This window comes from Miniopterus schreibersii, assembly GCF_964146895.1.
Source record: "Miniopterus schreibersii genome assembly, chromosome: 13".
NCBI classification, from domain to species: domain Eukaryota; kingdom Metazoa; phylum Chordata; class Mammalia; order Chiroptera; family Miniopteridae; genus Miniopterus; species Miniopterus schreibersii.
In genome coordinates, this window is record NC_138113.1 from 2,561,111 (window position 1) to 2,620,512 (window position 59,402).

At 47.8% G+C, this 59,402-nt stretch overlaps 1 protein-coding gene across 3 annotated transcripts; it reads left to right on the plus strand.

The window, feature by feature from the left end:
• The first annotated feature begins 5,094 nt into the window (after positions 1-5,094).
• On the plus strand, positions 5,095-52,904 carry TAF1B (TATA-box binding protein associated factor, RNA polymerase I subunit B). Of its 3 annotated transcripts, none has more exons than XM_081157168.1 (15): positions 5,095-5,161; positions 6,323-6,421; positions 7,447-7,534; positions 8,800-8,897; positions 10,106-10,201; positions 11,553-11,706; positions 17,174-17,330; positions 23,038-23,137; positions 34,844-34,991; positions 37,971-38,148; positions 38,711-38,757; positions 41,289-41,379; positions 45,919-45,989; positions 46,468-46,690; positions 52,427-52,904. In XM_081157168.1, the coding sequence occupies exons 1-15, from the start codon at positions 5,144-5,146 to the stop codon at positions 52,551-52,553; spliced, it is 1,695 nt and encodes a 564-aa protein (XP_081013294.1). In that variant the 5' UTR covers positions 5,095-5,143; the 3' UTR covers positions 52,554-52,904. The 3 variants fall into 3 exon arrangements, with proteins under 3 accessions (XP_081013294.1, XP_081013293.1, XP_081013295.1); XM_081157167.1 differs by lacking the exon at positions 52,427-52,904 and adding an exon at positions 48,711-49,167; XM_081157169.1 differs by lacking the exons at positions 17,174-17,330; positions 52,427-52,904 and adding an exon at positions 48,711-49,167 and having other exon boundaries at positions 5,130-5,161.
• Positions 52,905-59,402: the final 6,498 nt, after the last annotated feature.

Consider the following 59,402-nt stretch of genomic DNA (forward strand, 5'->3'; position numbering starts at 1 on the left):
AGCCCCGAGGGGCAGCCCCGGCTGGGGCCTGCCCTGTCCCTCTGACCCACTCCAGGACTTTCTCCGGCAACTCTCCTCTCTCAGCGGCCGGGGTTTCGCTGTCGTCAGCATGCACACATGCCGCAGTGGTTCATTTGTAGCCCCCTCGGGGCGCTTCACTGTTGCCCAGTTCCCGCTCCTCCCAGCGAAACCCTCGCAGGCCCTCTCCACTCGCTGCCGCCTCTTCCTCTGTCGTCGGGCCTGATCGGGCCTGATCGACTCTAGGGAAGTGCTCACCCTTCCCAGGTCACCAAAACCGTCTGGGCAACACCCCGCGTCTTGCTAAGGCCCCTGACCGCTCACCGGGCTCTTGCTAGCACTCGCCTGTCTTCTTCCTCAAAACCTTGGGCACTGGCCCCCCGCCTGTCACTGCACTGCTCCCCCCCCCAAGTCTTCCCCACGCGGCTCGCTCCTCCTGACTCCGGGCGCTCTCCTCTCACCTACTGTCCACGCTCACTCCTCAGGTGTCCTCATTTGTCCAGAGTGTTCAAGCCCATGTTTACACGACGACCCGCACACCCGCCCGGGCAGCCAGCCGTCTCCTCTGAAGCCCAGACTCCTTTGTCCGACCTCCTGGTCAGTATCTCCTCTGGTATTTCTAAGAGACGCGTCCCGATCTGGGTCCGTACCCCAAAGCTGCTCATAACCGTCTCAGCGAGGGCTCCGTCGCCCACCTCACGGCGTCACCCTCGGCTCCTTCCTTTTTCTCACAACTACGCCCAGTCTGTTGTTGGCTCCACCTTCAAAGTACACCTGTCTCTCGAAATAGAGAGTTTCTCTTGGTAACAACAATCTTGCTTTTTGGTAACGAATTGTCCCTTAGCTTGATCTAAGAACAATTACGTGCACGCATTTTCCGATTCTCGCAGTATTATCTGAGATTCCTGCGTGGTCGGCGTCTCACTGGCGAGATCGCAGACACCTTTTGCGAGGAGCTGTATTTAAGGAGGTCGAGCCCACTCCTCCCCGAGGAGGTCACCGCGTGACAGCCACACCTGGGCGGTCTCTTCCAGGCTGCCGACTCCGCCGCTTACATCAGCTTTCTGTGACCTCTCGTTGGTTCAGTTTTCTTGTCTGTAAAATGGGGCTGATGATGATTGATTATAATATTCAAACGAGTTAGGCCCAGAAAATGCCGGGCATGCATTAGTTCTCACGTTCCTAAGGAAGCCCATGTTGTCAGAGTCCTTGGCTGGAAGGCTTGTGGGGGGTTTTAAAAAGCATATGCCCCCAAATAGAAGTGAAAATCAGTAAGAATGAGGGAGCTGTACCCTGATGTCCTCAGGCCCTTCTGCCAGCCTCCCTCCTGTCCACACTTGCTCTTCCAAGAGGCCCAATGCCTGGCTAGTGCCTGTGTGTCCCCCGCACTTGGCTGCTCCTCTAGGCTCTCCCCAGCTTTCTCTGAGCCAAAATCTCATGACAGCCACAGCTGTCACCTCCACAGGCAGGCATGGGTTCAGTGACAGTGCAGGCGGCCACAGCTGGCTGACTTGCCACGGTTGACCCACCAGGCGTCCCTTCTCCCTCTCCTGGTGGGAGCCAGTGATGGTGGCCAGGAGGTGGGACTTACAAGGGATACGTGGTCCGGGCTGCACTGGTGTGCTGGCCAAATATCAGACCGTGGGGTCCAGGAGACCGCAGCAGTGGGGGCCTTGCCCAGCGCTTTGGCCCTGAGGCTATCATTCTACCTCTCACCCACGAGCCTCTGGCCACACTGCTGCTTTCTGTTCCTCAAACACTCCGAGCTTGTCCTGCCTCGGGGCCTTTCACGCTCCTGGGATGGTTCCCCGTGGTCTTGCTCGGCTCCGGAGAACTCTCTTCCCTGATGAACCTATAAAAACTCTCCCCAGTGCATCCTATACGCCTGGCCAACATTAAAGCGCCTTGAAGTTATAGTTATCACTCCCTGAAGTTATAGTTCACATTTCTCTGTTTTCCATTACTGTGCATGATCAGTTTGGCTGACATAACAGACTACAAATACTGTTGCAACAACTCTGGAAGGTGTAGAAGATGCGAAAGTTGAGAAGAAAGAAGTATTGGAACAAATGAAGCAGGTTTGGGCCTCGAAGGTCTAAGGCACGGTTGGATGACACACAGATATTTCTGGCAAGTCCCCGCCCGGGGTGGTCCCTGGTTCTGTCTCAGCGACGGGATGTGGTGAGAACCACTGCTGAGGCGCCACTGGTGGGAAGATGCCCCAAGGAGCAGCTATTCTGGACACTGAATCATTTCTTTCATAAAAACAGCATTTCGTGTAAAATCGTGTCCGTGGAACTGTTGAAGGATTGGCTGCTTTGACTAAGATAGTGAAAGAGCGCTGAGATCAGACTGCTGACAACGCCTCAGGTGAGGTTCATGGCTGGAAGCCGCGGAAATGGAGGCAGACACGCACGTGCCGCAGAACCCGTGGACACGGTTAATCTACACACGCAGGCCTTCCCGATGTCCTGGGACTGTCACCACCACCTGCAGTGAGACGAGCATCTGCCAAAGTCCTTTGTTCCACGTAGAAGGCTGTTGGCTCTCTCATAGAGAAATACTTAAAAGCTCTGTCAGACTTAGCGATGAGTGATATTCTTTTTTTTTAAAAAAAAAAAAATTATTGTTGAGAGTATTACAGATGTCCCCCATTTCCTCCCTTACCCTCTTCCAGCCATCTCCCACCCCTCTCCAGGCCCCCGCCAGTCCATCGTCTGTGTCCATGGGCTGTTCTTTCTTCTTTTCAAACAAAAAGTCACGTATTCCTGCGATGACAGGTGGCTATCAATAGTCTGCTACCTGGCAGATATTTTCCAAGTTGTGAATACACTTAATTTGTCCCTTCGGGGCAAAGGGGATGTTTGAGCAAAGTAAGTAGCTGGATGACTGGGTGTGGACTGGCCTTATCTTTATATTTGTGATCACGGATGTCCAGGGGCCCCTGATGCTGCCTGATAATCTACCAGATTTCTCATTTAACTCTCCCATTTACAAGAGACATCACACCCTTGCTCTCTCCTTGGATCTTGTACAACCACACCCCCCACTTCCATGCCCAGCTGATGACCCTCTTCGCACTAGAGAAGCCTTCCACGCGTTCCCACCAGTGCCTCGTCTGGCTCACTGCCTCCCTTCTGTCCCCAAGGATTCCACCCCCTGTCCCCAGCTAAGTGACTGCCCCCTGAAATCATTCTTTCTTCTGCACCATCATTTTCTTCTCTCTGAGAGTTCATTTCCGTCCACTTATAAACACCTTCAGCAAGCAAAGAAACAAAAACAGACACATACATGAAGGTCTCCCGTTACTTCAGATCGCCTACCAGCCTGCCCCCAGCTCGATCCCTCACCAGAGGGGTCCACACCCCTCCACCCACCATTCTCTATCGAACCCCCTCTATGTGGCTATCACTCCCAACACCGAAGCCACTCTTCTCAAGGTCACTGATGAACCCATTTCCAAACCCGGTCAGTCCCCAGTCTCCACATTGCTGCCATTCTCAGGAGCGTGTGGCACAGTTTATGGGCACCTCCTTTGGACACACAGTCTCTTGGCTTCCAGGAAACCACACACTACAGGCTTTCCTTCCTAGCCTCCTTCTCTGGATCCTTCCTTGTAGTTCCTGCTTCTGTTTGTTGGCCCAGGTCTCAGTCCTCTGACCTTTTCCTCTCTCCACACTCGCACCCGTGATCTTATCCGGACTCTTGACTCCCTCAGTCATACCTTTGGCTCTTTCCTTTCCCCTGAACGTCAAACTCATCTATTCAACAGCATGCTCAACCTCTGCACTTAGATATCAAATAGGCATCACTAAGTTAAACACACCCCAAAACGGACCCTTGACTTTTTCCTCCGACCTCTATCATGAGCCCACACCCGAGTCTTTCCCGTCCCAGTACGTGGCACCTGCATTCCAACATAGGTTCAGACCCCCGACTTTGCAGCCATCCTTAACGCTTCCCTTTCTCTCACACCCCACACCCAGCCCATCTGGAGAGACTTCTTGCTTATACCTTTGAAGGCGACCACTTCTCATCAGCATCACCACCCTCACCCACAGCAGCCCACTCCTGGGTTAGGAGCAGTGCTTCTTTGTGTGCTTTTTGGGAAATCTATCCTATCCCAAGTCATGAAGATATTTACCTTTTTTTTTTCCCTAGAAGCTTTTCCGTTTTACCTATCACATGTAGGCCTATGATCCATTTCAAATTAACTTTTCTGTATGGCGTGGGGTAGGGATCGATTTTTTATTTTATTTTTTTTGCATACGAACGTCCAACTACATGTGACCCAGAACCATTTATTGCAAATAAATCCTTTCCCCCGCTGAATTCCTGTTGAACCTTTGCTGTGCACCCAGTTGCCTGATATGCATTTATGGGCCGGTTTCTGGGCTTTCTACTGAGGTCCCCTGACCTTTTGGTTCACCTTTGCACCACACTCTCTGGGCTCCTGTTTGATTTGTCGTTGCTGTTTAGCGTTAAACCAACTCCGCGCTCCTGGGATGACCCCGACCCGCTCCCTGCTGCGCCCTCAGGACCTAGAACAGCGCCGCCCGGACGAACGAGCGGGAGCGAGCGCGCTCTGGGGCCGAGCGACGGAAGCTGCCCTGCGCCCGGGCTCGCGGGGGGCTCGGCCGGCAGGGGCTCGCCCGCAACCGCAGGGGCTCGCCCGCAACCGCAGGCAATCGCTGCCTTTCGGGGAGGACGAGACGGGGGCGCCGGGAGCGGAGGGGCCGCGACGGGCGCCCGGATCGCAGCGCAGCCCGCCCTGGGCGCTGCCGAGCCCGCTCCTCGCGCGCAGCGGACAGCTCCCTGCAGCCCGAGCCGGGGAGCGGTGCCCGGGCGGACGCTGCCGGCCAGGGCGCCCTCGCCCAGCCCAGCACTAGCGCCGCCCCGCTTGTTCCGGGTGCGTTTAGTTACCCTGACTCGGAAAGGGGTGCTTCTGGGGGCGGGAGGCAGGATTAGCCCAGCTCCGCCGGCGAGCGAGCGGAGAGGCTTCGCTGCTGCCGCAGGCGGCCGGAACCCAAAGTCAAGGTCTCGGTTTCCGGCCGGCGAGCTGCTTCCGCCGCTCCCGGAAGCTGCGCTCGCTGCCCGGGTAACGGGCCGGGGCGGCAGCGCGGTGATGGACCTCGAGGAGGCGGTGAGCGGGCGGCGGGCCGGCGCGTCCGCACCGCGGGGAGGGAGGAGCGACGCCAGGGAGAAGGGGCTGCAGGCCGCCGCTGGCTGCGGGGCGGGCCCTGGCCGCGGGGCGGGGCGGGAGGCTGCGGGCGGCCGAGGGAGCGTGTTCGCGGGAAGGAGGCCGGAGCCTCCGGCGGGATGAGGCGGAGGGTGGAGAGCGTGGGGCGACAGCCCGCAGGGCGTGCTCCCGGCGGGGGATGACGCTGCGGGCTCGTGGGGTGCCCGCCCTCAGGGTCCCTGCGGCGCCGCGGGGGGCGGGCGGGCCGGGACCCCACTGCCCCCGGGGACCCCGCGGGAGTCCTCGCCCCGGTCCGGCGCAGGGGCTCCAAGCTCGGGCTCGGGGACACTCCCGGGGAGTGGCAGTCAGCCCGCCGGGACCCACCCGGCGCCCCGACCCACCCGTATTCAAGTTTTCCGTGAAGCGCCGCGTCCCACGCGGAGGACGGGGGCCCGCGGCCGAGGGGGGGGGGGGGTCTGCGCGTGGACGGAAGCCGGGTGGGAGCAGAAGGCCTCACTCCGCGGAGGGCCCGCGGCGTCCGTCGGGGGCGGGGCCGGGCCGGTGACGCGCGTGCCCTGCCTGGGCCTGAGCCCCGCGCGGCGAGCGGGGGTCGCGCCCCCTTGACGCCTCCGCCCCCTCGGCGCCCCGTGGGGTCCTGGCCTCTGGGCGCGTGCGGGGCGCGTGCACGGCCTGAACTCCCTAGAATGGGGAAACCGGGACCCGAGACCCCCCGGGTGGAAGCCTGGCTTCCCCGCGCGCGGCCCCCCCCCCCCGGCGCGTTCCCGGAGGGGGTTCCGGGCGGCGCGCTCTGCCCATTTTTTTGAGCCTTCCCTCTGCCTAAATCCTGTCATTTCTTTTCATCGCAGCATTTACTCGACTTTTTCCCGTTTTACTCCTACCGCCTTTTCTCCTTTTCTTTCCCCCCTCACCCACTGCATATTTTAGGAACTTTTCTCTAGCCGTTTAACTCCGTTTCAAACTGGTCAAGGAAGGGAATCGCTGCGCTCGTCGCTGGCGGAGAGCCTCTCGCGCGTCCTTCCCGGTTTCTGTGACTTTGTCATCTCCCGGGTAGAGCCGCAGGGCTTAGGTACCACTCACCTAACGCGGTTTCCTCTCCTCCTGCAGAAAGAGTTCAGAGAGCGCTGTGCTCAGTGTGCTGCTGTCTCGTGGGGTCTTACTGATGAAGGCAAATATTACTGTACTTCTTGCCACAATGTTACAGAAGTAAGTAACAGGTCTCGCCTATGGATGTGCTTATATTTTAAAAGTTGCAGTTTCAGCCTGATAGGGGACAAAGAATTGATCTATTTTTATCGATTTTCCAGTGCCCCATTGCCAAGAATGAAAGCAGTCTTCAGGGGCTCACACAAGCGCGAAGGAATTTGTAAATTAGATTTACGATGAGTTTTTGTAATGATGTTGGGCCATATATATAAATGATTTCTTGATTCAGACTAAAGGGAAATAATTAAAATTGTACTTAGAATAGGATGCATTTCTTTTTAATACTTATATAAGAGTTTTTAATGTGTTGTGGTAGCTTAGAGGTTTGGAAAATGGATGTAACGGGAAATGTACATGCAATCAAAGACATTTGTAAAATAAGTAAAAAAAGACAATGCTTGTGTGTGTGTGTGTATGTGAGAGAGAGAGAGAGAGAGAGAGACGGAGAGAGAGGGAGAGCTGGAATATTTTAGGTACCAGGCCCTGACAGCACTTGAAATTGAAGACTTTGGGATGAACTATACTCACCATTTAGTCATTCCAAAATCCTATAAATTTGATAAAAAATAAAACGTAGTACTTTTATAATTTCGTAAGTAAAGCTGTTTTAGAGTATTATTCAGATACAGAACAGTAAGATCTGTAGCTTAGGCATTGCTGATTGCAATAAATACAGAAATTATTTTAATTCCAAAGTAGGTTTTGGGTGCAGAAAAAATGAATATATTTGACTTTAGGTTTGATTTGAAAAATTAAAAAGTGATTTGAAATAAAAGTATATTCATTTGGCAGGCATTTATTCAGTATTTACTATATTCCAGGCACTGTTTTAGGTACTGAGTAATTTTGAATGAGAGAGCAACAAGAAGGCTAGAATGTTCCAATTTATGTAATTTTCCCAGAATGTTATCTTTATTGGTTCTGGCACTCATAATTTGGTTCGTTGTTTTTCCAGAAGATACTTGGAAATATATTTAGAGAGATGTAAAGCTATCTTTCTAATGGTATGTTTCTGTTTCCTGCAGAGATCCAAGGAAGTTTTAAACACTGAGGCTATTCCTAATACTAAAATACAAGCCATCAACCGGGGACTTAAAAGAAAAAAAAAACTTGGTAAGCTCTTTCTTCACGTGTGCTAAGCATTCTTCAGTCATGATTTTCACTTTTGTGATTTGGGGATGCGGAATGGAATATTAAATAGATCTAAAGAAGCTGCCAGAATTTTAAGCAGGCAATCAGTCCACAGTGGGATTGCAGTAGGTTTGATTGATGGAAAGATTGGAAGCAGGTGTCTTAAAGCATGTCCTTCTTTACCCTGCTTATTGTCGAGTTGCTTTTCCGGTGGAGCAACTATTATGCAAAAAGAAATAATAACAAAAGGAGCGTATCTCCTCTTACCTGTTGTCATATATTCTCCTATTCTTTATTTGTCATCTGTCATGAATATGATTTTCTGTGCTTCAGAGGGAAATGCTTTTTTTCTGAAATGGTTCAGCTGGAATTGTCAGGTTAGGCACGTTAAACCTGACGTTCAACTTTTAGAAATCCATTTCTCACACTGAATTTTGAACACACCCTTTTAAAATAGGGAAGATTATTTTCCCTTAAAATAGCCTCAGCATGGGTGTGCTTTGAAAGGTAGGCTGTTTCATTAATCCAGTGAGTGTGTATAATTAGCCACTATTGAGAAGAATCTGAGGTGAAGTCTCTCTGACGCTTTTGAGTTCTGTGACTAATGACTTAGGACCAGATGCTTGAGTCTGAAACCAGACTTATTACAGCTCTTTCTGCATGAGGAGCTCCAAGGGCACACATGATATAAAATCTGATCAGTTATAAAAATAATGTTTAGCTTTAACATTTGTTACAAGTTTTCCATGTGTGCCTGGCCAGGCGTGTCGACCTAGGATCCAGGCCATCGGGGTTCGATTCCCGGTCAGGGCACATGCCTGGGTTGTGGGCTCGATCAATGGCTCTCTCATCATTGATGTTTCTATCGCTCTCTTTCTCCCCCTCTCCTTTCCTCTCTCCAAAATCAATAAAGATATATTTAAAAAAAAAAAAACAAAACCAAAAAAACAAATTTGCCATGTGGAAACAAGAGAATGTAAGAATGGAAATCCTATACAGGGATACAAAAAAATTCCAGTTGCAATGTGTAAAACCCAGCTGTAACTGAGATGCAGCTACAGTGAGTAAATTAGGTAAAACCAGCTGTAACTGTGGAGCAGCTACAGTGAGTCAATTAGGTGAAACTCAGCTGTAACTGTGGAGCAGCACAGTGAGTCAATTAGGTAAAACTCCACTGTAACCGTGGCGCAGCACACAGTGGGTGAATTAGGAATGCACATATCTGAAACCTGTTATTTGTCCTTCAGAGAAAGGCTGGGATTGGTACGTGTGTGAAGGTTTCCAGCACATCCTTTATCAACAAGCAGAAGCCTTGAAGACCCTGGGCGTCGGCCCAGAATTAAAGGTGAGACCATGTGTGTCTAGATGTCAACTTTACAGTTTGTCATTTGAAGAGCAGTGAAATTTGGAGTGAAACTAAGGCGAAAAGTGGAGTTACCAGTGAAGCAGTGGGGCTGCCAGAAGAATCCTTTTTCTGATATTTTGCTTTAATCCTTTCATTAGACCAGCAGTTCCCAAAATGCATCCTACAGGATGTAAATAAGCAGTGTAGCTAAAAGAAAATAAGAAAGGTTTGTTGTCAGATATGTAGGAAACATTGGCTTAAACAAAGTAAAACAAGTAACTTTGCAGACTCGCTGGAGCCTTTATGTGTTCATGTGCTTGTTTCGTTTCTGAGGGGATGGAGTGCGGCACTGTGCATTCTTCACAATCTGAGAGCAGAGTCCTTGGGGGTGTGCAGCACCTATCAGTACTCGCGGTCCAGAGTGCTCTCTGGGGAGGGATACATGAAACCAGCGGGGCTCAAACTTGAATTTGTGTCAGGATCCCCTGTAGGGCTTGTTAACACACAGATCGCTGGGCCCCATTCTAGAGCTTCTGGTTCAGCAGGTCTGGAGTAGGGCCCAAGAATTTGCATTTCTAGCAAGTTCCCAGGAGTCCCTGATATGGCTGGTCCAGGAACCGTATGTTGACTCTTGCCTCTCAGGAGTATCCCTATTACTTGAATTTCCTATTTCCTCCTCTAGTTGAAGCCATTTCAACAATTCTTTAAAAGCCAGTTATTTAGCAACAGTAGTTACCATGCACTTGCTTCACGTCCATCATTGGAAATCAAGTGTGAGGAGCCAGCCTAGTTGGAGAAAGGGTTTTGTGCATGGTGGGATGAGTAAACAAATCATACAATAGTATGTTCATAAGTGACATTAAGGGCAAAAAGAGAAGGGAGGGAGATCAGTCTGGACTGAAGTCACCAAGGAGAGATCTGTAGAGGAGCCTTTGCTGTTGCAGCAGCTGAACCAGGTGACCTCTAGACCGTGCATGGCTGAGAAGACGCTGGCCTGCCCTGATAGGGACACTATAGGAATTAGAAACTCAAAAACATGAAACACCAGAAGCGTGTGTGTGCCAGTGGTGCATTTGGTGAGACTGCTGTTAAGGGAAGTAGGTAAGAACACAGAATTGGAGGGCAACACGTACGGAGATTCTGTGTTTAGATGTGCCAGTGTATTTGTCACCATAACCGGGACTCTCACTCATTTCCTTCCACCGCAGAATCGGGTTTTACATAACCTCTGGAAGCGCTACCTTCAGAAGAGCAAGCAGGCATATTGTGAAAATCCGGCTTACACCAGTAGGAGGAAAGCTGCGGTAAATCACAATCCGAGAAGTGGGGAAGAAAGATACACCAGTGAGGTGTTGAGATGGAGACAGGCTCAGCCTCATCTGGGTTCGTGATGTTCATCGGAGGATTTTCAATGAGGTTGTTGCTCTTATGTCCGGAAGGGCAAGGCCACAGCTCTAGACTCCATAATTGATTTTGACTTCTTGTTTAACTAGTTGAGACAAAGAAATACTTGGTTAAGTTCTAAATAGAAGCTTAAGGACTATCTATAATTGTACTATTAAAATTTTCTTTGAATGTGTTTTTCCTTTTGCCTGGAATACCTGCTTCCTTTACCTGGCATTTCAAGATTCAGCTCAGTTGTCATTTCTTCTCAGAAGCCTGTATGTGAAGAAAAATAAGCCTGGGTGCCTCACAAACCCCCTCCCCATCCCCCAGAGCAGCTGTATTTATAGCAGTTGCTTTGACTGCTTTATAACTGTGCCGTGATATCTTTTATTTGGGGTCAGGAGGATGCCACTGCTGAGAAAGGCAAGTTGGATGAACTTTGATACTTACTCTCAAGGACTGAAGATTTTTTATTGAATTTTAGAGGGAGGAAGAAAGAGGAGGGGAGAGAGAGAGAAATATCAGTGCAAGTGAAACATCGATGGGCCACCTCCTGCATACCCCACACTGGGGACTGAGCCCAAAACCCAGGCATGTACCCTGACCGGGAATCAAACTGGCAACACTTTGGTGCACGGGACAGTGCCCAACTAACTGAGCCACACTGGCCAGGGCCAGCTGCTCTTTCTTAGGGACACTTTAACCACCATTCCAACAATACATGTGTGAAAAGTTAAACGGTGTGAGATAGTATACCCTTTTCAGTTAAGTGTTTTAAACAGTAAGTGCCGCAGGAGTCCGAGGAAATGAGAAATGACTGAAGAAGGCCATTGGAAGGGTGGTGTGATAGCATCACTAATGAGCTGGAGAGGAGAAGGGAGTATAGTCCAGGCAGGAGGAATGGAGTTAGCAAGACATGGAGCAACGGTTCCCAGGTAGACTTGGTAAAGAGACGGCCGTGTGTGTGAAGTCATTGTTGACACTGTGTTGTGGATATGAGATCTAAGAGAGATGGTAGTTCCAGGGAGAAGGAAGCCTGGTGGTGTCCTGGCTCACCCTTGTCCACAGCTCTTCTCCAAGAAATGCTGGGGAAGCTGCCTGGGAGCTGTGGCCCAGGGAAGGTCTTTGGGTCTCAGGGGCTCAGTGAGCAATGGCAATTGTCCAGAGTGGTTTCTTTATGGTGCTTGTGATGGTCAGGAATTAAGTTCATGGAAATTAATTGCAGTTTTAAATTTCTATGCAACTTTCTTTATATTATTTTGCAAATAGGTCCTGGGAGATAATCCGAGTCACTCAGAGTGGGAGAGTGAGCCTGAGCTGCTGAGTGACTTCAGTGTCCCTTCCTGCGTTGAAAGTGGAGCAGAGTCTCAGCCCAATGTCCCCGCTCGGAAGCCTTCGCCCACCAGCAGAGCATCACAGTCAGGTAAAAAAGAGACTAAACTACCTAGAGTCTGAAAGCTGGTGACGCATCTTAGAAACAACATGGTCTAATCTCTTCACGTTCCAAGGAAGGGAGTTGGCCTAGCGAAATCACACAGCGAAGAAAACGGCGAGTTAAATGAAGTCTTAGTGTGATTTTTAAGGAGGTCCGTTGTCTCCACATGAATATTTTTGTGTGATGTTTGAAGGGAGCTAAATAGTGAGTGGATCCAGAAAGAAGGAGGTCAACTCAGTAAAGATCATTATATGTGTGGGCTCAGAATTTCCAGAGAAAAGTGACTGCAGAGAAATGATAGAGTTTAGCCACATGGTGAGGTCAACAGGAGTCAAAGATGCCCAGTTTCTAAGCAAGTGGCATAAAACCTCATTATATGTGGTGTTAATTTTAAATTAACTCCATAATTTAAAATAGATAAGGATTCTATTTTAAGGTTACAGGTATAGACCTTCCTAAAGCATTTATTCATGACTTTTGTTGTTTCCAAACTACATTAAAAAAAAACATGGTGGGAAACATTTCAGAGGACAGCCCAGGCTTTTATTACAGATCCCTGGGATCTTGGTGTGTCAGCAGGGTTCTTCGGGAGGTGGCTTCTAAGCCCTCTGGTGTCACATATTGTTGAAATCTGGGTTAAGTGTGGTTACATAAAATTTTCAACAAAACATTTCTTGTATGGACTCCTCCTTTGCCAGCCCCTTGCCCTTCATAGATTAAAAATGTCTTTTATCAGCATATCTGCATTTCTTGCTAGACTGCACTGTAACATATCAGATAAGTTACTGCCCTGTCCAAGAAGTAAAGACATTACAACCATAGAATGACTGGGCAGCTGTGGCTCTCTGAGTTTCCTCCCCATGCTTCCGGCAGCCTAAGCTCAGACATTCCCAGGGGACTGTCACTCTGAAGCCTCCCAGCCCTTTAAAGCATCACAGTCCTTTACCTATGCTACCTTTCTGTGGGTTTATTTTGTAGTTAATGATGATCCTTAGAGCTTTATTTTAGTTTTTACATTAAAAGTAACTATTGCCCTGGCCGATGTGGCTCAGTGGTTAGAGTGTTGGCCTGTGGACTGAAGGCTCCCGGGTTCGATTCCCAGTCAAGGGCACGTACCTTGGTTGCAGGCTCCATCCCCGGCCCCAGTTGTGCACGTGCTGGAGGCAAGCAATAGATGTGTCCTTCTCACGTCAATGTCTCTCTCTCTCTCTCTCTCTCTCTCTCTCTCTCTCTCTCTCTCTCTCCCTCCCTCTCCCTCTCTCCCCCCCCTCCTCTCCCTCCCCTCCCCCTCCCCCTCCCCCCCGTCCACTCTCTCTGAAAAGCAGTGGAAAAAATATCCTCGGGTGGGGATTAAAAAAAAAGTCACTATTAACATAACGCCTGTTACAAAACTATAAAATACAGACAATCACAAAGAAAATGAAGTTAGCAGTTGTGTGCCACCAGGAAGTAACCACTGTTGCTGTCGAAGGTCGTTCCTGAGTTTCGTCCTGTGCGTGGAGGGAGGGGGAGGTTCTCTTACTCTGTTTTTGCAAAACACTGAACTATGTCCTCATTCTGTACATTTTTAATCAAAATTCTGCATGCATATAATTCAAATATATTTATAAAGCTTGTTATAAGAAATTTGTAAAAGTAAAAATAAATTGTCAGTTTCCCCTAAATGGCCTGCTCCCAGAGGCGCTCTCCCGCTGCCCCCCACTCCCTCTTGTGCCTCGTTCTCATTCTCTGTCCCCCCAGTATAATTACAATTTTTACTAGATCAATATTTGTTGCTTAAGTTATTGTAAGTGTTTAAGTGCTACTCAGAACTGAGCCGCATAACTTCCGCGGTTACACATTCTGTGTGTCCTCTGGCGTTTCTGGTGGTGGTGTTGTCATCTGTGTTTAGTTTTCTGTTTATTAGTGTTCTGTGGTTTATCACTAATGTGTCTTCACACTTCCAGTTCTGAAAAAGCCTCCCCATTCTGTAGGTGTTCCATCAGTTTCATCTTCTGGAGGACTCTGCAGCCTCTGACGGGCCCCGGTCCAGGCTGGCGTTCTCTGGCCTGTGGCCCGCCGTCTTTCTGATCTCTACTGTTCTGTCACCTCTCCTTCGTTAAATTCCTTATTTCCCGGGTCCCATTTCATCTTCTTTTCCGGTTTATTCCCTCATTTTTGTGGAGCATCTTATTTTGCTGAGGATGCTAATGATATTTTCCCTGATTTGATTATTTCAACCTTTGCTTTTTATACAGTCATGGGCCCCATAACGACGTTTGGGTGACTGGGCGACCACATATACACCGCAGTCCCATAGGTTGTAATGGATTATAAGAAAAGGGTTTGCAGGGTGGGAAAGAGGGGCTGGCCCCCACTGATACTGAGTTCACTTCTAGCTCTGGGTGGTTCAGATGGAGGGGCCGGCTCCACATGCTGTCCACTTGCCCTGCACCTGCAGAGGCTGAGACCAGGAGGTGGGGGGAAGGGAAGACCCACTGGGGAGGAGGGAGCCCAGCCCACTCCCCCTGCATGCACAACTGCACACAGACTCCCTTCTCTTCCTTGCTTTTCTCTCTCTCTCCCCCTCCTCCCTGTCTCATTTCTATCTCTCCCTCTCAGGCTCTGTGTCTCTCCCTTTCATTTCTTGTCTCAAGCTTTAATCTCTCTGGGTCTCTTTTGATCTCTGCTCTGCCTTTCTCTTCCCTCCCTTCTCCCTCTTCCTGCTGAGATCTCCTCCCCTCCATGGGTGCCGCCCTCCCCCTGCCCCAGCACGTCTAGGTGTGCAGTGGACGGAATACCGTCCAGGTTTGTGTAAGTGCCCTCCGTGGTGTTCTCAGATACATCCTTGTAAAGCTATGTGTGACTGTTAGAGGCCTTCTTCAGTGTTCGTGAGCCCGAGGTGACTGATCCTGTTTAGGAGTGGAGACTAAAAAGGTGATTTGAAACTTTGTACCCATGGCGAGTGTAGTCAGCTCTGCTCTGGTGAGAGGGTGATCTAGCTGGGTTATTTTCTTAGTGAACCTCCCAAATTATCATCTTGAAATCTTTTCCCTGGAGCTGATCAGATTTTGCAGAGAAATCTCTTGGAGTCCTCTGGTTGGAGGGTGTAATGCTGGCTGTTCTGGGAAGTGGGCGGGAAGAAGAGGGCCCCAGGGAGTGGGGGTTGTCTCAAGGCTTCATGTGTAAAACTTTCACTCCTCCTGTTTTCTGTAAGATATCCCTGCTCTCAACTGTGTGTGTGACTCAGGGTCCCTAGTCCAGAGACCCTCCCTTTTACTCTCCCTAGAGGAGAAACGTCCACTTTTCTGCCAGGATTGGGGCGGACAGTCAATTGGCTGCATGGCGCTGGGGTGGGAATCTGAATGTCTACTGCTTCTCAGTCAGGTTTCCCAGCAATCCTCCTGGGGTTAGTCCAACCCTCACCCAGTGTCCAGGGCGCCTGGTTTAACCAATTCCTGAGCCTGCTTTAGAGGTCCCCAGGGCAGAGGTAGAGTGGTGATTGGCTCTCCCTGCTCCTGGCTTTGACCGCAGCTCTCAGGACTGCTGAGGTAGCGAGCACTTGTCCATGTGCTTCCCAGCTTCTAAAACATTACTGCTCTTGTCTCCTTTCCACGTTGTTTATTCTTGGGCTCATCTTTCTTTGGGGGGCAGGGTTTACCTTTTTCCCACATAAGCAGAGCTGCCACAACAGGCCTTCACCCTGGATCTTCGCACATTTGAGAATCATTTCACCAGGATGAACATCTTAGAGGTAGAACCGCAAGATCTGTTTTCACCAAGTATTGTTGGGTTCCTGCTCCATGCTCGGGCCTGTTCTGCGCGCTGGGCACACTGGTGAGCAGGCTGCCTGCCTTCAAGGTGCTGAGATGGTGGTGGGAGGAGCGGACAGTAAGTGCACAGGAACAAGGAGAGCTCAGTTACTGACCAAGGCAGTGAGGGAAGGGCCCACAAGTTTGGGAAAGCGGTTTTGGAGGAATAACTTGGAGAGTTTTTGTCCAAGAAAGTGTGGCGTCTTGGGGTCATCCCTAGTCTTGCTTTCTATGTATCCTCACTTCTGGCTTTAAACACCAGCTGCCTCCTGACTACCGCACTTCCTGCCTCTAACCCAGCTTTCCTCTGAGCTACAGGTTTTTATACTCAGTTGCCCACTTCATACTTTTGTGTATTTAATACTTGTTTCACTCACCATGTGCACTCCTGATACCTGGTTTATCCCATCAAACCTGCTCTTTTGCCATCTCCCTGGTCTCAGTAAATGGCTCCTCTGTTCTCATTGTTCAGTCAAAAACCTTAGAAGCACACTCGTCTTCACTTTTTCTCTCATATTTCACACCCAGGCCTTTAGCGAAAGCTTTGACTCTTCAAAACATGTTCAGAATCCAGCTGTTCCCACCACCTGCAATGCTGCTGCTCCAGTCCCTCGGCTCTCCTGGGATAGTGGTGTCCTGGGTCCACTCCCACCCTCCTGTAACCCCCCACTATCACTCCCCCAGACCTGGAACAGCAGCCAGAGGGGCCTTTATAAAAACACACGTGTTGCTCTCGTTTAACAGTCTCCAGAATCCTCTTACCATACCATCATAGAATAAAATCCAAAGTACAGACGCGACCTGCAGAGCCTCACGTAATACGCTGTCTCATTCCCCCCGTGTCATCTCCCACTTCCATTCACCCACGGTGCGCTCAGCCCACTGCTTTCTTGCTGTCCTTCAAGTTCACTCCTGCTGGTGCACTTGGTGGTCTTCCCGAGAGCCTCAGGACTTCTGTCTGAATCTGTTCAGGTGTGCTCAGATGTCACCTTCCCAGAGGCTCCTCTGACCCCCCCCCCCCCATGTACAAGAGCAGTCTCTTCCCTTCCCATCGCTATCTCTGTGTGCCCCTCCATTGCTGTTTCTCTATGTAGCATTTACCACCATCTGCCAGTTGTAATTTTCTTTTGTTTATTGACCGTCTCCCATTACTGGAATGTAAGTTCCAACAGAGATGAGACCCTGTCCACTATCACTCCCCCAGACCTGGAACGGGCACAGAGTGCGATGAGTAAGTGCTGAGTGAGTGAGTGAGCAGAACCAATCCCCGGGGCAGAGGATGCCGGAGGATGGGACGGGGAGGGGGTTCCGCCCTGGCCAGTGTTTGCAGAGCCTCGCGGAGGAGAGACATTCTTTGCTTTGTAATTGTGTACCCTTTTATTTATTTGAAAAATTGTTCATGTTCTCTATAAAAATATTCAGACAGGTCAAATCCCTCTTTAGTATCCAAGTTCATCCAACTCCCACAAAGAACTGACAGTCACCTTTTGGGCCAGTTTCCTCTTACAGCGACATGGCTTCATTGCCAAATTGCTCTTTATAAAGATTTTATCCATTACAACCTGAATTTAAGATTTTTAAAATGCCTCTTTGGATTTTGTTACTTTTCTGCTTGTCCTAACTAGTTGTTTGCACTTTACAAAAATCTCCATCTATCCCCTAAGAAATGGCCTCCGTCTGCTCTGGATCCCTTGATGGAGTTGCATATTCTCTGCGCAAGGGGAAGGGGATTGTGAAGATGACTGTGCCGGCGACGCTTGCTTTCTGCTACCTGTCGCTGCTGTGGCAAAGAGAGACAGTCACTCTTTCTGACCTCCTGAGGTAAGCCAGGCCTCTGGGATGTTTGCTGACTGTCCGTGTGAACTAGGGCCCAGCCTTGGGATACCAGGAGGCTTAAATTGGGGAAGGGGCTGGAAAGACTGGGTGCCTGAGTTCTCTTCTGAAGTTGACACTTCCCTGGGCTGGAAATTCACCTTGGTTTCCGTATCGTGTAGTGGAAGGAATAGTACCTGCCTTATGGGGGTGCTGGGGAGTTAATTACCAACTGTGAGTGAGGTGCTTTGAAGATGAAAAGTGACATTTAAGTAGTGGTTTTATTTCTCGGGGAGATGAACAGATGACCTTTACACTGGCAAATGGTTATTAATGTAGTTGCACAAGAGGTAAGCACAGGGTGTCTGTGTTTATACAGTAACATTGGAGACAAAACTGTTGGAAGTACCTATTCTGTAGTAGTCGGCATTTACATTTTTCAAGGTAATTGACAGGGTTCTGTGTTTAATGAGTAAATTACGGCATAGTGCATAAGAATTTCTTATTAAACAGAAAATGTGCCAGATCATTAATGTATTAACTTTCCCCTTGCTTATGCATTCTAATTAATAACATTGGGTTTAATCAGTGTGTAGAGTAAGAGCACACGTCCAGAACCACGCTCCGGGCTCTGTTGCTTGTATGTGACCTGACTTTGAGAGTTTTAATTTAAATTTAATTTCTCTCTGCCTCTGTTTCCTCATTGGTAAAGCGGGGACAATAACATCTACCTCCCTGGGTGCAGCCACTTCCCATCAGTCCCATCTGACACCCTGCAGATCAGGGCCTGGCGCATGGTGAGGCTCGGCGCCAGTTGCCGTCATCCTTCTGCCTCCCTCCTCCTCCATCCTTGGCACTAGGCCTTCTGATTAAATAAAATGCCTCCAGTGAACGAGGTTAGTACCTTTGAACTAGGCCACATCATCCAAATAACAAGGCTCTTCTCAGATGTGATGAGCTCTGCGTGCTGATCATCTGTGATTCAGGGGGTTTAACTGTTGAGTTGAAGCCACATCTTGCTCCGAGTGCCCTCACTGGGTGAGCTCATCTCCTCCCAAGGCTGTAATTACCGTCTCTGGATGATGACTCCCAAGGTTCTGTCTCCAGCCCAGACTTGTTCACTGAGGGCCAGACCCATGGACATTGTATGTACAGCTGCTTACTGGACACTCCCGGATGTCTCTACGATATCTTGAGATCGGCAGGACTAAACGAGGCTCATCTTTCATCTCAACCTGCTCCTTCCCTGCCCAGTGTTTTCTGTCCTCATAAATACCATGCCCCCTTGTCCTGTCCAGAGCCAAGGAACCACCCTTGGCCCTTCCCCGTCTGCACATGCGTCCTGTTGGTCACACTGGCACAGCAACTCTTGAAACTTCCTCTCTTCGTCCCCATTCCCTCCGTCTCTGTCTCGACCTGGATTTCTTAGCAACTGCCCAGCTGAGCCTGTGCCTGCAGTCTTGTGCCACTGTCTCCATTTCCTCCATAACCAGAGGGACCTTACAGACACAGCCACCTAATCATGTCAGTGACGCTGGATAAAGGGCCACCCTACCCGGGGCAGTATGTGAGAGGATAACAAAGCCCTCCTAGAAATCTAATGAGAGGGAGAAAACACCTTTACCTGAAATTCTTCTCAGTGAGAGTATTGTATGTGGTTGGGAGCTTGAGGGTGAGACCCTACACCTTTGTCTCCCTCTCTTCCCTCGCCCTCCCCTCCTTCCTCCTCTCCCTCCAAGGGGAATTTACTGCACCTTCAAGGAGATTGAATCTCTAGCTGGAGGGCTTCTATTTTGCTCCGTGCACACACAAATTTGGGGACAGAGCTTAAATGCTTGAAGTAATAGGAAAAGAGAATGTCCCCTTTCCCTGCTCTTCTCAGTGAAAAAGCTCTGAGTCCAGATTAGCAAAGTGTGGTCCTCTGACCAGCTGCGTCACCTGGGAACCTGTGAGAAATACAGATCTTTGGGTCATTCTAACCTTCTGGACCAGAAACTCTGGGGATGGGATGGCAATCTCTGTAAAGAAGCCCTCCAAGAGATTCCTATAGATGCTAAATTGAGAACTACTGCCAAACTTTGAAAAAATATTTAAAGAACATTGATTTGAAGAGATTACATGATGGGCCTGGCTACAATACCTATATATCTTATACTGATCCTACATGCCTCCCTGTTTAAATCCTTTAGCAGCATCCATGGTCCTCAGGATAAATTCATAACCCTTAAATTAACCCTTAAGCCCGGCCGGTGTTGCTTAGTGGTTGAGAGTCCACCCGTGAATCAGGAGATCGTGGTTCAATTCCCAGTGACAGCACATGCCAGGGTTTTGGGCTTGATCCCCAGCAGGGGGCGTGCAGGAGGCAGACAATTGGTTCTCTCTCATCACTGATGTTTCTGTCTCTCCCTCTCCCTTCCTCTCTCTGATGTTAATTTTTTTAAAAAGCCTTTAAAGACCCTGCCTACCTAGCAGTAACAGTAATAAGGAAAAATAGCCAACATAGCCCTACCGGTTTGGCTCAGTGGTTAGAGTGTCCGCCCACAGACTGAAGGGTCCTAGGTTCGATTCTGGCCAAGGGCCTATACTTCGGTTGCAGGCTCTATTCTTGGCCCCAGTCATGGTGAGTGCGGGAGGCAACCAATGGATGTGTCTCTCACATCGATGTTTCTGTCTCCCTTTCACTCTCTCTGAAAAGCAATGGAGAAAGTATCCTCTAGTGAGGATTAAAAAAAATAATCTTAAAAAAAAAGCCAACATGTATTCATTCCACAAATGTTTACTGAATATCGATTATATGCAGGTGTTTTCCTTGAGATGCCATAGAGATCAAGTCCTGCTCTTGTGAAGTTCAAGACTAGAGGGAACAGAGCAGATATGTAAATACACTGCCTGAGCAGTGATCAGGCAGTGAGGTGCTGTGCGGAAGACTGAGGTTGGATGACAGAGGATGACTAGGTGGCTGCTAGGCGGGTGCTGGGGATGGCCTCCCTGGGAAGGTGGGGTCTCAGCTGCACGTGCGATGAAAGTAGAGCCAGCAGGTGAATATCAGAAGCACCAGCGTTGGAGGTGGAGGGAGGTGGCTGGTGCCAAGCCCTAAAGTTCGTACGATCAGGGAGCAGAGGAGCTGGTGTGCGGAGTAAGGGAATGTGAAGGAGTCAGGGGGTGAGGGCGGGGACCTACTAAGCAGAAGCCATAGGTAGATCTTTGTCAGCCAAGTTGGGAGTTTGGACTTTTTAAGTTGAGATATAATTCATATACAATAAAATCCACCCTTTTAAAGTGCAATTCCATGGTTTTGAGGGTATTTACAAGGTTGTGAAACCATCTCTCTCTATTTCCATGACCTATTCCTCACTCCAAAAGGACCCCATGCTCACTAGGAGTGGGATGGTAAAGTAAGCCCCTGGAAGGTGAGCGGGAGAGGCAGACCTGGTCATCAGGCGCCTGTGGGAGGCGGGTTCCAGGGAGACCACGTGGTCTTCGCTACACTTCAGGAAGGAGATGGGGGCTGGGACTGCGGTGGTGGTGATAGAAGTGGAACCGGGTGAGTGGGTGCAGGTGTGTTTTGCAGGTAGACCCGACCTAACTCTAACGCAGCGCTTCGCACGTCATCTGCGGTGAAGAACCAGTTTGTTAAATTTCCGGTGTCACAGACTGAAACTTTTGAAAAGTATAATAAAGTTAAAATAGAGACAGTGTTTCCAGGGGACATGGCTAGAGCAGTGGTCTGTGGGGTGGGAGTGTTTTAGTCTGTGGCATTCCTCTGTCAGCTCCTTGGATTGATCCAAAACCCACCTGGTCATACTTAACCAGGGAAACAGGTGGTTGTTCAGAACTTTGACTGGAAAAGTATATATTTTTTGAAAAGTATATATTTTTTCTAAAAGGAAATTCAAATTCAAAAAGAAAAAATACTTTGGAAAGAGGTAAAGAGCAGCAGTATTTATAAATGGTGAAAATTGTTAAAACCCCAGGTGCCCGAGAACTGCTATGTGCACACGTCTCTTTCCCCCGGGCAGGTCTCTCATTCCTTCCTCTGCTCCCACAGCGCTGGGTGCTCCTGGGGCGCTGTGCACGTTGGTGCTGACTCACCTGCAGGCTGCCTGTCCGACCTGCTGCGTCATGGCGGGGGCTCTGCACGTCTTGTTTATCCCTGAGCTCCTGGTGCTTCATACGGTGCCGGCTTGTACATACATATAGATATATTTCAGATAGGGGAATAAAGTATGAATATATTAATGTCATGGAATACTAGATAGTTATAAAAGTGATAAGCATGCAATATATCCTATATAAAAAATTATATTAAATATATAAAAAAAGTAGTTCCAAAATAATATGAATACTGACTGCTGTGCACAGATACTTTACATAACTAATGGAAGCCTAGATGGGTTTCCCGGTAGGACTGCTCTAATGAACCCTATTGCATCATTAAGCTTCATAAAAAATCATTTTTACATAACATTTACTTTAATTCTCATCTTTCAGGAGACTAAAAAGGTAAATCACATTTTTAATTTGGAATTAAAGTTGAATCAGTATTGGTCTTCAACCACTAACTACCAAAAACAGACTTTGAGGCAAAATATTTATTATACTAATTTATTCCATCTTTATCTTACTTTCCTTAACAATTTTCTTATTTAAAAAATCTTATATATATAGATTTTTTTTTTTTAACAGGTTGTAATGCCCCCGTTCCTCATTCTCTGTTCTTTCCTACTTTATTGGTCTCTACCATTTTTTCTACCATTTCATTTGTTTGTCTTGTTGGTAATCTTTCTCTTTTCACTAGAATGTAAACTTTTTTTTTTTTTTTTTAAATATATCTTTATTGATTTCAGAGAGAGGAAGGGAGAGGGAGAGAATGATAGAAACATCAATGAGGAGAGAGTCATTGATCAAGCCCACAACCCGGGCATGTGCCCTGACCGGGAATCGAACCCCGATCGCCTGGATCCTAGGTCGACGCTCAACCGCTCAGCTACGCCCGGCCGGGCTAGAATGTAAACTTCTTAGGAACCTGTTTTGTTCACTGCTGGTAGCCCCACAGCCTAGAATAGTGCTAGGTATATAGTACTCCATAAATTTCTATTGAATTAATGTATTAATTATAAATAAATAGGTATACGTGTTCATTTTTATATATGTGCTATTTTCTTCAAAATCAATAATTTATTCAAAAATATTTGATCAGCTACTGTGTACCAGACATTGGGATGGAGTGGTAAGCAAACGGGCAGGGTCCCTTCCCTTCATTGTTCTAAAGTCATCTGCCAGGCACTGTCACAGGTGGGGGACAGGGATAGCCACGGGAGGTGCTCTAACAAGGAAAATGGGGATCAAGGAAGGTCTCCCTAAAGAAGGGACTTAAAAGACGAGTAGGAGCCCGCCCTGCAAGGGAGATGGGAGAGAGGGAATGCTGTGCCCTCAAGCCTCGTGGGCAAGTGACAAACAGGATGTATGCTTCCGAGAAACGTTCATCTATTCAATCAGAAATTCAAGAGATCATTAGATAATTGGCTAGCTGTTTTCTCCACACATGGGTACAGAGGATAATAGGTATTTTCAGGTTTATCACCTTAAAAATATGATGACACAACTCAACTGATTCTTAACCTTGTCTTTGAAATACAACATTGTCCACTCTTTCGATTACTTTGCTGAATCAGCACATATCTCTTATTGAAACTCTTTCCTTTTAAAAACATAGATTTGTTGAAGAGGGCCATATCCCCTACGTAAATGCTTTCCAGCACTTTCCGGAAGAGATGAAATTGTATGGGCGTGACAAAGGCATCTTTGCCATAGAGGTGAGTTACTTTCTCCTCACTTTGTGGTCACTCAGAAGACACAAGAGTGGTGTCATGATTGACATTCTTTGTCTGACTTCTTGTTTGGTGTTAGAGTTTTTTAAAATGTTACTAGTTTATGTTCTGTCCAGATGTGGAACGTTAGTCGTCATTAGTGAAGAGTGAGTTGTTATTTTTATTTTCCTCGTGGCCACTGTCGTCTTGTAGGTCATCCTCAGGATACAGTTGTAGGGTGTGTGCATTGCAAAAGGCATCTTGTTGAGACTAAACTTCAAAAGTTTTGTATAAAGGCCTTTAAGTAATTTCAAATTTTCTATAAAATGTTTTTGGTTGTTATTTGTACACTATGTTACTTTGGAGAATGTAAAAGAACTTTACCATCTTGTTTCAAGAGGCAGTAATTTTAAGTCCTTGGCTTGCATGAGTCTTTCTAGACCCCTTTTCAGATGTCTCCCATGGAAGGGCTTCCATCCTTTAGTCATGAGTCTTTATCACTGTTTTTAATACTCAAAGGCTATCTTCACTTTTTCACCATCAGAAGGTCTCCATTTACTAAACAGCATTCACATTAAGCATTGCCTTCCACTTAAGCCGTTATCTCATAGACCTCCCCATCTCCACAACCTTCACATTGTTTGCAGTTTAGTTTGAGAGAGACATGTGGCCCTTACTACGCCCCGCGTGGTAATTATGGTTCACTTTATCCTGATTTCACGTACGAGCAAGTGCCTCAGAAAGGTGGAGTGATCTGCCCCCTCATGCGGTTGGTGGTCTCAGACTTGGAACGCTCATGCTTTTGCTCTGTTTGCCTGCTGTTCTGCCCTCCTTGGCACCGAGTTCTTTAGTACACTAAACAGCTGCTGTGGAAATATAACAGTGTAACATGCTAACTGTGAATCATTGAGCCAGAAGGAAATGAATGACTGGAACCAGAGATAAATACATTTGCAACATACCATAACATTTTACACCCAAGGTTATTAAATATTAGCAGCATTTTGCATTGAATTAGAATATTGGTCACTGTGAATGATTTGTAGAGAACATTAGATTTTTAAGTCAAATGGCTCCACCCTCAGAACAGCTTGAGCCAGAGCAGTTCCTGTAGATTAGGGAATGCAGAGTGTGGGGGTGGGTTCCCAGGGCTGCTTCTTTAAGTCACTGTTTATTTATACCCAGGAGAGATAGGATGAGTTCCAAATGTGCTTGCCCTTGCCCGTCGTGGGAAGCTCGGGGAAGGAGGTAGAGCTGCAGCTATCACTTGACCTGGAAAAACAAGAGACACATTAGCAGTGGGAGTGCTTATTATGGACCAGGCCCTGTTTCAAAGACTTTGTGAGCTCATTTATTATTCATACCAACCCTGTGAAGTATACAGTAGTAGTATTACCCCTATTTTACAGACAAGGACACTGAGACAGATATTAGGTAACTTGCCTGGATTATCACTCTGAATGTAGTCCAGCACGGCCAAGGCAGCCTTAGTTTGGAACGAGACAAAAAAGAGGGACCATACCAATCGATGAGGGGTGGGTGAGGGGCGGGGTGAGGGGTGGGGCAGGAAGCAGCAAAGGCAGGAAGTAGGAGTAGGCTGTGGAGGCAACAAGGGGTTACTGAAGCCACAAGGTAGCCCTGTGGCAGAGATGGCATCCAGGACCAGAATGCATGGGGTAGAGGAGCCAGCTGGAGGGTGGTCCAGTTAGTAGTGGCAGTGGGGTGGCGCAGACATGCAGCTGGCAGGAGGCACAGGCTGGCTGACTGCAGCAGCCTTCCTGAAGGGCGGACCTTTATAAAAGGCAGGGTAGTCTATTTCTCAGCCTGGGCAGGGCTGCGACGGTGGAGTTAGAGGACTGGAGACAGGACACATCCTGCTTGTTCAGTCAGTACGCCAAGCCCCAGCTAACTTGTCAGAGATGTGGTGGAACTTGGGTGGAGTTGAGGAGGAAGACACAGGTATAAGATGCACCCAGCACCTCTGGAGACCTTTCTCGGCTGGGAAGAGTATAACACCAGGCCTTAGTGTCGGAACCAGCCTGACTTGAGGTCGACTGGGTGCCATGTTTTCAAGTGGCCACCATGCACAACGAAGGAAGTCCGGGCACTACTGCTGCTACCCCGAAACTGTCACATAGAAGCTTTTCTTAAAGTAATTGATTTAAAATCTGTATAATTCATTAGTCATTTTACATGTAGCTGCTAAAAACTGTTTATGGCTGGTCATCTGAGCCTTGTTTAAATGGTCTGCTGGAAGGAAGACATCTGGTTCAGCAATTCTAGGTGTGTGTCTTTACATTTGTTCTCTTTTCCTAGAGGAACTGATGGAACCGAGTTACCATTTCAGCAACAACTACCAACTCGGTTTTGGTTAATAAAAAATTCTGTCTTTCCTCTGTTTCCCCATCCCTAGTATGTTCCTTATCTTCCCTCCTAGCTGACTAAGGTCTAACCCGATTTCTCAGAGCTGTTCACCGTCCAGTTTCTGTGGATCATTTTTGCTTGGTGGAGGTTATTTGCACTTTTTTCTGATGCCTAAAATTATTACTTAGTTGTCTTTAACAGTTTTTAATTGTAAGCTTCTCAGGAATAGACCCCAGAATTTTTTATAGAGCCGTGGGATATTAAAGCTGGGGGGAAATTTAGACATCACTCCGTTTACTTTTCTTATTTTTCCAATAAGGAAACTGCCTACCAAGAAATGTGTCTTGGGAATAAGTATACCTCTGCTTCATTAGGGTTCTGATGAGGATTACTTGAGATAATATATTAAATAAAAGTGTAGGCACATTGTGGACATTCAGATGCTAATAGGCTGCCCTCCAGGCCCCTGGGAGGAAGAGCTTTTCTTCTGGGTGGGGACGGAGGGGGTAACCAAGCTGCTTGGAGGAGAAACCGTGTCATTTTTTGGAAAATAAAGTTTTCATTTTAAAAGTCTGTTAAAATCAAACCTTTGAATGCACCCATTTCTAAATTTTCTCAAAGTAGGTTCCAGGAAGTCTATGGATATGACTTGTTTTTCATTATGGTGTCTTAAAATTTTGATTACCATAAATTCAGCTTCTTGCAAAGGATATTGCTTCCTGGGCTCAGGTTATATACTTGAAATTGGTACCTAACCAGGAATTGCATTTTGGATTAAGAAATTTGGTTTCACTTTATAATATTCACATAGACATTCAAGTTTCACTCTATAAAAATAATATTCTAAAAATATATTCTCTGTATCCTTTCAAATAGTAATGGATCCTGTTGTTGCCAAATGTTTAAATGACTGCAACGGTGACATAGAATGTGCAGAATCCAGAGACTGTTCCTGTAATACCAGGGTGGCTCACATTTCTCAGAAGCCTCCCTCAAGTTTTTAGTTAAGATTTGCACTGTCTTTCTAGGGGCAGTGTGGTAAGAAGTGCCTCTAGCTATTATGGCCACATGCATTTCTGGTGATGATTCAGGGTTTCAGCCTGAAATACTGTGTTTTCAGTATTGGATCAAATCTGAACTGTTTTCTGCCTCTCCTAAGTTTTTACAATTGGAGACAAGATTTGTAATACTGGTACTATTTCTTGTTCTAACATTTACCTTGTCTGATACTAATGTAACCACTTCAACTTTTTAAAAAATCAGTGTTTGCACAATATACCTTTTCCCAATCTTTTTATATTTAGCCTATCTTTAGCCTATCTTTATCGTTATATTTAAAATGGGTATTTGGGCCTGGCCAGTGTGGCTCAGCGGTTGAACATCGACCCAGGAACCAAGAGATCACTGGTTCTATTCCCAGTTAGGGCACATGCCGGTGTTGCAGGCTCAATCCCCAGTAGGGGGCGTGCAGGAGGCAGCTGATTGATGATGTTTCTCTCTCTGTCCCTCTCCCTTCCTGTCTCTTTAAAAATTAATGAAGACATATTTACAACAACAAAAATAATGGGTGCTTGGTAGATAATATGTAGTTAAGTCTTGATTATTTTTAGCCAATCTGATAATCCCTGCCTTTTAACTAAAGTGTTCAGACCATTTACATTTGATATAATTATAAATATGGTTGGGTTTAAATCTACCATCTTACTATTATTTGTTCCATCTAGTCTTTATTCTGTTTTCGCCTCTTCCTGCCTTCTTTTGAATTAAAATTTTTTGGGTTCCCTTTAATCTCCATTATTGATTTATTAATTATACCTCTATTTTAATTGGTTGCTCTAGAATTTACAGTATTCATCTTTAACTTATCACAGCCTACCTCAAATAATAATGTACCCGTACCTGTATAGTGTAAGACCTTTACAGCAATATACTTTATTTTCCTCCTCTGATCCTTTAGTTTCAAACATTTTACTTTTACCTTGTTACAAATCCCACAATACATTGGGATTCTTTTTGCTTTAAACAGTCACTGTCTTTTTAAGGAATTAAAATGAGAGAAACTATTTTATATTTACTCACATATTTCTAGCATTCTTCCTGTCAAAAAAGTCTTTTAACATTTTTTATAGTATAGATCTACTGGAAATAAATTCTTTTGGCATTTCTTAATCTAAAAAAGTCTTAATTTTGCCTTCATTTTTTAAAAAAAATATATCTTTATTGATTTCAGAGATAGAAACATCAGTGATGAGAGTCATTGATCAGCTGCCTCCTGCACTCCCCGGCTGGGGATCAAGCCCAAAACCCGGGCATGTGCCCTGACCAGGAATCGAACCGTGATCTCCTGGATCCTAGGTGGATGCTCAACCGCTGAGCCGGGGCTGCCTTCATTTTTGAAAAGACATTTTCACTAGTAGTATATAGAATTCTGGGTTTGTATTTTCTTTCAGCATTTTAAAGATGCGGTTTCATTTTCTTTAGACCTGCCTTATTTCTTTCTTTTGTTTGTTTTTGTTTTTGTTTTTTGTATTTTTTTTAGCTTTATTGAGGTATAATTGACAAACTTGTAAGATATTTAAGTTGTATGTCATACTGATTTGATATATGAATATATTGTGAAAGGATTCCCCCCATTGAGTTAACACTTCATCACCTCACATATTTATCTAGTAAGAACATTTAAATTCTGCCTTAGCAAATTTCAGTTATATAATACAGTGTTATCAATTAAAGTCATCATGTTTTACATTGGATTCTCAGACGTTATTTGTCTTACAGCTGAAAGTTTGTGCCTTTTTACCAACATCTCCCAATATTTTCCCCACCTCCAGCCTCTGGCAACCAGGAGCTTTTTAGTTTGACATGATCCCACTTCTTTATTTTTGCTTTTGTTCCCTTTGCTTTTGGTGTCAAATCCAAAACAATCATTGCCAAGATTAATGTCAAGGAGCCTCCCTCCTTTGCTTTTTTTCTAGGAGTTTTATGGTTTAGGTCTTAAATATAAGTCCATTTTGAGTTGATTTTTTTGTGTATGGTATAGGATAGTGGTCCAGTTTAATTCTTTTGCATGTGGCTGTTCAGTTTTCCCAACACTATTTTTTGAAGAGACTATCTTTTCCCCGTTGTACATTTTTGGCTCCTTTGTCATAAATTAATTGGCTGTACATGTGTGGGTTTATTTCTGGGCTCTCTGTTCTGTTCCATTGACCCATGTGTCTGCTTTTATGCCAATACCATACTGTTTTGATTGTTATAGTTTTGTAATATAGTTTGAAATTGGGAAGTATGATGCCTCCAGGTTTGTTCTCCTTTCTCTTTGTCCTTCTGTGTGGGGTCTTCTGTGGTTCCATACAAATTTTAGAATTGTTTTTTCTGTTACTGTGAAAAATGCCATTGGAATTTTGATAGGGATTGCATTGAATCTGTGGGTTGCTTTGGATAGTATGGACATTTTAACAATATTAATTTTTCCCATCCATGAGCACAGGGTATCCTTCTACTTATTTGTGTCTCTTCAGGTACTTTTATCAATGTCTTATACTTTTCAGTGTCCAAATCGTCCACCTCTTTTGTTAAATTTACTCCTAGACATTTTATTCTTTTTGATACAATTGCAAATGAGATCATTTTCTTCTCTTCTTAGAGTTCATTGTTAGAGTAGAGACACAACTTCTTTTTGTATATTGATTTTATATCCTAAAACTTTACTGAATATATTAGTTTTAACAGTTTCTTGGTGGAGTGTCTAGGGTTTTCTGTGTGTAATTTCCTGTCATCCTGAAAATGGAGACAGTTTTATTTTTTTCTTTCTGTTTTGGGTGCCTTTTCTTTTGTTTCCCTGCCTAATTGTTCTGGATAGGACTCCCAGTACTTCCAGACTGCTTCTGATGTATTTATTCCACAATATATCAGGAGGCCATTATGTAGTGGCATTTGATTGACAAAACAGAAGAGCATCCTATTAATATTTTAGTGATAAATAGATAAGGGCTATAATTTCTGCTTATAAGCAAGGATATTTAACAATGCAAATTATGGGTGTGTTGGTATCACTCTGAAAACCAGGTGTGAGATAAATAATCTTATCAGTTAATTTATACTATTTTCCAGTGTACGGAACCCAATAGTGAATTACTTTGGTCAGAAAATGTCTGTGTGAGGTTACACTAATGACACTTTTAGGAGAATCATACCTCATATTTGCTAAGTGAAAGCAGCGACTTAATGTGGATTGTCTGTGATTAGTTTGATCCTGGGCCAGTACCTCCCAGTAGCTGGTATGCTCAGCCCAGTCTGCCCTCACCTCTACTTTCAGGAGAGAAGGGGACCCAGGCTCCGTGCTAGTCTACAGAAAACCGAGTCGTAACAAAGGAACATTGCTGCAAAAATAATCACATTACCCTCCGAGATCCAATAGAAACTGGGGAGGTCTGCCCTTCTGGATGCCCGCATTGACCTTCCTTAGTACAGATGGGTGGAATGTGAACGTGTCCGTGCAGCAGTCAGCAGGATCTCTGGACAACAGGTGCCTCTTAGGAAGGAGGACCCCATAGGTCTTTCCTAGCTCTGGTCCTGGGGCCAGGACAAATCACTGGTCCTGTTTAGCCAGCAAGTCTTCATTGGTTGTCAGTTCGTATGTTTGTGTTATTCCTAAGATTTGTCTGTCTGCATAGCTGACACCATTTCTGAACTCACCCCCAGGACCAAGACTGTTTCACAGGAGGTAATGTGCTTACTTACCACAGACTCTCAGTGGACTAGACTTTGAACATTAAAAAGCATTTTTTGTTACTACCTGGTAGATTTACAACCAATAAGATGATTCCAGTGGGCTGGACATGCAGAGTGAATTGTTTTGTGAATCATAATTCGCTTTATTCTTCCCCCACAAACACACACACAGCCTTGTCCCTGCTTCGGACATAACTTTCAGTCCCTGTTAACTGTGCTTTGTGATGGGAAGTCTTGCTGTAGGTGTGGATTAGCAGGTGCGTGTAGCATTAGCTGCTTCTCAGCTGGGTCTTTGCTGCGGAACAATCAGAATGAGGGTGAGGCTGAGCAGGAAGTTCGCCTCTGACAGGGCATTATAATCAGGCTATCTCAGGAGCCCGCTGTTGTGTAACAGAAACTCTAGCTTGTCCTTGCCTGTCAGAAGGCATTGCTTCATGAAGGAAAATAAACTCACTGAAATATTTGTGAAATTCAGTGAAACCCTCTCCCAAGCACTCATTTTCAGTGCCTGCTAGGACAGTTTATTATGGCCTTTTAAAACATGAGCCTTGTGATTTTTCACTGTTGTAATGAAATGAACCTGTTCCACCCTGGAAGCCCCGTGTGTCATATTTACTGTACCTTTTAGACACATCTGCAGCCATGGCTGGTTCAGTCCACACTCCCTCCCGCCTGCCCCCTCGGTTTTCAGGAAAAGGGGGAAGGTCTGGATGTCTTCAGGTGACTGTTTATTTAGTTGACAGGCAGCTTTTCTTCATTGTGTGCTTTGCCTTTGCTCACAAAAGTGCATTCACGCTTCCACAGTATGTTGAAACCCTTCAATGGAAACGGCTTTTCGTTAACAAAGGGAGCCTTTCTCCCCTCCCTCCTTCCACGTCTCAGTTCTCCACCAAGTCTTGGCTTCTTCAGCAGCTGCGCCTCCACCAGAAAGGACAAAAGGTGCAATTGTGCTGGGCGATGGCAGAGAAGATAAGGCCTTGGAGTTGTGTGTGGGCTGCTGGGGACTGCTTTCCTTCTGTGTTTGGTTTTGTCTTGTTTTTGTTATCCCAGAAGGTCGAGCACACCTTAAAAACAAACCAAATAGAGAGCTTTAGAGACCCTAACCCTTTATCCCAGGTGAACTCTTTCTTTCCTTTAAGCTGCTCCATAGTGTTATGTGGGCCTCTCTGCCCCAATAAAAACAAATCTGATGGAGTCTCTTAAAACATGGGACAGGATACAGACCACAGACAGCAGCTGGATGGTTCGGTTTCTTTTTTCAGGCAGGCCTCCTGCCAGTGCCCTGCTGAGAGCAAGCCGGGAGAGGACAGGGGTGCAAATTAAGTTTCAGGACTTTTCTGAGTCACAGCTCCCAGCTCCAGGTAGATAGCCTTTCTGTCTGTCTGTCTTTACTTACTTAATTTGAATACAGCCTCCTTTATCTGCCTTTGCCTTTTCTGCTGTTTTATTTTTGACTCAAGTTTCTGGAGTATGGTGCTGATTCGAAGCATCATTTTCTTCTAGCAAAAATCTTTTAGTGCATCTGGTAGATTAAATGGGAAATCTGGTCTCTTTCAGGGAGACCATCTCTGTACAGGCACTAAGTTACCGCCGCCTGACTGAAGGGGGCCTGGGCACACGTGTATCTATCACAGGTACATGTTTCTCTACCCGTGGGGCTCCTTTTATCCTTTCAGCCTTGATTTGCTTCATTTTTATATCTTCAACCCACAGATCAATTTCTAAACAGAACGTCTGTCACACACATGACTCACTGGTGGCCCTTGAGTGTTTCTGAGCCCTCTCCAGAAGTAGGCATTTCGCCCCTGGGCAGGCTCAGCAGGAGGGAGAGGAGCCTGGAAGTCCACCCGAAGCTCTAGCTCTCCCCCAGCATTCGAATGTCAACCAACAACATTCTGATCTCTCTGAATGAGTAGAAAGAGAAGATGTTATGCTGGTTCAGCCAAACCCACGGCGTGGCAGGCACATTGCCAGGATGACTCACTGCCCTGGAGCTGTCTCACGCCCTCTGTGAAACTAGGTCCCTGCTGGCTGGAGGGAGAAGGAGCCTCCTTAGGAGCAAAGTCACTCCTCAGGCACCTCCATGGGACGGCCTTCCTGGATCGGGTTTCAGTGCAGTCTGGGTCCTCAAACTTTGCTCACTCTCTGGGCCACATGTAGCTCTGGGGCTGTTTGTGCAGTCTTTGTTAGAATAACACACTGACGGCTCGGAGGTCTACCTGGGAGGAATTAGGGTGAGTGTCATGGTAACAGGTGTGCTCAGTGCCCCTCACCCCACGCCTCCCTTCTGCCAGGCAGCGGGAGGAAAAACCAGCTGCTGTTTTCTTTTCACCCTGGCCTCCCACACGTCGCAGCATCCCCAGAATTTGTGGGTGCACCTCTGTCTTCAAGCTTGTGGGGTAAAACCATGAGGGTTTCTTCTAGGCTGCAAGAAAAATAAGAATAGGAAGCCACTGCTTTTTATTTTATTTATTTTTGTGTGAGATTATCCTGGAAAGCCTGTTTAAACTACAGATCCTTAGACCCAGGGTCAGAGGTTGAGCCCGTAAGTCTGGTGTTGGACTTGCATCTTACAAGTGATTCTGATAGAGACGGTGCTGTGAGCACAGACAGAGCCTAGTCTTATCTCCCCACCTCTCTCTCTCTCTCATTATTCCAGCTTGTTCCACAAAACATTTGAGGTAGAATTAGACTAATTAGCAGATAACCCAAGTCCAGTATGAAACAGACACCACTATACCTTACTAAACACGTGGTTTTACACAGGATTCTAGTAGTCCTCTCATTCTGCTCAGTACGTCACAGATCGCCAATGAAAATGCGGTACAAATACCTGGCAGCTTCTATGAGGCCCTTCCCTTGCGTTGTTCTGTACGTGGATGCATTTTCTAAAGTCAGAATGCCATCGTTCCAACACAGTCACTAAATGTTTACTGTAATTACTATGATTGTTACCCATGTTTTAGAATCTTGTCAGTATCAGAGCCTGTTGCCCTTGCTTGGCTAAGGACCGTGGACAGAAGCACCCGTCTCACTGTGGTCCACTTCTCTAAGATGTCATGTGACAGGGTTAGATACTTGCTGAGCTTGCGGTGCCGGCCCCCTCACTAGCCACGCTCGGTTGGAATCGGAACAGGTGTGTAGGGAGGTTAGTCCCTCGCCAAGCTGTGTGGGGCCACCACTTCAAGTGATACCGGAGGGAGAAGTAGCATTTTTTTTCTTTTTTTTTACACATATCTTTATTGATTTCAGAGAGAGGAAAGGAAAGGGAGAGAGAGAGAGAGATAGAAACATCAATGATGAGAGAGTCATTGATCGGCTGCCTCCTGCACCCCCCTAACTGGGGATCGAGCCCACAACCCAGGCATGTGCCCTGACTGGGAATCGAACCCCGATCACCTGGATCCTAGGTCGACGCTCAACCGCTGAGCCACAGCCGGCTGGGCAGAAGGTAGCATTCTGATGCTTTTGATGATGCCCCTGGGACAGTGATGGTAGGACCCTCACCTCACTTGAGGCCCTGAGATCACTTCAGTCATGTACCAGACCATCCAGTAGCCACCAGTGTCATCTCTGGACAGGGGCCCTGGGCAGTGACTCGGCAGGCGTTAGTGTTTTCTCTGTGCTCGGGGCATTTTGTCTTCTGGGAAAGGCACCTACCGTGGTGTTCTGTACTTAATACTTTCAGTTTAATCATTTTACACCCCAAATGTATGTCTCTGTTGCTAACATATTTTATGTAAGATAAAGTTCAGTGTTAGCAAGTGGTATAGACTTTGAATGTAGATTTTACATATGTTGAATTTTTTATATCTTCGGCTTATTGTAATTGTGACATCTCTAATATGTTGGGGGGTTTTGCTTTAGATATTTAGGTTCCTTTTTTATACTTTCATAAAATTGTGGTAACATATACATAAAATTTACCATTTAAACCATTTTTAAATGTGCAGTTCAGTAGAATTAAATACATTTACATTGCGCACCCATAGCCTCCACCCACCTCCAGACCTTTTTCATTTTCCCGAATGTGAGGTTCACCCGTGTCATAGCGTCAGCACCTTGGTCCTTTCTGAGGCTGAAAACTCTGCTGTGCGGATGGACCACATTGTTTGTCCGTTCGCACATGGACACGGGCTGTTCCCACCTTTGGGCTGTTGTGAGTAATGCTGCTCTGGACACTGGTGCACAGGTATCTGTTTGAGTCACATGGAAGCATGTGAATAGCGTGTAACGTGAGCTGACGGTGTTAGCTGTGAGTGTGGGGTTAATGGGCAGGGCCGGCGCTAGAGGTTACTACAAACCGACTCCAGGTAGATCGCAGCTTTATCTGTGTCCAGGTTCTTCTGTGACTGGCAGGCAGTTAGGATTTCACCACATTTTGGGTACAGCCAGTAAGAGTTTTATGAGCCAAATAGAATTTTAGCGGCTTTTTTATTTCATGTTATTACAACTTAAAACTGCTCAGTTAGGATATTCGGGATGTGTGTGTCCTTCATGCTTCTCTCCACATTCCCAGTTTCATTCAGTGGAGTGTATGTTACTTTAAAGTCAAGAAACAGTTTAAAAACTGGTTTATGTTGGGAAAATTGCTACCTTGACCCTCTTTTATTTTAGTCTTGGCCTAACTATGAGGATATCCATAAAAAAATGATTGAAGTTGCCACATTCTTAGACCTGCCTCGTTTCCCAGACGTAACAGAAGACTGCTACCTGCATCCCAGCGTCTTGTGCATGAAGTACCTGATGGAAGCCAACCTCCCTGGTAAGCAGAGGTGTCTGTGCTGAGGATGCGTCACCTTCCAGAATCCTAGTGAGCGCGTGTGGATTCTCTCACATCAAGACAAGCAGAGCCACCTGAGGGGCCGTAGCAACACGAAGCCTAACTTCACAGCCCTTCCCTAAAGCATCTCAGACCACTTAAAGTGGTGGAAAGGGCCCTTTTTAGAAACAGAGCTTTACTGTGGTGTGAGGCAATGCTTGAGAGCATGCATTCGGTTTTTACAGTAAGTTTACTGAGTGCAAGTAAAGTAACAAGTGTTTCGGGGTGTCATCAGTGACCTAGGTGCCCCCTCCAAGCAGCACTTTGTCATTTGCATGAAGCATGATTATTATGAATGAATTCTAATTTTTTTTAAATCCCAGAAGCTAATTTATGGTAACGTTGTTGTTTGGAAACATAATGCTATTTCCAGTCCCTAAAACAAATGGAGATCCAGTCTGGTTGGGTCACGTGACTCTAAGGCAGTGACACACAGACTAGGAAAGAGCCTCGCTAGCCCTGTTCACACTGTACACGACACAGCTGCCCGACGGAATCTGCCCGTGGAATCCATTCTCGAATTTCCTGCTGAACTAGAAATGTGAGAAGTTCAGGACTTTCATTTTTAAGAGAAAATGCAACATGTGTGACTATACTGTTGCTTAACAATCTCCAGAATGTGATTGAAAAGGAAAATAGATGTAGAGAAAAGCAGTGTGTAAAACTGTATGTACAGTATCATTTTAATTATAAAGTGAGCATAAATATGTAGTAACATATACACAAATGTAAATATTAAGTTTGTAACCTAAAAATATTTTAAGGGAACAAAAATAATTTAAACTTTTTAAATATATTATTGATTAAGCTAAGGACTGTATGTCTCTGTGGGGATTTCAGAAGTCACTACCTGTCTGATTAAGGTTCCAGAATTCGGAGAGTCAGACTTCTGCATTGTGACGTACTGCGGAGAGCAGAATTCCTGCGAGTGACATTACACCCGTCATAATAGGCAGAGAGGCATCACTACCATCTGATATTTATTAAGTGCCTTTTTGGAGACAGTATTATAAAGAATGGGAACAGAAATTTTACTTCTCACAAACTGCTGAATAGAAATAATTTGAGATATAAAAAAAAATGTGTACATAGATGTTATTGACCTTATTTATAATACTGAAAATTCAGGAACAACATAAACACCTAGCAGAAAAGAAAAGGTTAGGTAAACGGTGGTGTGTCTCTTCGCGGAGCACTGTGCAGCTTTCAAAACCACGTTTGCAAAGGGCTCAGAGAAGCATGGGAAGTGTTTGTTACAATAAAACGTGAAAGGAGCCGAATTACAAAATCACATATAACAGCCACAGCTACAGAAAGTGAAGTTAGAAGTAAATGTACCGAATATCAAAGTGGTGTTTCTAAGTTACGGTTATGCATTTTCCCTCCCTCCTGCCTTCCTGTGCCTTACGAGTGGCCCGTATTGAGGCCGTAGTACTTAGTAGAGGGGGAAACGCAGAATAGACCTACAGATCAAGATGTGCTCGTCCCTGCGCCTTAGGCTTTAGGTTCTAAACTGGGACATTGGTTTGCAAACCACGATAAGATTATAGGGAGACCTCTAGGATGCCTCTGTTTTCAAATGTGCAGGTTTTGCTGCCTATAGTGTCAAAAAGGCGAGACCCGAGCATCTGGCACTTCTACAGCCCTTCCGGGGTTTCCAGCAGCTGAGGGTAGCTGGCTGTCAGCACGCTGTGGCCGCAGCCGGCCCTCCCCAGAGCCTTGCCTGGCTGTGTCCCTGGAGCAGGCAGCGAGCTTTCATCTGCCTGTCACACCCTTGCTGAGTAAGCACTGGCTCTTCGGTGGCTTTGAATGGGCTCCAACCCCGTTTTTTCGTCTTGTTCCTCAGCCTGAGGCTGCCCTGCCTGCTCAACAGAATTTCTGGCAGCTTCCATAGTCCCGTGCATGATCTGTGGAGAGTTAGGGTTTCCAAAGGGCCTCCATGTGCATTACCTCACTTACCATGAGACCCGCGAGGCTCAGCGACCCTGAGCTGGCGGGGGGCGCCGTCCTCTCACAGGACGCTCTGGCTCAGAACCCGCGCCCCTTAGTTTCCCTCCTTCCGCTTCCTCCCTCATCGGTCCTTCCAGTTGATTTTTTATTACTCTGTACTCTCGGTGTAAGGGAATCAGTTCAAGATAGTAATTTAAATGAAGTAGAGGAGACAGTCTTCAAGACATGTCATTCTTTATAGTAACAGTACCATGGTTTCAATTTTTAAATTATCTGAGAAGAGGCTATAGCCTCTATAACCCAACACAGATAATACATAAACCTTTAGTGACTACGTTAAAATGAGTTTTTCATATTTTAAGTGCGCGTGTTTGAAGGCAGGAGTCCCATCTGTTCCTTAGTTGTCTGGCCTCCTCCCTATAGCAGTCTCTTTAGCGCAGTGGGTGCTCAGTAATGCTTGTTGAACGAGCTAAATGGATCTGCTAACCGTTTTGCGCCTGAATGAATCCCATGAATATTCAGATGGAATCTGTGAGTTGAAGTAACCTTAACAATAATAAGTCCAAATTCAGGATCTGGCCCTGCCTCCCTCTCCACTTCAGCCTGCGGCCCTGACTTGTACTGTTTGCATTTCCCCAAAACACCATCTCATCTCTGTCCTAGTCCTGATCCTAGTGAATCCTAATTACTTAAATGTTTCTAAACAATGAGCTCCTGAGGAAAAGGGCTGTGTCTTTCTTTACCTTTGATATCCAGAACATAGTAGTTACTCAGTAAGTGTTTTTTGAAGGACTGAGTAAAAGCCCGGTCAGAAGTTTAGCTGTTGTTAGAATCTAGTAGACAGATATATAAAAATTCTTTGACGCATATTTTAAATAATTGCAGCACCATGTTTTAAGATGAAGCTTGTCGTGTGGACAAACACTAGTTCGCCAAAGGATTTACTTCATGTTTTACTGTTTCCTTCAACAGATGAGATGTATGACTTCACCTGCCAGGTGGTAAAAGTGGCTGGGATAGGAGAAGTGGATTTTCTGACATTCGATCCCATAGTTAAAAAGGAAAGAACTGTTAAATATGACGTACAAGCTGTAGCTGTCATTGTGATAGTATTGAAGCTGCTCTTTTTATTGGATGACAGTTTAGAATGGTAAGCGTTACCGGTTTTATGGGGGAAACCGCATCGTTTTTACCTCATTATGGGCAGTGAAGGGCTCCGTGGGTTGTCTGCCTAGAGAACCGAGACTCAGCTGTTACAACAGGCACTGCCTGGCAGCAGTCACTTCTTACGTAATAGCTGACGCAGCTGGTTGTCAGAGGGCTCACCCTACCTTAGTTAGTTGTTTGTATCACGTTTTATTCCTAGTTTTTAGGTAGATACTCGTTTCTCATTGTTCCAGGGGTGCCTGAGTTTTAATCATCCCCACAAATCCTAAGGAACCATTCAGCCCTCCATCTGGGTGCCCGTAGGCTCCTGGCACTGTGGCCTCAAAGATTCTTTTGGAAACTAAAGGAATTTTAAAATGTTCTCCCTCCCAAGTACCGATGGAGAGTGGCAGTATTTTCGGTGTCCTCCCGTCTCAGCGACGGCCTCTCCGTCAACGCTGCCATCAGTTTCAAGGACTGTTACGTCCTTTCAGAAAAATTCAAAATTTCACTGTCTTCAAATCGGTGACTTCTAAATAAATTGACTTGTTTCTTGGTGCCTTCAGGTCTTTGTCTGCTATTGCTGAGACATACAATGAAGAGAACAAAGAAGGTACTTAATTTTTTTATCAATCAAGTTAAAGATAAACCGTCAATTAAAAGATGCAATAAATTCAGGGTAGAAACCTTGAAAATATACAGGTACACACATACATGTGTATAAGCTGCTCCTTGTACCAGGATTGCTTTTTCGTGGTTATGGAGCTCTGTCTCTAGGCTACTGAACAGCTTCAGTGACTGCCGCTGGGAGCCAAGGCCCTTGGTTCACTCCCAGCTTCCCGCTGCTGCACCAGACCAGGGCCTGCAGGCAGCGCTGTGGGTGCCGTCTGTTCTGGTGCCTTCAGCCTCTGCTCACACTTGGTCTTCTCCCCGAAACCGCTTTCCTTCTTACTCCCAAACCCTCCAGACCCTGGCAAACCTGTCTTCATCCTCAAGATGCGACACACACACTCTCTCCCACCTTCTCACATCTGCTCCCTGTCACCTTTTTTTTTTTTTAATTGATTTCAGAGAGAGGAAAGAAGAGGGGGAGAGAGAGCTAGAAACATCAATGACGAGAGAGTCATTGATCGGCTGCAGCCCGCAACCTGGGCATGTGCCCCGACCGGGAATCAAACCCCAATCGCCTGGATCCTAGGTCGATGCTCAACAGCTGAGCCACGCCCGGCCGGGCCCCTGTCACCTTTTTAAGTCAGAACTAATCATGCCCCCAACAGCCACTCCCACCCAGAGCTGTTAGATGTTTAGACACTGAATTGTGACCAGTGGATGGAGCATGTCTGTTCCTGTTGGACGGTCTTTGTTTGAGCTGCGTAGAGGACTTTGGCTCATAGTAAGCACTATGTAAGTCACACGTGACAGGACGGATCTTCCAGAGAGAGGGGCTGTATCCTTCCTTCTTTTTTTAAAATGTGTGTTTGGTGCCTCCCTGGGGACTGGCCTAAGAAAACTCAGTGGAGTTTGATAAATATGTGAATTCTTAAATTCAGTTCCAGGTTCTCAACGTTCCTACCAGGATGAATGTATGCTGTCCTTTTCAATTTCAGCTTTTTTGAGGGGTGGCTGATGTGCTGATTTGAGGCACATACCCATTGTGAGAGGATTCCTGCTGTCTCGACAGCCAGCACATTCATTGCCTCGCACAGCTCTTTTTTTTTTGGGGGGGGGGGGGTAAAAACATTTAAGTTTAACTTTCTTAGCAAATTTCAGCTATACAGCACAGTGTTATCAATACAGTCACCTCTTACGCTAGAGCCTCAGACCTTACTCACCTTATGGCTGAACGTTTGTACCTGTGACCAGACTATCCCGATTCCCCACCCCCAGCCCCTGGCAGCCATGCTTCTCCTCCTAGGAGCTCCACTTCTTTAGGGTTCCGTGTGCATGTTCAGTGGTTTGTGTGTTATTTCCATATGCTTGTTGGCTCCTACACAGAATGAACGTGACTGAGATGGCCCCTAGTGTCCCTTCTCATGCTAAAGGGTCGCCCTAGACTATAGCTGCTCAGGGTAATCGGAGCACTTTGACGTGAATCTCCCTCTGAGCCTCAGATCTGAGTTGTCAGCAGGCAGGGTTGTTTCCATTCTTCTGCTCCCCTGCCCACCATCCTGCCTCGTCACTGTCACTGATGAGGAACTTGCCCCTCAGAGAAGGTGCCTTAAGGTCAGGGACCTTGTATCCTAGTGGTCGGTACTGTTTCCCTCCATCTCTAGCGCTCTGGTGGTTGCCGCTCCTCAGTGCTGTGTGGCCTGCAAGGCTGTCTCGGGTTCAGTGATGGTTATTTTGGCCAGTTGAAAGGTTTTTACCTGGACATTGCGGGAGACCATCTTCATTAGAGAATATGGAGAACGTAGCCTTTCACTCGCCGTCCCTGTCGGCCTTCCTCTGCCGGCCCTCCCTCTGTGGTCCTCTTTTCTGCCCTCCTTTCCCTTTTCCCTCCCTGCTCTCCCCATGTCCCCACGTAGAGGGAATAGAGAGTGAGGAGAGGCCGTGCTCAACGACACTCAACTCCGTCGTCTCTCCAGCCATGACTGCTGTGGAGCCACACACCCGCTGTCGGTGAGCCACTTTCTCACTCAGCCCTAGAGGCTCTGGATTTGGATTCGAGCAGGAGGAGCAGGGGCAGGAGCTGACAATGCTGGAGCCTGGGCTCAGCTACTCTGGTGCCATTTCACACGTGTTACCGCCTCCCCTTACCTTGGTCACCTCAGGCACGGGCATGTGTGCCGGCTCTGCGGGGTGCTGCGTTGGGAGGAGGGGCCTGATTGTGTGGCGACAAACAAGTATGTCTCCTGTTCTCGAGGAGGTAAATAGTCAAATCTAGGAGAAACAGACACAGAAAAGGACAGTTTCGGCATCATCTGGTTGGGGCCGTGATATCGGTAGAAGCTCAGAGGAGGGAGTGGCTGATTCAGGAGTCATGTGAGAGTCCGGAGAAGCGACTTCATCTGTAATTTCCAAGGGCTCTTAGATGAATGTTTAGTTATGTCAACGAATGAAGATTCAGATGGGCAATGTATATTATTATAATGTGACTTATTTGGTTAATAATCATGGATTTCTTTCTTTTCTTTTTTTTTCCAGAGAAGCCATGGTTTGATTTCAGAAAATGGTACCAGGTTATGAAGAAATCTTTTGATGAGAAAAAACAGAAATGGGAGGAAGCCAGGGCAAAGTATGTAATCTCTTCCAGTTTTAGATTCACCTGCTTATTTCCAGGCCTGTTACATTACATTTGAAGAAGGAAGTTCACCAGTATAGACTCATCAGCATTTTTTCTGGAAATGTCAGCCACTATTTTCCAGTGAACTTTTTTCTTTAATTGGAATGTTCTCCTAAAGTAAAGATCCTTATAAAAATCAAAACAAAGGAAAGCAGAAAGGGAGCGTATTTAATTAGTCGGCCTCACTGTTTGACTGACGCATTCAGATGCAGGTCCATTGCGGGGAAGTGGAAGGAGCATAGACTTGTGCTGGGCTCGGGTCCTGCCTGTAGCGCAGCCTCTCGCTGTGACCGGGCAAGTTCCTTCACCTCCCCCCCTCCAAGCAACGAAACTTAGTTTGCTCATAAATGTTCAGATACTATGTCTTATATAATATAGACCATATTTCTCCTGATTGCTGATTTGAGCAGTTTCCTCTGTTTTTAGAACTTGGAGTCTCTGTGAGACTGAAGAAAAAGTTAATCTCTCTATGTTTTAGGTAAATTTATAATAATACTCGTTTGTCAAATAATTTAAACCCTTTGAGTAAAACCAAGGTTGCTCAAAGTAGTTACATAATCCATCCAGTTCCAACTTTCTCATAAATAAGAATAATAATGTCTGCTTTATGTTTAAGAACTAAATTTCAAGTTTTACAGATAGAACTAGATTTTTTCCTCTAAATTTGAGAGATTTAAAATGGGAAACAGACGTCCAGGGTTGAATAAAGCACAGTGGAGAAGAGGGTCCTTGTCAGAAGGGAGGAGAGTCACAGTTTCTCACCATTGGTGCTCGATGCGCGATGACAGAGGAGACGAGGTGGGAGGTGGATGGTTCTGCAGTGGACACCCAGGAGCCGGCTTCTCCCCTTCCTTGTGGAGAGGAAATGTCTTTAGTCACTGGGTTTCTGGTTATTTCCCTGGAAGACACTGGCCCCAGGAAGGGATCCTTCAAAGGGTCCATTACCCAGATCCCCCATCATAGAGTAGACGCTGTGGGGTGGGTGAGGTAGCGTGGGAATCGCCGCTGGCAGCCTTTGGGCTTGAAGCCCTGAACACGTTACTATGTCTGTTTCCACCCACTCCACCCATGTCACTGGCATCAGTTTCTAATTTTTCTTTCTGTTCTCTGGACAACATCTTCCATGTGTCAGGGTGGAAGTTATTAAGTGGGATCCAGAGAAGAAAAAGACAGATAGGACTTTACTAGAAAAAAGAGCTACTGCTCTTCCAAAGACACTGTTAGAAGAATGGGAAGCCACTGGCTGGGAGACATTATGTGCAAATTACGTAGCTGATAAAAGATTTCTATCTAGAATATATAAAGAATTCTCATACAGTGAGAAAACAACCCAATTTTTTAAATGGGCAAAAGATTCTAACAGATCCTTCACCAAAGAAGATGTATGGGTAGCCCATGAAATGATGCTCGGCGCTGTCAGTAGGGAAATGCAGATCAAAAGACGAGGGATACCATCCCACACCAATCAGAATAGCGAAAAAACAAAACCAACAGAAACCGACCGTGCAGCTGGGGGAGTGAAAATGGTATAGGCACTTAGGGAAGCCTGGCTGTTTCTCATAAAGCTAAACATGCACTCACTATACTGCTCAATAGTTTTCACTTCTAGATATTTACCCAGATGAAATTAAAACAATTTCACACAAAAGTCGATATACAAGTGTTTATCATGGCTTCATTCACAATGGCCCCAAACTGGCCACATCCCAGACGCCCTCCAGCTGGTGGATGGATGAATGAACTGTAGTGTGTCTACACTGGAAACGAAGGAACAGGCTCCTGATACACCCAACACTGTGTGTGAATTTGAAGGCATTGTGCTGAGTGAAAGACTCGAAAGGTTACGTATGGTGCGACTCCATTTATCTGACTTTCTGGAAAAGGCTAAACTGGGGACAGAAAGCCAGGCCAGTGGTTGCTGGAGATCTGAGGTTGGGGGTTTGGGAGCAGGGCTGACTGACAAGACGTGAGAGTTGGAGAGTGACGGGACTGCTCTGTGTTAATCATGGTGGTTACAGGCCGTCTGTGTCACAGCCAGCAGGACTGCACTGCACACGGTGAACACTGTGAAGTGACACCCTCATTTCCACAACACACAGGACTCTGTGGCACCCTTAGGAAACATTAGGACATTGTTGGGTCTCTGTTTTTTGTAGCTTTTGTAGTTTAGGAAAGAGGTAAGAAAGTAAATTCTGAACAACTATAAATAGAGTGTTGTTATTTTACATTGTTTTTCCCATATTCTTGGCATGTGACCCCAGGGAACTGATAACACCTCCTTGACTGTAGCATCCTCTGCACCTATGCAGGCATTTTGTTATAAATGCAAAAGAAAATCTGTCTACATTAGCTGTTCACAAGGAATTTTTAGTAGTGGGTTTATCCAGAGATTGGGATTAGAACTATTTCGTTTAGGGAACTTCTTTATTATTTGAGATTTTTTTTACCTTGAATATGTTGTTATTTATATTACTTAAGAAAAGAAATAACAAAAAAGGTATTTGAAAGAATCACAAACTAATTTACCGTGGGGGTAAGTGACAAGCTGTCTGTTTTAGATGTGGGTGGCTCACTAATTCAGTTCACACGTAACTTTCAGGAAGACCACCACCTGTTAACTGATTACATCCTACTGCTCCCTGATGGTCAGAGACGGTTCAGTTCTGTTCCTAATATTGTAAATCACCGCAAGAAGTCAGAATGAAAAGTAACGTCTTTGTTTTATATAAAGTCAGGATTTTACTGATCTGATCCAGTCTTTTTGAAATCCTTGAGAAAATCTCCATTCTTAAATTGGTTAAAATGATCATTTGCTATCCTAATATTACTAAAATGTTTAACTTATATGCATTTTCTTTCCCAGCATTGAAAAAAATGGCGAAAATTACCCATTATTGAATACTATAAACTTAAAATATATATATAAACTTCTGACTTTCTATTCCTTATCAGCTTTTTTTGGTAGAAAATCCACAGATTTTTTTTTTTTTTTTTTTTAAATCCTCACCTGAGGGTATTTTTTTCCATTGCTTTTCAGAGAGAGAGGAAGGGAGGGGAACACTGATGTGAGAGACACATCGACTGGTTGCCTCCTGCTTGTGCACGCCAACCAGGGCCAGGCATCAAGCCTGCAGCCGAGGGACGTGCCCTTGGCCGGAATTGACCCTGGGACCCTTCAGTCCAGGGGCCGATTCTCTAACCACTGAGCCAAACCGGCCAGGGCTCCACAGATATTTCTTGAGTGTCTGCTAGCCAGACCCTTGTCAAGCACTGGATAACAATTACTTCTAACAATTGTATGGGATTTAAAGAACCGTTATTCGCATTATCTTAATTTTTCCTCCCAGCGACCCTGTAGAGGTAGACAGATTTAGAGATGTTGAATTCGTTTGTTCATTTATTCAACAATTATTTAAATGAGTCTTTACCATAGTATGCCATTCACTGCCGACATCTGAGACATAAAGAAGGTGAGACAGTCCCAGCCTCTGAGAGCCTCCAGATCTGTCCTGTATGAGTCACACACGGTCACACCTAGGAAGTGGTCGAGCCAGGTCCTCTGATTCAGGCCTCTCCCGATTGCCACACCACCTTTCAAACTAAGAAAGTGGCCTGGGATCAGACAGACAGCAGTTCTTTTTTCTGTAAAATAGGAAAATCGTTCCACTTTAGGAAACTTTGAGGTAATAAAAATGAGACTAGAAGTGAACTGTAAGTGTTCTCTTTGTCCCAGAGCAGCAGCTGCTTGGCCAGGTTCAGCAAGGCCACTAGAACTAGAAACAGCCTGTCGCTGCCCTTCCTCGTGACGGCTGGTCACCCCTTCTGGAAGGGCCCGCGTGCTCTTGGTCTTTGCTCAGGGGTGGGGGGGCGTTAGGTGTGTTGGGTGCCTCAGTGCAGCATCAGTGTTCGTGGGAGCTCCGCCTGGCCGGGCTCCTGGGTGAAGACAGGTTAAGTCGTGCAGGGACCATTCGGACTGCGTGGTGCTGGAATCAGATGTCTCCTCGTTCCCGCCAGGGACGGACTGACTTCCAGGCGTGAAATGACAGGAGACTGGCACTTACTGTTGACTTCGTCTGCGTCTCAGAATCAGAGCCACTAACGTATTCTCAGCACCAAGGCAGGTGGGCAAAGGCGAGGAGAAGCAGTGGTTTCCTAGCGCTTCACTCTGGACTGCTGCAGAGGGGAGCAGGGCCACGTCGGGTGTGGCCAGCAGTGGCTTCACAGCGTCTTATGTGGCCAGCAGCGGCTTCGCGGCGTCTTACCCAGGCGCTCCCGGGAGGGGCGCACCGCGCTGCGGGCTTGCTCCCCGCTCCCGGGCGCCTGCCCACTGCCCGCGCGCTGCTCGGTAGGCGGGTGTCAGTAGATCCTTCTAAGCCAGAGCTTTTACCCCGAATTTCAGGATTTCAGACACTGCTTCAGAGAAGCTTCTCTGAAATGGGTTTAGGTCCATGTCTTCTCATCCTGCTCCAACTGTTTTCCTCCCTCATACAGGTACGTGTGGAAAAGCGAAAAGCCACTCTACCACTCCTCCATCGACAAGTCAGTGGTGTATAAAAGAAGAGGTGGGTGCTGGTGTCCCGTATTAGTGCCAGGTCGCATCGCAGTTGTAGAGGAGCTCGGTGTCCTGGCTGGAGACGGGAACGCACGAGTCATGCCTCCCTGCGGGAGCGTTCGGCGCCCGTCCCCAGGCCCGTCCCCAGGCCCGTCCCCGGGCCCAGCCTCTAAGGAGTCTCCCAGGAGCTGCGGCGGGAGCTGCCCTTACTGCACACAGGGCTGAGGCTCCTCCCGCCCAAAATCCCCTATTCCTATCGCTTACAGAACTCTCTGTTTGGAGAATTGCCATGAGGTTGTCTTACTCGTTTTTTTAAATGTGGTAAAATATATATAACATAAAATTTACCATTTCAGTCTTTTTTAAGCAGTTTCCCTAGTGTTATTCATGGTGCATTTGTCATATTAAGAAGCCAACCTTGGTCCATGTGAACTACAGACTTTATTGGGATTTAACATTGGGTTTTACTTCATTCCCTCCGTTTCCAGAAATGGTGGTGAATCTACAGAAACAGTTTAGCTCACTGGTGGATTCAACACCAGCTCCTGCCAAAAAAAGCCCTTCGAGTTTTCAGTTCAACTGGGCTGAAGAAGACGCAGGTAGAATGTGTTTCCATGGACACAGCCTCCAGGGGATCCTGCAGAAGAAAGGCCAGTCGCTGACCACCTTGAACTCACTATACTGGCTTAGTACACAGAAGTTCTGTAAAAGGTGAGTGACACTTCCAGAAATCAAAGGGTAGAAAACACAATAAAATCTCCAGTTTGCCCTGAAGTAGTAGTCTTTTCTGATTAAAAATAGTCACATATAATTTAAAGGAGTTGGCTGTAATGAGAGCCAGGTAGGTTGTTTGTTAGAAATAGAAGAATGTGAGCTTTATAATCAAGAAAATCGGAATTAGCCCAGCTAATTCCGACTCCGGTGTGGCTCAGTGGATGACTGTAGACCCATGAACCAGGAGGTCACCAGTTCAATTCCCAATCAGGGTTTCAGGCTCCATTCCCAGGAGGGGCGTGCAGGAGGCAGCCAAGGGATGTTTCTCTCTCTCTCCTTCCCTTCCTCTCCCTAAAATAGAAAAAAAATAAAAACATTCTTTTAAAAAACATAAAGAAAGAAAATCGGAATTACCCGTCGAGTCTCGCTGAAGAGGTTGGGGTGGAGGTGTTGAGCAGCCTGTGACTGTCATTTCACAGTCTGCCGAGGCATCAGATCATCACGCTGTGCACTTAAAAGTTACGGTATATGCCAGTAATATCCCAGTAAGGCTGGAAAGGTGTTAGGTTGTGAAGACTTCTCACTGCGAAAAGTCTCTACGAATCTCATTCCCTCATTGACACAGAACTTGAATGTGGGCTGTTCCCGGTTCAGAGGCCGCGCCAGTGAGCCCAGCTGCACAGCCCCAGCCCCGCCACCTGCTGGTTGTGGGCAAGCTACTGACCATCTCTTCGGCCTGTTTCCTAATTGTAGAAACAGGGTGTCATGCTGATCTTTAAACTTTTTATTATGGAAAATTTCAACTTTATTCAAAAGTAGAGAGAATAGGAGACTGTGCCTGTCCCTCAGCCTTTGCCAACAAGGCTGGACTTGCTCCACCAAAGCCCCACCTCAGTCCTCCACCCTCCACCCTCCACCCTCCACCCTCCACCCAGGCTGTTTGGAAGCAGATTCCAAACAGCAAAGTCTTTTTAAAGCTTGCTGGCCGGTGTGGCTCGGTTGGTTGGGGCGTCTTCCTGCTCACAAAAGGGTCTTGGGTTCGATTTGAGGTCAGGGCACATACCCTGCAGCTTGTGTGGGAGACAACCAATCGGTGTTTCTCTCCCTCCCTCTCCCCCCCTCAAATCAGTAAAAACGCATCCTTCGGTGAGGATTAAGAAAATACACATTTTTAAAGCAAAGCCATAATACCACTAATCAGACATAAACTAATAATAATTCTTTAATATTATCAAACATGCAGTTACTTTTTAGGTTTTCCCGATTGTCGTGGACTTTTTAAAATACCTCAAAATCTAAATGAGATCCATACGTTGTAAGTCCCTGCGACACCCGTAAGTGGTTTAGTTCGTAAATCCCTCCCTTCTCTCCCTCCCCCCTGCAGTTCACCTGCTGAGTGACCCAGGTCATGCGCCCTGTGCAGCCTCCCCCTCCGTGTAGTCGGCGTCACAGCCCCATGTCCCCGGACTGCCTGTGCCTCGGCGTCGGTGGGGTTAGTCAGAGGCTGGCAGTTAGAGTAAGAGGGTGGGTGGTCGTCAGAGACTTGATCAGGTTCAGGTTCTACTACTTTAAAACAAGTGAAATTGCTGTGTGAACTCTTCCTATAATACGTACAGGGCTGAATGCTACAGGATCAAGTCTGGCGTCTTATTTTGGGCGGCCGTGGGGGAGTATTTGTTTTCATGTGTTTGTTTTAAAAATGGGTCCAGAATCTCTCCCTGTGTGCTTCTGTTTGCCTTGAATGACGGTAAGAAGTGAGGTCCCCCTGGAGTGGCAGGACCCCTGGGCTCCAGTGCCACGAGTGCGTCTCTTGCATGGGGGCGAGGGGCGGTGCTGAAGTTCTTTCCTTTGTGAAGTTAAGCAGTTTTACCAGATTGTTCCAAGTTTCCTTTCAGCTCAGATAACTGTTAAGCCTAAGCATATATACTTGTTCAGGTATTTGGGGGATGTTCGAGGGATGGGTGTGCACACTTTTAGTGGCCACTTAAAGATACCAGCTCCCCTCTCCTTCCTGCAGCTATTGCAAACATGTGACCACCTATGAGGAGTCCAACTTCTCCCTGACTTACCAGTTTATACTCAACCTCTTCTCCTTCCTGCTAAGAACAGAGACCTGCTTCCTCCACGAAGAAGTGAGCTTAATCGAAAAGAGACTTTTTAAAACAAAATACAGTATAGCGAAAAAGAAATCTTCAAGGTCCAGGAAAGTGAGACAATGAGAAAAACAAGCTCGGGGCCTTCTTGGGAAAGTATTTTAATAGTGACAGTAACGTCGCATTGTAATATAACATTCCAGAGAATTGTGGGAAAGAATTTTTTGCACATGTATCTGTTCATAGACAGATGTGCGTACATATGTTACATATCTGTATCGATTGTGCTTAGAGAATGTATATTGGAAAACAAGTGAGCTTTGAATTTTTTTAATTATAAATATTCTTTGAGAAAATTAAAACAATGTTACATAAATGGTATCCAGACATTTGTATTTATTGTATTTTAGAGCTAAATTTACTTTTTAAACTAGATCACTTCCTTACTCTTTATGCCCCAAAGTAAATCCCATGTGGATCAAAGATTAAAACATTCTGATCTTTTACAAGTATTGGAGGAAAACAGGGTGAAGCTTTGGTGATCTTGGAGCAGAGAAGGACTCTCTAAGCTCGCCTGGAAACCGGAGGCCAAAGGCAAAGACTGAAATTGGGGCTACAAAGTCAAAGGGAATTGAGAACCTGGAAAGTGATGTTGTAGCATTTGAAGGAATAATTTCCTTAATGGATCAATAACTCTTTTTGAGCAGTAGGAAAATGACAAGCTGAGCAAGAGATCTGAGAAGATGGCTTTCTGGGAAAGGAGCTACAAAGCCCAGGCCAAAAAACATGGTAGGGTGCTCAGCCCACGCAGGAAAGAAACAAAACCTGTGTTGAAGGTCCCCCCGGGGGGATACATTATGTGGCCAGTTGAGCGACTTGTGATATTGTTGATTTGGATGGAATCTCTTTTATGAACAAATCTTATTTTGTTTTTTTAAATTAAGTTCTGTACCACTGCAGTGAAACGTAATTTCACCACTTAAGTGACCACCCTAAAGGGAAATGAAACCCAGTGAGATTTCACATGGTCTCAGATCCAGTAACTATTGAAATAGCGGGAAATCAGGCTTACGGGGCTGAAGTAGAACGAGGCAGGTACAGCTGGGGGGGGACGTCTTTAAATTGCTTCCTGTCTCTGAGTGATTTGTCTCAGCCATGGCCATGCAAACACAGCGTTATGTGCAGAAACTGAGTTAAGTTTCGCGGTGGTAGTGTCTTAGCATCAAACTTGGATCATCCGAACATCACAGAAAACACGGGTGCAAAACACATTTACTATGCACCTGTCTTGTCTTGAATGTTTTACATGTTTTCTCATTGAACGTAGCTAGATAGGTCTACCTACAACTGTGCAATGAAAGGTTTGGTCACAGGTTAAAACGAAAGCTTTTAAATTTTTTTAATTGAAAAACAAACTGAAATCCATGAATGTACAATGAGAGCCTTTTCCCAGGAGAGTACAGAACATTGTCCCAAATACCTCATTAACCTGCAGGGAAATCTCATACATTTTGAACATAGTTTTGTTGGGTTTTTCTCTCTCTTAATCCTTAAAAAAAAAGCAGGTTTCTTTAGGCCGAGTCTGGGCGCGGCCCCTGCCTGCCAGCTTGGCTGCTTTCCCATCAGGTCAGTGGGCATTACGCAGGTGTGATGGTGGCGGACAGGCGATGCGCCGGGGCCTTATTGCTCCCAGGGGGCGGCCAGCCTGTCATCGCCGCACAGGAGCGGAGCCTTTTCACGCCCAAAGAAAGGAGGGGCGCCCAGGCTGGGGGTGTCTACAGCTCTTTGTTATCTCTGGGTGTGGTTTGTTGTTTTCTTCTTCCATTGGCACAAAGCCACCTAGAAGAAAAAATCGGTATTAACTCAACCCGACACATATCTCCGCCGAAAGGTGCATCACTTAGAGAGGAGCCTTCTCCCTGAGCCTTCGGGAAGCCCGAGTAGTTTCCAGAGAGTGGCTGCTGTAAAGGTCCTGGGAGTGTTCTGTTGCGTGTTTATCTTGAGCGCAGAGCCGATGATCCTTAAGTTTAAGGTGCCTCCGCCTTCTTGAAAGCTGAGTGAATCCACAGAGTTAAGTCTCCCACAAAATGTTTTCAGGAAGCTCTCAGGTTATGTTTCCCGTGTCCTGTGCCCTTGTGAAGTATTTAAGCATAAAGTGATTTTAGCGCCAGACTCACTGATAATGCTCCAGGACCTGAGAAGAGCTCACAAAAGAGTCTTTCATTGACTTTATAAATTAAGGACCTGGTATTTCGGCTCACGTGGCCTCCTGCCCTTCTGCAACAGTCATTTCCTTCTGGAGCAATTGGTGCATGATTTGTGGATATTTGCGTTGAACTGGGTGACTCACCGATATTCCCAAAGGAATTTTTAAGCTAAAACCTCACTTAAATGTAATGACGTTTGTCACCATTTTCCATGTTAATTCAGATTAAGTGGATAAGCCTCACGTGCAGTGAGAAAGGTGGTCCCTGGGTTTTCAAACGTTCAGGGTGAAAAGTAGAAATATATTCTTTCCCATGTTAGAGGTCAAGAAAATATTATGAAACGTGTTCACTTATTTTTACCTTTCTCTGCTTAGACATTCACACCAGAATACCAGTCTCCCTGGGAAGGCCTCCCCTGCCTGGGGCCCCTTGTCCCCTAGGCAGGCCCTCGCCCGGGGCCTGGGGCCCGGGGCAGGGCCGCCTCTCCCACTCCCCAGGGCTGCTGTCAATTCCGCCAAAACACAATGCACCTGTCCGCCCCTCTGCTCCTCGCTGTCTATCCAGTTTCTCCAGGGACCTGCGTCAGAATCGGGGTGATTCTCCTGAACACTTTGCCGCTGGGGACTCCCCTCGTCACCCAGGCTTGAGGACCCGAGTGGGTGGGGTGGCCTCCGAGTCTGCCCTCTACCACATGGCCCCCACTCCCGCCCCCAGGCACAGAGGGTGGGGCTGCCCAGCTCCTCCCGCAGTCCTTCGATTCCTCAGCACTCGCCTCGAGTTTCGCGCAGATGACCTAGGCTTGTGTCCTGCTTCCCTAACTGGCAGTGAGCCTCGGAGACTGGGGGCCGCTTCTCGCGGCTCCGTATGGAACCCTACATCCCACAGATGTCCAACGAGCGTTTCTGATGATAGCAATGATGTACAAAGGGGGAAATTACAAAAAGCTTCCTACTTTTTTTTTTAATATATCGTTATTGATTTCAGAGAGAGGGGAAGAGATATAGAAACGTCAATAATGAGTCGTCATTGATCGGCTGCCTCCTGCACGCCCCCGACTGGGGATCGAGCTGCAACCTGGGCCTGTGCCCTGACCGGGAATCGATCCCCGATCTCCTGGATCCTAGATTGATGCTCAACCGCTGAGCCACGCCCGGCCGGGCCCTACTTTCTTATCAGTTACTGCAGGCCTGTGATTGCTGTTCAATGAATGGACTTGGCTGGCTGCCTTCCACATCGCTGTGGATCAAACTGGAGCAGTTTTCAAGCAGAAGGAGGGAAATGGGCATAACGTTGCCCCTGGCATGCCCACGGCCTTCCCGAGTACCTAGACAGTGCTCACGTGCCAGTGCTGTGCCGAGCGCCCGACGTGTATCGCCTCTTTACCCTCTGAGCGATCGACCCTGTGATGCGGTTCTCTATTATTTCACACACAGGGACACTGAGACGATCTGTCCCAGGCAGCCCAGCTCCGGCACCTGTGGTTTCCACCAGCTTCCAGCCTCCCAAAGACCGGAGCCCCTGGTGGTGCCAGTTTGGAATGAAGAACCCCAGTGCTGCTAGGACGGGGCAGACATGGGCATCTGTGACCAGAGTACGTCACACCTCCACCCACAGCTCCACCCACACCTCCACCCACACCTGTCCGTCTCATTACGCACCATCCCCCTCATCACCCACACTATCAATCGCCAGCCCCTCCCTACCTGTCACCTGGAGCATCTCATCCGTCACTCACCCTGACAGGCCCATAACCGGGTTCCTCCCTGGCGGGTCTCCAGTCCTCTAGACATGGTTGCTGCCCGGCCGAGGCCCTCGCCTCTCTCCTGCGGCTCAAAAGCCCTCTCTCCTTCCCAAGCCTGTGTCATTCCTCTGTCAGGTATTTTCCAAAAATAGATCTAATAACACCGTGAGGCTCAGAATCCTCCCTTGGCTCCAGGCTGCCTACAGCCAATGGCTTGGCCTGGGGGTGGGGAGGGTCCATGAGAGAGTCCCCTCCCCTCCCCCTGCTCCGTCATCACAGGCAAGGGGCTCCTGAACAAGCCGAGCCACCTCAACCTCAGGGCCTTTGCCTGTGCTGTACTCTCCGTGGGAAATGTACCCCCCCCCCCCCCCCCCGGCTCTCAGGAGAGCCCATAGCCTCCCTCTGTGGCCCTGCCCAAAGGCCATCTCTGCCCCTTCCCCCTCGGCCCCCAGGCAGAATCCCTCATCCCAAAGCACACAGCATCCACCTCCCTGTGGCCTTGACCACGTGTGCGCTGATGTCCCCGGCCCCCAGGTCGAGCGGTGTGAGTGCTGGGCCATGATTTAGTTGTGTGTGTGTGTGTGTGTGTACACCCGGGGCCGGGTGGGAGGTTCTCAGGCTAAGAAACACGAGGCCTCGAGTGAGAAATAGAATTCACAAAGATAAACCATATAGGCAACACGCCAGCGGGGAAGGGCCTGGGACACCCCGCCCCTAACCTGCGGCGAGGCTCGTTGGTTCCCCGCACCGCCCGGGCTCATCGGAGGCTCCGCAGGCCCCGTCCCTCGCGTCCTTGGTGAGCCGCCTGCCCGGCCCTGCTTTCTGAAGGGCCGGGTGCGCAGCTAGAAGCATCCTGTGTGCTTTGCCCGGCCCTCCGTCTACACGTTAAAATCCTCTGCTTTCCGGTCTCAGAGTCAGTGTCTCCACCTGCTGACCCCAGAGTGGAGTCCCTTGGGGTTTGGGGGATGCCTCGAGGGGCGTTAGTAAGAGGACCCGGGGGTGCCTGAGTGAGTCACGCGCGTCTACCTCCCGGCCCCAGGGGACCGCAGCTGCCAGCACCCCCCATCATTTCAGACCCAACACACCCCAGTCCCCCCTCGTGGAAAGCACCCCGCACGTGGGAAAGCTGCGTCCACTCCTTGTCTCCCTCCCACAGAATTCCGATCGGTCCCTGCCTCTTTTCCACCCGTTTTCCCCTTTCCAGTTGTCACCAGCAGGAGCTACTCAGACATACACAGAAGTGAGTCCAAAAATACTTGCAAGCAAAGGAAACTCCCCGCTGGGGAAGGATCGTTATAAAGAAACGTCATTTTGGGGCAAGTGACTTCGTTCCTCTTCACTGGTTTCCTACCTGCAAAGCGAGGCTAGCAACCCAACAATTCTATTTTATTTTTTAAACCCTTACCTGAGGATATTTTCCCATTGCTTTTCAGAGAGTGGAAGGGAGAGAGAGAAACATCCATGTGAGAGAGACACATGGGTTGGTTGCCTCCGGAAAGTGCCCCGACCTGCAACCGAGGTACGTGCCCTTGACCCGAATCGAACCGGGGACCCTTCAGTCCGAGAGCCGACACCCTAACCACTGAGCGAGACCGGACAGGGCACAGCTCAGCGATTTTAAACGGACATTGTTTTATAATGGAGATGTTTCACCACGGATCACATTTTCTTCGAAGAGTGAAAATGCAAGCAGAGCCTGGCCTCCCAGCTGCCCCGTCGGGGTGCTTTCTGGAAAGGGCAGCGAGCACGATGGCCCTGCCCCGCTCGTGTGTCACAGGTGAGAGATGTTACAGGAGGTGACGGCCACTGTTCGGCGGCCAGGGGCTTGCTGGCGGCTGTTGGAACTGTCGAGCCTTCGCGGGAATGATTGATCTCCGGTGAAGCCACCAGGAAAGAATGTGAGAGCGCCAGCTGCCAGCCAGAGGGTGACACCCACCTTGACATGGCTGCTCCTGCCTCCGTTCAGAACAGGGAGAGAGTTGGGTCACGTCCAGGTATCGGACCAGACTCGCCCTCCTGTCGTCCTGGCATAACTGGCGGTGACGCTGGGAGAGGGGCAAGGCCTCCTGAGCGGGCACCTTCCTGACAACCGCCGCCACTCGAGACACTTGAAAAGAGCGCGCGTGGATGCCAACCCGTGGGGAGTCCTGAGAGCCGCGTGTTCCCCGAGTGTGGGGATCAGTTTAGAGAACAGTCGCAGGCCGTCTCCGAGCCAGGTGTTGCCTCTAGGAAGCCCCAGGCCTGGCCCCGCCACAGTGAAAGCGCCCGGGCTGCCCTGGAAGGGGCCGCCGCCTAACCCCAGTCTACCCGGCAGAAGTACCCGCCTGTGGGCAGTGCCGCCACTTAGGACGTGTGGGGTTCAGGGACAAGGGCCTGGGTTCACGTCCTGAACGGACTGGCTGTGAGACTCTGCGTCCATCATCTGACCTCTCAGGTCCTTGTTTCCTCGTTTACGAGATGGGCATGACCCTGGGCATGACCCGGTGGACCTCCGAGTGGCCTCAGGAATCAAGTGAGCTCAGGTGTGCGATCACTTTGAACACTGGACGCCGCTGAAGGAAGGTTAATGTCATCGCCCCCCAAAGAACAACCCGTGATTCTCTACAGTATGCGTTTCCCTGGCCAGATTATGAGGGATTTTAAATATATATATCTTTATTGACTTCAGAGAGAGGAAGGGAGAGGGAAAGCAAGAGAGAGAAACATCAATGATGAGAGTCACTGACCGGCTGCCTCCTGCACGCCCCTGACCGGGGATCGAGCCAGAAACCCGGGCGTGTGCCCTGACCAGGAATCGAACCCCGATCGCCTGGATCCTAGGTCGATGCTCAACCGCTGAGCCACGCCAGGCTGGGCTATGAGGGGTTTTTTATATGAGATACAGTGTCTGTCCCTCGTAGTGAGGACAAATGGGGAGGTGGAACATTTAATATTTACTGAGCTCCGATAGGTCTGTCATTGCTTGAGACACTTCATGAAACAAAACAAAACTAGCACAAAAAACGTCGGTGACAGGGGTCATTATCCCATGTTTCCCAGTTGAGGAAACTGAGGCTCAGAATGTAAATAACTTTGAGTCATAGAGCTGGGCGGCAAGGGTGGGGATGCCACACTCGCCCTTCCACGCCCATTTCTCCAGAGTGGAAGACTCTCGTCTCACAATAGGCGCGGGCCAAGAGCGCAAGACACGGCGGCCCGGGGAGCTGGGCGGGACCGAGTCTCGGAGGTCAGGCATGGAGGCTGTGCCATTGTGTCGCAGCCACTTTAGATGCCCCTTCAGTGCCGGCTGCCTCGTCAGGGTGAGGTCCCTGTGGGTGATGAGCCCTGCCAGTGGCTGGCCGGGTGAGGGGTAGGCCCCGTGGCAACTGCAAGCCCCGGGAGGAACTGGACAGGGCTCCTGCGCCCCTAACCTCTGAAAAAGACCGAGGCCAGCGATGAAGTGTCGTTGTGCCAGGCCCTGCGTGAGGCTCAACTCCGTCACCTTAGTTAACGCCGCAAAACTTGATTCTGGCTTCACTTTACAGATGAGGAAACTGAGGACTGGGAGAGGGGTAGCGGCTTAACGTAAAGATAGCGGGCAGGCCTGAGATTCGAATCCAGGTCTGATCGACGTAAGGTCGTTCCCTCAAACTCACGCGGAGCCGAATGAACTAAAAGGCGGGGCAACTTGTGCCGAGTGGTTTAATAAAGGGCCAGCTGGGCGCTGGGGGAGCCTGCCCGCAACCCAGGCACGGGCCCTTGACTGGGAATCGAACCCGTGGCCCTTCGGTGCGCAGGCCGAAGTTCTAACCACTGAGCCACACAGGCCAGGGCTGCAGCTGTTTTTTAAGTGCGTAGATGTCTTGTGCTGACACGGAAGACGTTTGGGACATAGGAAGCGAAGCGAACAAACCGAGAAGAAGATGCGCGGTATGGATCCCGTTTGTGTAAGAAAACAGAACGTATTTCCTGCGTCGATGCTCGTAGAGACCCAGGAGATTCCTGGGAAGACACGGAAACTTACCAGCGGGCACGCTGTTAAAAAACAAAACTATGAGCATGTGTTATTTTTATGATTTAAAAAAATAATAAAATAATAAAAATAAAGAAAATACTGTCCACAGCTCAGAGACACAGGTTCTACCTTCTGTTTCAGAGACGAACGAAATAAGCCCATAGTCACATGTACAAGACAGACCGGATGTTTTTCTATTAATAACCCTGGGCCCTTGCGGCTCTTGGTTTTGGCTTTATGGGTTGATATTTGTTCATTCCCGTATTTTTGTGTGCCTTCTGGGCACCAGGCCCTGGGGACTGAAGCGTGAGGTCCTTGGTCTTCTGCGGCAGGAAAGTCATTTGAATCGGTCCCAGATGTGGGGCAGACGGGAGGAGGCGGAGGCAGAACAGGTGCCTAGAGGGGACCGTGCCCACCCCGTGTTCCCCTGCTGGATATTGTCCGTGTGCACCGGGAGGTGAAAGCGGTACAATCCCTGCCCTCTCCTGACAAGCTCCCACCACAGAGGAGACGGACACAAACAGAAAGCCGCGTGCGGGGACCGGGTGTGGAAAAGGTGGCAGTGGGGTGATGTGGGTGGTCCTCGCAGGACCCTGAGCCCAGCCTGGCGGGTCAGGGAGGCCCCGTGGGGGGTGGGGAGTCCTGCTGAGCCTGGAAGGTTGGATGGTGCCTGAAGAGCAGGAAGGGAAGGGAGGGGGCTGGGGGCGGGAGGGCCTTAGCTTGAGCAGCTCGGGGAAGGAGCAGAACTGCAGGAGGGCAGACGGAGCTGCTCTTCTACGCGCCCTGCTAAGGAGTCCCAACTTTATCTTGGGTGTGACAGGGTGACGCGATCTAAAATTTGTGCTTTAGAAAGGTTACTCTGGCCACATCTGAGGTGGATTCGAGGAAGAACAGGGAAGAGATGCTGTTTCCCAGCGTGAGTCACTCCCGCAGCACATACCTTTGGGTCACCTAGACTATTACTTAATATTTTTCTTAAAAGACGTCATTAAAAATACAATTTCTTCAAACCAATGAAAAACAGTGAATAAGAGAAAAGAACAGGCTCGGTGCTCCGGCCTTGCACCCAGGCTTAGGGACAGAAACGGAACGTGAGAAGCGTCTGGTTGCTGAGTTAGGTCCCAAGCGGCCTGGAGAACAGGAGTAGAGGAGGGACAGCTGGAGCTGAGCAAAGGCCCAGTGGCCTCCAGGTCGCTAAATCCCCATCGTAGTTGGCCTCCTGGCAGCACGTGACCCGCTGACCTCGCCCTCCTGTGGAGTCCTTTCCCCTCCTGGCTCCCAGGCCTCCACGCTCGTCCTGTGGGGGTGACTCCCCCTTTCCCACCTCCTCCGCTGGCCCCTCTTCTTCAGGCCTCAGCCCTGTTCTTTCTTCCTTCACTGCTGGGGAGACTCGTCCCGTCTCCAGGCTTTCAATTCCATCCCTGTGCTGATGTCTCCCCGATGTCCATTCGGCCCAGACGTTCCCCTGGACTCCAGACTCATAGTCAAATGTCCACTGATACATCCACTTGGATCTCTAACAGAAATCTTGAACTTAGGTCCAAAATGGGACTCCTGACCTCCCCCCGACCTGTGCTTGCAGTCTCCCCATCTCAACGAGGGCAAATCGTTCCTTCCAGCTTTCAACTGGAAACCTTGTCTTTGTCCTGGACTCTCCTGTTTTTCTCACATTCCACGTCCAGTTCTCAGGATCCAGAATTTGACCCTTCTCACCCCTCCGCTCTGCCACCCTTGGCCTGGTCCCCCCACCACCCAGCAGCCAGGTTATGTAGAAACGAGAGACCACATCACTGCCCGAATCCAACTCCTCCTTTCTCAGCAAAAAGCAAAGTCCGTACAAAGGCCTGCATGTCTTCTGTCCGGCTGCTCTGTCTCCCTCCAGCCATCCTGGTCTCCTGCTGTTCACTGCCCCACCTTCTGCGACCCTGTGGACCCTGGGCCTGGACCCCCTTTGCCACCCCCTTGAAGGCCTCTCTCCCTCAAGTCCAACCCAGACTCCACCCCTTGCTCCTCGGGGGCCTGCTCTGCTTTATTTCCCCCCACACAACTTGTCGCTTTCTCAGGTGCCATATAATCGACTTCTTTTTTCAATGGTCTGTTACCCCAAGTAGGATGCTGGAGAAAGGGGTTTTGTCCGTGCTGTTCACTGGCTTGTCCCCAGCGTCGGGCATATAGTGGGTCTCTCAATAAATATTGCTGACCGACCGGGCAGGTCTTATCCTCAGGAAGGACGCTTTGGGCCTGGGGCAGGGGTGGAAACGGATGGAATTGGGGTGGTAAGAGTGAGACCGCAACAGGGCGGCTGGAGGGAGCTGAGCCTGGGCCCGGAGCACGGGAGGGGAGGGGAGGGGACAGGAGGGGACAGGAGGGGACAGGAGGGGAGGGCAGGTGACCTCCAGATGGGGGTTCTGGGGGTGAGGGGGAGGTAGGCAGGGATGAGACGCGGGAGACGGTGGGGGCCAGCAGTGAGGGGCGAGGCTGACGCCCCCACGCAGCAGGGCCCACCCTGGCCCCCGCCTGCAGGGAAACGTCGGTGAGGGGGCTGCGGCCGCGGTCCAGGGCCTGGCCCGTAGTGGACACTGCGAGGTGGATGACCACGAGGCTGGGAAGCCGGACATCTGCGGTGGGCAGGGCGAGGAGGGGACATCTGAGCTACCTGGGGGGGGGGGGGGGA

Excerpts from the sequence above, each read along its gene's own strand:
- TAF1B (XM_081157167.1), top strand. Across the intron at positions 6,422-7,446 it reads CTTGCCACAATGTTACAGAA|AGATCCAAGGAAGTTTTAAA; the intron begins GTAAGTAACAGG and ends TGTTTCCTGCAG. Across the intron at positions 10,202-11,552 it reads CCAGTAGGAGGAAAGCTGCG|GTCCTGGGAGATAATCCGAG; the intron begins GTAAATCACAAT and ends TTTTGCAAATAG.